The sequence below is a fragment of the Nomascus leucogenys genome, chromosome 11, assembly GCF_006542625.1.
Source record: "Nomascus leucogenys isolate Asia chromosome 11, Asia_NLE_v1, whole genome shotgun sequence".
NCBI classification, from domain to species: domain Eukaryota; kingdom Metazoa; phylum Chordata; class Mammalia; order Primates; family Hylobatidae; genus Nomascus; species Nomascus leucogenys.
In genome coordinates this window covers 102621020-102693108 of record NC_044391.1, presented here as the reverse complement: position 1 = coordinate 102693108, position 72089 = coordinate 102621020, and the positions used below count along the sequence as shown (strand labels likewise).

At 36.0% G+C, this 72089-nt stretch overlaps 1 long non-coding RNA gene across 1 annotated transcript; it reads left to right on the top strand.

The window, feature by feature from the left end:
- Positions 1-35066: 35066 nt before the first annotated feature.
- LOC105740519 lies at positions 35067-56826 on the top strand. The gene is made up of 5 exons (XR_001116563.2): positions 35067-35241; positions 37586-37643; positions 38919-39019; positions 56068-56256; positions 56529-56826. It is a non-coding gene; the product is annotated as an uncharacterized LOC105740519 (long non-coding RNA).
- Positions 56827-72089: the final 15263 nt, after the last annotated feature.

The window sequence follows — 72089 nt, the reverse complement described above, 5'->3', positions numbered from 1 at the left end:
TCATGGATTGAGTCCCACTGACTTGGAAGTCCAGCTGGCTGGTGGCAGCAGGCTCTGCCTGAGTCAGGACCAAGTTCCCGGGGTGAGGAGCAGCCACCATCTCTGTGATTCAGTAGACTCAGTTGTTTCAGCCTGTTGGCTTTGAAGACTACAGGCAGTCTGGACAGAGAGGGGTCCCTCAGTGCAGCACAGCTGCCTTGCCAGATCATGGCCAGACTGCTTCTTTAAGTGGTACACCAATCCATTCCTCCTTACTGGGCAAGACTTCCCCATGGGAGCTTCAGCCACTCCAGCAAGGTCGTAAAGGCAGAGCTCTAATCTTTCCCTGGGTCAAAGCTCCCAGGGGAAGGGATGGCCACTATCTCTGTGGTTTGGTCAACTCAGCCATTCCAGCCTGCTGGTTTTGGAGAATACAAACGATCTGGACAAGGAAGACCCCTTGCCAACCCCCCAATGCAGCATATCTCCTCTACAAAAAGGTAGCCAGACTGCTTATTTGGGTGAGTCCCTGATCCCATTCCTCCTGACTGGGTGAGACTTCCCATCAGGGGTCTCCAGCCACCTCCTACAGGTGTGTTCAGGCTGGCAACAGGTCAGAGCCCCCTTGGAATGGAGCTTCCAGAGGAAGGAGCAGGCTGCCATCTTTGCTGTTTTGCAGGCTTTACTGGTGAAACCTCCAGGTACAGGAAAAATTGAGGCAATTAGAGTCTGGAGCGGACCCCCAGCAAACCATAGCAGTCCTATGAAAGAGTGGCCTCACTGTTAAAATAAAAACGGAGAAGCAGAAAACAAGAACGATAACAAAGATTCCACAAAAACCCCATTCAAAGGTCAGCAACCTCAAGGACTGAAGGTAGATAAACCCATAAAGCTGAGAAAGAATCAATGCAAAAACACTGAAAACTCAAAAAGCCAGAGTGCCTCTTCTCCTCCAAATGACCACAATGCCTCTCCAGCAAGGGCACAAAATTGGGTTAAGGCTGAGATGGCTGAATTGACAGAAGTAGACTTCAGAAGATGGGTAATAATGAACTTCACTGAGCTAAAGGAGCATGTTGTAATGCAATGCAAAGAAGCTAAGAAGCATGATAAAACAATACAGGAGGTGATAGCCAGAATAGCCAGTTTAGAGAGTAACATAACTGACCTGACAGAGCTGAAAAACACAACATAAGAACGTCACAATGCAATCACAAGTATCAATAGCAGAATAGACCAAGTGGAGGAAAGAATCTCAGAGCTTGAAGATTTGCTGAAATAAGATAGCCAGAAGAGAATAGAGAAAAAAGAATGAAAAGGAATAAACAGAACCTCCAAGAAATATGGGATTATGTATGAACCCATGTCATGAACCCATGACTGATTGGGGTACATGAAAAAGACAGGGAGAATGGAACCAAGTTGGAAAACATACTTCAGCATATCATCCAGGAGAACTTTCCCAACTAGCAAGATAAACCACCATTCAAATTCAGGAAATGCAAATTCAGAGAATGGGGTAAGTAAGATACTCCACAAGAAGATCAATCCCAGGACACATATCATGAGATTCTCAAAGGTCAAAATGAAAGAAAAAATGTTAAGGGCAGCCAGAGAGAAAGACCAGGTCACCTACAAAAGGGAGCACATCAGACTAACAGTGGACCTCTCAGTGGAAACCCTACAAGCCAGGCGAGATTGGGAGCCGATATTCAACATTACTAAAGAAAAGAATTCCAACCCAGAAATTCATATCTGGCCAAACTAAGCTTCATAAATGAAGGAAAAATAAGATGCTTTGCAGACAAGCAAATGCTGGGGGAATTAGTCACCACCAGGCCTGCCTTGCAAGACCTCCTGAAGGAAACACTAAATATGGAAAGGAAAAATCATTACCAGCCACTACAAAAACACCCCGAAGTACACAGACCAGTGACACTATGAAGCAACCACATAAACAAATCTGCAAAATAACCCGCTAGCATCATGACGACAGTATCAAATAAATTAACACACAACAATACAAACCTTAAATGTAAATGTGCTAAATGTCCCAATTAAAAGGTACGGAATGGCAAGCTGGATAAAGAGCCAAGACTCATTGGTACGCTGTCTTCAACAGACCCATCTCACATGCAAAGACACATATAGGCTCAAAATAAAGGGATGGAGGAAAATTTACCAAGCAAATGGAAAACAAAAAAAAAGCAGAGGTTGCAATCCTAGTTTCTGACAGGACAGATTGTAAACCAACATAGATCAAAAAAGACAAAGGCCTGTAATCCCAGCACTTTGGGAGGCCGAGGCGGGCGGATCACAAGGTCAGGAGATCGAGACCATCCTGGCTAACACAGTGAAACCCCGTCTCTACTAAAAATACAAAAAAAAAAAAATTAGCCGGGCGAGGTGGTGGGCGCCTGTAGTCCCAGCTACGCGGGAGGCTGAGGCAGGAGAATGGCATGAACTCCGGGGGGTGGAGCCTGCAGTAAGCCGAGATCGCGCCACTGCACTCCAGCCTGGGTGAAAGAGCGAGACTCCTTCTCAAAAAAAAGACAAAGAAGGGCATCACATAATGGTAAAGGGTTCAATTCAACAAGAAGAGCTAATGATCCTAAATATATATGCACCTAATACAGGAGCACCCAGATTCTTAAACCAAGTTCTCAGAGACTTATAAAGAGACTTAGACTCCCATACAATAATAGTGGGAGACTACAACACCCACCGTCAATATTAGACAGATCATCGAGACAGAAAATTAACAAATATATTCAGGACCTGAACTCAGCTCTGGTTCAAATGGACCTGATAGACATCTACAGAACCCTCCACCCCAAAACAACAGAATATACATTCATCTCATTGCCACACAACATTCACTCTAAAATTGATCACATAGCCAGAAGTAAAACTCTCCTCAGCAAATGCAAAAGAATGGAAATCATAACAAACCATCTCTCAGACCACAGTGCAATCAAATTGGAACTCAAGATTAAGAAATTCACTCAAAACCACACAACTACCTGGAAATTGAACAACCTGTTCCTGAATAAATGACTCTTGGGTAAATAATGAAATAAAGGCAGAAATCAAGAACTTCTTTGAAACTAATGAGAACAAAGACACAATGTACCAGAATCTCTGAGACAGCTAAAGCAGTGTTAAGAGGGAAATTTGTACCACTAACTGCCCACATCAAAAAGCTAGAAAGATCTCAAGTTAACAACCTAACATCTCAACTAAAAGAACTAGAGAAGCAAGAGCAAACAAATCTCAAAGCTAACAGAAGATAAGAAATAATGAAGATCAGAGCTGAACTGAAGTAGATAGAGACATAAAAAACTCTTCAAAAAATCAATGAATCTAGAAGCTGTTTTTTTTTAAAAAATTAATAAAATAGATAGACCACTAGCTAGACTAATAAAGTAAAAAAAATCAAATAAACATAATCAGAAATAAGGGGGATATCACCACTGACTTGATAGAAATACAAACAATCATCATAGAATGCTATAAGCACCTCTGTGCACATAAACTAGGAAACACAGAAGAAATGGATAAATTCCTGGAAACATATACCCTCCTGAGACTAAACCAGGAAGAAACTGAATCCCTGAATAGACCAATACTAAGTTCCATAGTTGAGGCAGTAATAAATTGCCTGCCAACCAAAAAAAGCCCAGGACCAGATGGATTCACAGCTGAATTCTAACAGAGGTACAAAGAAGAGCTAGTACCATTGCTACTGAAACTATTCCAAAAAAATTAAAAGGAGGGACTCCTCCCTAACTCATTCTATGAGTACAGCATTGTCCTGATACCAAAAGCTGGCAGAGATACAAGAAAAAAAGAAAACTTCAGGTCAATATCCTTGATGAACAACAATGCCAAAATGCTCAATAAAATATTGGCAAACTGAATCCAGCAGCACATCAAAAAGCTTATCAACCACAATTAAATTGACTTCATCCCCAGGATGCAAGGTTGATTCAACATACACAAATCAATCAAAACCAGAGTGAGATAGCATCTCACACCAGTTAGAATGGTGAATATTAAAAAGTCAGGAAACAACAGATGCTGGTGAGGCTGCAGAGAAACAGGAATGCTTTTACACGTTGGTGGGAGTGTAAATTAGTTCAACCATTGTGGAAGACAGTGTGGGTGATTCCTTAAGGATCTAGAACCAGAAATACCATTTGACCCAGCAATCCCATTACTGGGTACATACCCAAAGGATTATAAATCATTCTACTATAAAGACACATGCACACGTATGTTTACTGCAGCACTATTTACAACAGCAAAGACTTGGGACCAACCCAAATACCCGTCAATGATAGACTGGATAAAGAAAATGTGGCACATATACACCATGGAATACTATGCAGCCATAAAAAAGAATGAGTTCATGTCCTTTGCAGGGACATGGATGAAGCTGGAAGCCATCATTCTCAGCAAACTAACACAGGAACAGAAAACCAAATACTGCCTGTTCTCACTCATAAGTGTGAGTTCAACAATGAGAACACATGGACATAGGGAGGGGAACATCACACACCAGGGCCTGTCAGGGAGTGGGGGTAATGGGAGGGAGAATATTAGAACAAATACCTGATGCATGCGGGACTTAAGACCTAGATGATGGGTTGGTAGGTGCAGCAAACCACCATGGGACATGTATACCTATGTAACAAACCTGCACATTCTGCATATGTGGCCCAGAAACTAAAGTAAAATTTTAAGAAAACATATGCAAATCAGTAAATGTGATTCATCACATAAACAGAACTAAAGACAAAAACCATATGATTATTTCAATAGATGCAGAAAAGACCTTCAATAACATTCAACATCCCTTTACGTTAAAAACTCTCGGTAAACTAGGTATCGAAGGAACATACCTCAAAACAATGAGAGCCATCTATGACAAACCCACAGCCAATGCCATACTGAATAAGCAAAAGCTGGAAGCATTCCCCTTGAAAACCAGTACAAGACAAGGCTACCCTCTCTCACCACTCCTATTCAACGTATATTGGAAGCTCTGGCCAGGGCAATCAGGTAAGAGAAAGAAATAAAGGATACTCAAATAGAAAGACAGGAAGTCAAATTATCTTTGTTTGCAGATGACATGATCCTATATCTAGAAAACCCTAATGTCTCATCCCCAAAGCTTCTTAAGCTGATAAACAACTTCAGCAAACTCTCAGGATACAAAATCAATGTGCGAACATCTCTAGCATTCCTATATACCAACGACAGGCAAGCAGGGAGCCAAATCATGAATGAACTCCCATTCACAATTGCTACAAAAAGAATAAAATACCTAGGAATACAGTTAACAAGGGACATGAATGACCTCTTCAAGAAGAGCTACAAACCACTATTCAAAGGAATCAGAGAGGACATAAACAAATGGAACAATATTCCATACTCATGAATAAGAAAAATCAATATTGTGAAAATGGCCATATTGCCCAAAGTAATTTATAGAGTCAATGCTATTCCCATTAAACTACCATTGACATTCTTCACAGAATTAGAAAAAATTATTTTAAAATTCATATGGAACCTAAAAAGAGCCCAAATAACCAAGACAATCCTAAGTGAAAAGAACAAAGCTGGAGGCATCATGCTACCCAACTTCAAACTATACTACAAGGCTACAGTAACCAAAACAGCATGGTACTGGTACAAGAACAGACACACGCAACAATGGAACAGAATAGAGAACTCAAAAATCAGAGTACACACCTACAACCATCTGAGCTTTGACAAACTTGACAAAAACAAGCAATGGGGAAAAGATTCTCCATTTAAAAATTGGTGCTGGGAGAACTGGCTAGCCATATGCAGAAAATTGAAACTGGACTATTTCCTTACACCATATACAGAAATTAACTCAAGATGGATTAAAGACTTAAATCCATAAATAAAGACTTAAAGTGTAAAACCCAGAATTATAAAATCCCTCGAAGAAAATCTAGGCATGAATAGACACTTCTCAAAGGAAGACATGTATGCAACCAAGAAACATGAAAAAAAGCTCAACATCACTGATCATTTGAGAAATGTAAATCAAAACCACAATGAGATACCATCTCATGCCAGTCAGAATGGCTATTACTAAGAAGTCAAAAAAAAAAAAAAAAGATGCTGGCGAGGTTGTGGAGAAAAAGTAACACTTTTACACTGTTGGTGGGAGTGTAAATTAGTTCAACCATTGTGGAAGACAGTGTGGTGATTCCTTAAAAACCTAGAGGCAGAAATACCATTTGACCCTGCAATCCTATTACTAGGTATACACCCACAGGAATGTAAATCATTCTATTATAAAGATACATGCATGCATATTTTCACTGCAGCACTATTCACAATAGCAAAGACATGGAATTAACCTAAATGCCCAGTAATGATAGACTGGATAAAGAAAAATGTGGTACATATACGACATGGAACACTATGCAGTCATAAAAAGGAATAAAATCATGTTCTTTGCAGGAACATGGATGGCGCTGGAAGCCATTATCCTCAGCAAACTAACACAGGAACAGAAAACCAAACACTGCATGTTCTCAGTTATAAGTGGGAGCTGAATGATGAGAACACATGGACACACTGAGGGGAACAAAGTCCACTGAGGCATGTCGGAGTGGGAGTGGGGGGATGAAGAGCATCAGGAAGAATAGCTAAAAGATGCTGGGCTTAATATCTAGGTGATGGGATAATCTGAGCAACAAACCACCAAGGCACATGTTTACCTATGTAACAATCCTGCACATCTGGCACATGTACCTCAGAACTTAAAAGCTGAAGAAAAAAAAAAACGGAAAGAGGACCCTTATAAGTAAAAAAAATGTGTCTCAATAAAATAAGTCAGCAGTTAAAAATTAGGAGAAGACAAAAAACTAGAAAAAGAACTACCATTCAATCCAGTAATTCCACTATTGGGTATATACTCAAAGGGAATGAAATCATTATATGGAAAAGATACCTGTACTTGCATGTTTATCACAGCACTGTTCACAATAGCAAAGATGTGGAATCAACCTATATTTCTATCAATAGAGGACTGGATAATGAAAATGTGATATATCTATATATCTCTATCTATATATGGAATACTATGCAGCCATGAAAAGGAATGGAATCATATCTTTTGCAGCAACATGGATGGAACTAGGGGCCATTATCCCAAATGGAATAACTCAGAAACAGAAAGACAAATACAGAAATATACAGTCAAAAACATGCTGTATTTGAACATGTATTTTATTTCCAATAAACAGTAAGTGGAAGCTAAACAATGGGTACACATGGAAATTCAGAGTGTAATAATAAACACTAGAGACTACAAAACATGGGATAGTGGTGTGGGAGCAAGGGTTGAGAAATTACCTCTTGGGTTCAGTGTTCACTATGTGGGTGATGGGCACATGAAAAACCCAGGTTCCGCAACTACACAATATACAAATGTAAGAAATATGCACTCGTACCCCTTAAATATATAAAAATAAAAATCAATTTTAAAAATTAGGAGAAGAAACAATATAGAAGTCTGGGCTTTCTGATGAGTTCAGATTTTAAAACAAATTTATGGAAGATGGAAGGAGGGTATGGCAGAGTAAAGATGGCCAGAGATTATTTTCTGCTCTTATTGAGAGGGGAAATCTAATACTCTTCCCTTAGAACTCGTCTGGAGGTAGTCATTAAGTCTAATTGAGCTGTTTTCCAAATATATTTTAAATTTGTTCTTTCATTTTCTCTCCTGGTGCTGACTTAGTTTGGGCCTCATTATCTTTCACCCATACTAAATAGAGAGTCTCCTAACTGATCTTTCCACTTTCCGTCTTGTTGCTTTCGATTCGATCATTCTAAACAGAAAATCGGCTCAATACATGTAGAATGAATGAATAGCTATTTATAAATTGAGTATGCTGCTTTGTGGGGTAGTGACTTTCCTGTGATTGGAAATGTTGAAACTTGAAATTGTACATCTTCCTGCATTTTAAAAAAGTAACCATTTTTAAAGTCTTACTTGATTTGATTCTATTGTTACATCATTAGATTTCTCTCATTCCAAAATGAATTAAGATAGTGCACTGGAGTTGTACCCAAATTCTGAGACTGTCTCCCTAAAACTGTATGTATTGAACAAAACAGTTCTCCTCTTTTTCACATTCTAGGTGGAACTAACCAAGAATATGTACAGAAGTAACAGGAGAAAACCTATGAAAAGTAAAAATATTCATATGTCTTTTTGTTTTGTTATTTTTATTGCTTAATTTTGTTATTGTTGGTCAAATAAAATATTACAAAAATTATAATACAAAGTCTACTTTGTATGTGTGTATGTATTTGTATATTCCTTTTTGGAACTTATTCATACACAGCCATCCATTAAGTTTATCAATACTAGTGTGTGCACAATTTCACATCTTGATTTTATAAATGTATGATAATATTTGCTTACTAAGTTACAAGGCTTTGATAATCATCATCTACTTAATGTTTCATCTGTTTGACCTACTACAATTTTACTCAGCACTCTTCATTTATTGGACTTTAGGCATCTTCCAATTTTTCTAGTAAAAAAATTAAGTTGTTAGGAACATCCCAGTGTTATAGCAACTGTCTTTTTTTGAATGATGTTCCTAGGCTAAATTTCTAGTAGCAAAATTATTAGGCCAAAATGTTTCAGTTTTTAAGTCTGTACAGTCAACTGTGCTCTCAAAGCTTCCCCCATCTACCCAAATAAGCACCCATTTCAAAAAAAAATCTCAATAGCCTGAAGTATTACTATGAAAAGATAAACTTTGATAACTTCGACAGAAAAAATGATGCTTCATGATTGTCATTTTTTTCTAATTATTTTATTCTAATTTTCTCTCATTTTCTGTTAGTAACTCCTTTTTTGTATGTGAATTGCCTGTTGATGTCCAGCTTACACTCTGCCATATATAACAAGTATTAAGATTTTAAGTCTTAAAATACATGGACATAAAGTTATTGACCAGTCAATTGATACTAGCTGTGGAAATCTGTGACTCATTATGTGTTTTACAAAACTGGCAGATGCTTTTTCTTTTTGGAGTAACGAAGGTCACTATGGATCAGAACCTGTCCTGGTCACTAAGGATACCACCCTTGACCCCTATTTGTTTTGAATTCCCATCTGCGACATAATAAGAAATATATATTTGGTCTCTTCCCCTGGCTCCTGGCACAGAGCTCCTCGAACCCTTGTAATTTCCTGAGTGACAGCGGTGCTAGGAGCATCTTTTCATCTAACATTTGTTTTTTCATCCCAATTCTTGACACAGAGCTCCTAAATCCCTTGGAATTTCCTAGGTAATAAGCGCATCTTTTGTTCTAATTTTCTGGATAGATCCAGAATGGAGGCTGGTCACCAGAAAGACTGAGCCATGATGAGAAGTTTGGAACTTTCAGCCCTGCCCTTATCCTCCCAGAAGGTGTGAGGGAATGGAGAGTGAGTGAATATTCAACCTGTGATGAAGCCTCCCTCAATGACAGGGTTTGGAGAGCTTCTGTGTTGCTGAGCACATCCATGTGCCAGGAGTGTGGTTCACCCCAACTTCACGGGGACAGAAGCTGCTGTGCTTAGAACCCTTTGGATCTCACCCTATGCACCTCGTCAGCTGGCTGTTCATCTGCATCCTTCATAATAGCCTTTGTAATGAACTGGTAATCAGAAGTAAATGTTTCCCTGAGTTTTATGAGCTCTTATAGCAAATTATCAAGGAGGTTGGGAACCAACAATTTATAGCTGGTTGGTCAGAGTGCAGGTGACAACTTGGGACTTGGGTTTGGTGTCTGAAGTGGTGGGCAGTCTCATAGGACTTAGCTCTTAACCTGTGGGATCTACTTTAACTCCAGATAGAGTCAGAACTGAATTGTAGGACACCCAGTTGGTGTCCCAAGAGTTGGATAATTGCTTAATGTGAAGGAAAAACCCACATATTTGGTGTCAGAAGTGTTGTGTGTATTTTTAAAAAATGGTTTTTAATTTAGCAACCTATAAAGGACAGATACCAGGCCACTAACTCACTTTCTTAAGGCTTAACACCCTGGTTACTCTTTTATTCTCCCCAGCCCTCAATCATACTGAATGGACCTGTCCTCTGGTGAAACATTTTCCTGGGACATGAAACCTACAGAACCACACCTTTGATAAAAATCTAACAAAACAACACAAGGACAGACACAGCAAGGAAGAGAGATAGCAATATAGTAACTATGACCAATGAGATGGAGGCCTGAGAGAAAAAGGATGTGTCTAATTGTCTATCCCTTTTAAGAATCTAGCAGCTAGTGCAGAATTTCTCTGTTGGGCACCTGTTCACTGTGTAACTTAACCTCCTTGGGCCTCAGAAATTGGAATAGATAATTTCTACATTCCATTCCAGCTCTAATACTCTTAACTCTGTAGCTGTACAGATGTAATGTAAGAGGGTATATTCATAAGAAATAATCTTATGTATTGATCAGGTCAATTTCTGACACTGAAATTTCTGGTTGAAATTATATATGAATTTCAAATTTTGTTAAGACATAATCAAATTGCCCTTCCAGAAGTTTGCGCCAATTTGCACTTACACTACCAGTGTTAGAGAGTTCTTGCTTCTTGACATGCTTTTGATTCTTGAGTACTATTGATCATCTTAATCTATGCAAGTAATACTATCACTGCTAGAAATTTGTGCCATTGGTATTCTTCAAACAACATGCTAAAATAAATGCATAAGGATGTTCATTGCAGCATTGTTTTTAATAGCCAGAAGAGAGAAACAGCCCAAGTGTCCCAGAAGAGGGGCTAGGCTAAATAAATTACAGTGAAGTCAAAGAGGGATGTCGAGTGTTTTTTTTTTTTTTTTTTTTAATGAAGTAAATCTGTAAATGCCAAGAAGATAAAAGTTCGAACAAGGTATTAAGTAAAAAAGGCAAGGTTCAGGACAGTGCATGTTGTATGATCCTGTTTAGGAACTAATAAAAAGGATATAAGTACGAGATCATGTCCTTTGCAGCAACATGGATGGAGCTAGAGGCCACATCGTAAGTGAACTAATGCAGGAACAGAAAACCAAATACCGCATGTTCTCACCTATAAGTGGGAGCTAAACATCGAATACATAAGGAACAAAGGAAGGAGCAACAGACACCGAGACCTAATTGAGGGTGGATGTTGGGAGGAAGGAGAGAAGCAAAAACTCCCTATCAGGTACTATGTTTATTACCTGGTTGATGAAATAATCTGTACACCAAACCTCCATGAGATGCAATTTACCTATATAACAAACCTGCACAGGTACCCCGGAATCAATAAAAAATAAAAAGTATATGTATATGTGTGTGTGTGTATATATATATATATCTGCTATATGATAGACATTTTTATTGGAAAGGATAAATACAAGATACTATTAACCATAGTTATCTCTGGGGAGTGGCACTCCTTGTTGGGAGGAAGGATTGAAAGAAAGAGATTTTACTTTTAGCCTTTCTTCACTGCCTGAGTATTTTTATCAAATGCGTGATTCACTTTATTTTACAAAATAGTGTAATACATTTTATTTTTTATATTTTTTAAAATTTAAAATGTTTAATAGACAAACAAAATGGAATATATTCAGGTTGTACACTGTGATAATTTGGTATATGTGTACATTATGTAAAGATTACCACAACCAATTTAGTTAATATTTATCGCTAGTCATGCTGTGTATTATTAGATCCCCAGAACCTGTTTATCTACTGAGAGAACGTTTGCACCCTTTGACCAACAACTCTTTACTTCTCTTACTTCCTCAGCCCCTGGCAACCACCAGTCTGCTTTCTGCAAATCCAGTTTTTAAATATAATGATAGCTGATCCTTTCAAATGAATATTTTATTTTAAATGTTAATTTTGCCAAATAACAGTTCAGTATAAATAAACTAAAAATATTCTCCATTTGCTATCTCACCAAGTGGAAAAAAAAGGGGAAAGAAATAGTACTATGCAAGGAACATTCTTTTTTATTTCATTATTTAGCTTTACTTATCTTGTCGATCATGACTTTGCAAACGAAAAGAATGTAAACCTTGAAGAGTAAAATTCTGTTACCATATTTTGGTGGTTGTAAATTCTCCACAAAGTCCACATATTGATTTATAAAAATTTAGATAACTTAAACTCATGAATTAGAGAGCAATTATTTATTTTTTCAATAGGCTTCTTAGTGTAAAATAAAATTCATACCAGTTTTCCTTTAAATAATAATATCTTGTGGTATATTTACTGAGTGATTTGCAAAAAATGTGTTTCTATAGAAGCTATTTGTAAAAATCGTGTGACACACTTATAACTATTACATGAGAAAATATTCTCATATAATAATGTGCTAAGACATTATTAACTAACCAAGTGGTACCCAGATATTTGGGAAAGAATTTGTTTTAAGACGAGGTCCAGGTACTGTTATTACACAGTTCATGGCAACGCACTTTAAAAATTGTGAGGTGCATTAGGAACATAAAATCCTTATTTCCAGGGAAATTCAGAAGCCTAAGGCAATATATTTAATAGACAAAAGTGAATTTTAGACTAGTATATGATGGCATCTTTGTAAAAATATAGTTATATCATGTATGACATATATTATATATTATACATATTTATTTCCCCAGATGTTTAAAATACTTTAAAATTTAAAAATAAAAAAATTGCACACAAAACATGGGGGAAAATATGTGAAAAATGCAAAAATACTTCTGAAGAATAGAACTGATATTGTAGGAATGAGGTGTAATTTTGGTTTCCACTGTATACTTTGTATGGTTTTGTTTGAGCTGTATGCGTTTTAAGTACACATTATGTTTTAATAATTAAGCAACAAATAAAGGCAAAGTGAAAAATAGCAAGGAGACAGACCAAGATGAAGATACTGAGTTATTTACCTAAATTTATAACAGAATAATTGAATCAGTGGAATTTACACCTTTCTAAAGAGAAGTAGAAACTTTGAAGTAAGAATCCTTTTTGGCTACATAAGGTCTGGTATCACAAATACCTGGATTGCCGCTAATACGCGTGAGGTCTTCCAAGAGCTAGCTTAAGCAACAGTGGTTTTAAAAAGGCAATGAATGCATCACCAGTGAATTCCACCAGCTATTGATTGCATTTTGATATGTAAATAATGTCATTGTCATGTCCGCTTTTTCTAACAGTGCTTTCCGGAGTAGCACGTATTCTTTAAAGAAAGGGTTCTGTGGGTAAATATTTTGGAAAACACTGCATATAACAATAACAAACACATTTTTTTTTTTTTTTTACAGCAGGCCTTCTTTAGTATTCAAAAGCAAGGATGAAGTATGCACTCTCCTGAACTATTTGGCAATATCTCAGGCCAGACCAGTGACTGCACACTGTGGAAACTTCATCTCATGTTTGATGAATGGAGAAAGGGGCAAGAGGGAGTTAGCAAGAAATGGGGATAGAGGAGAATAGAATATGGAGTATATCCTCACCATTTTTCTACCTCTCTGATGCTTTGCATTGTCTGTCTAAATCATCGTAATGAGCATTGATTTCAAAATCTAGATTTTGAGCAAATGAAATTCATTTCTACCACAAATAACTTGGTGAGTTTGCAAAAGAAAAGCCAGATTCCCCAGGCCGTGACGCCAAAGAGTTGGATTCAGGCATTCTAAAGTGAGATCCAGGAAAAATATTTTTTACAAGGAAGGAATTCTTATCTTTGCAATTAGAAGAACGGGCTGAGAAACAGTGATCTATAATAATAAAATTTAGATATTTCCTCTATAGGATAATAACAAAATGGAACAAATTTACCTCCAAATGATGAGAATTTTCAAAGTGGGACACACACAAAGAGGAATCAATATAATCTTGAGAATGGTTTAAATGAGTACTTGATATAAATTCAAATGAAAAATTAAACTTCTTTAAGACTTTTTTTTTTTTGGAGCAATATCTCTCATTCTATTCTCCTATGTCCTGCAAAACAAACTGGCCACAAAGATTTGGCCTATGCTTGTTCTCTACTCTGATCTGGGATCATGTGAATCCAAAGCACAAGTTAGTTAAAACCTGCACTAGCTTGAACTGAAGTGGACTGGAGTAGTTAAGAATCACATTTGGATGTGTCTCCTGGTTCTGTCACTTATTAGTTGTATGATTTTGATAGAGTTACTAAATCTCTCTAGTTCTCAGGTTTTTCATCTGTAAAGTGGAGTATTATTTTTATTTATATTGAATAGCTGTTGTGAGGTGTAATTAAATGAAGTAATTTGAAGTGCCTACTTGTAGCTATTAGTTATTACATATGTATTAATTTAACAGCTTCCATGTGTGGGATTTTTTAACAGTGATTTTAGTGTTTGTCAAAAATTCTAATGAACATGTTCCTTGGTCCTAATACACAAAAGAGTTGAGAAATTTGGTATCACATAATTTTATTTATTTCTTATATTAGTATTTATTATCAATATTTTCCATTATGAAAATTAAGAACAATAATCTAACAAATGACTTAGACTCGAGCTTACTTTTGGAGTATTCTAGAGGGCAATTTTGATTTCATAGGCTTTATTTGTTGCCCTCATAAGTTGTGAAAATGTCCTATGCGATCCAGTAATGTAATATGTGTGCAATATTTTCTACATTTCTCATCAGTGTAGAAGTAGGACAAACATTATTCCTTAGACTTTTTGTCCTCATCTGAAAAATGCAGCCACTATATTCCTTGTTGTCTTTGTATCAACAAAACATAAACACCAAGTGACTATTTTATGGCTCATGTTAATTTTACATTGTAACTGTCTCCCAAACTCTTATCCTCAATAGAGCCCAGTATACAAATGATCTTCTTCTCCAATCTTAAAGATAACCAGTAAAAACGTATGAACAATGCAAACATTCAGTCCATGGAGTAAAAATAATCTCAACTTTCTTTGTCTCTCTCCTTTTTTAAGAGTAATTATCTGGAGTAATTAAGAATATATACATTATTTCATAATGTATATATTAGAAGAGTCAAGATTCTGCATGCTGTGGCTAAGGGTCTTGACCAATCACTGACTATATAAATTGAACACTCAAATTTCAACCAAAATAAGCCCTCCGAAATCATTAGATTCTTCTAGCTATGTGGAGAAGTATACTTTAAGTGATGACACATTAGGTAGGAATTATTCTATATTCCAGTCCACGTAACTCACTATTAAGCCAATTTCAAGCCCAGAATATTAGCTTACATTCAGTATCATTGATTTACAGCTGAAACAGCATGTGAGATGTTGAGTTGAATTCACACTATTACAGGAAAAATTCTAAAAACTGCTTTTTAATTTACACATTTAAGGAATACAAGATTCATCTATAGATTTAAGTAATTTAAACCAATAGTACTTGAACTAGATACTTACAGAATAAGTTTTCTTTATCTTGTCCTTTTGAGTATAAAACTTTAAAGCTGGCCTAAACTAACAAATATTGAGCCATTAAAATATAAATTCTCCTAGAAATTTGTGCCTGTCTCTCAACAAAATCTGAATTCAGTTTGATAAAATTTAAATGCTTTCATATAGCCTAGCCAAATCCCAGGAGAGCCTTTAAAAAGAAAAAGAGGCTCCTAAATAAGTTGTTATCCACCTTGATTGCACATTAAAATCATCTGGGGAGCTTTAAAAATACTTGATGCCTTGTGACCCACCCTGAGAAATTTGATATAATAGGTCCGAGGTATACTCTGGGCATAAGGATTTTAAAAAGCATCCCAGCAGAGGTGTAGAACCACAGATCTCAGCACTGTTTGATGCCCAGAGAAATGAAAAACAGTCCCCTATTCTTCCCCAGAGGGTCAGGGGATGTGATAGTAATGACCATCAAAGATGTCCACACCCTAATACTCAAAACTTGTGAATATTACCTTGGGATTCTGCAGAAGTAATCAGGTTAAAGGTCTTGAGATGGGGAGTTTATCCTGGATTGCCTGGTTGGCCTGAGGTAATGACCGGGGTCCTTATGAGAGCAATGCAGGAGAAGTCAGAGTGAGACAGAGGCTGAGTGACAATAGAAGCTGAGAGATAGAGAAAGACATTCGAAGATGCTATGCTGCCAGCTAGCTTTGGAGATGGGGGAACGGGCCACAAGCAAAAGGATTTATGTGGCCTCTGGAAGATGGAAAGCTCAAGAAAATAGATCTTCCCTAAAGCCCCCAAGAGGGAACATGGCCTTGCCATCTCATTTTAGACATCTGACTTCTAGAACTGTAAAATAATGAATTTGTGTTGTTTTAAGCCAGTAAGTCTGTGGTGACTTACTACAGAAGCAATGAAAAAAAAATACGGGGGAGGAGGAGGAATTCTGTCCAGGAGCAATTTGAAATGATCTGATAGGGAGCATTGTGCCCACTTCAAAATCCAGACACCAGAAAACTCATCAAGAAAAGCCAATATCAAATTGCCATGATCCACCTTTTTAGTAAATTTGAAATACATTTCTTAATCCTATTTTCTTCATGTGCAACCATACTTTTTGCTGTGTAAAATCTTCTTAAATACAAACTAATTGTCAAATATTATTACTGTCAACAAAAATCTCAGGTTAAAGCAAATAAATTAAGATCTGGACAAACATTTCTGAAAAGCTGCCCACTATGGTGATACTGACTGGCTTTCCAGGTTTGTAGGTCTTGGCTTAACTACGGTAACTTTCAAGTCCTTTTCTGGTAGATTCTTGAGTATAAACATTTAGTATTATGAAAATGTCCTTTTGAGGGCTGAATATTATGCATTGTCTATGTTGCCTTACCAACCACCACTAGCAATTCTGATAAACAAAAGGAGAGCCACTGCATTAAAACACTGGTCACATTTTGATTTTCTTAGGCCTTGCCTGGAGTGTCCCCTGACCATCTCTGGTTTAGCTTGTAGAAATTTTCAAGCCCAGATTCCAATTCAACCTGAACATCAAAGGTCTAGAAAGTACAGATTTTACCTTAGAGTTCTCTGGTGGCTCTCTTTCAATTAGTTAGACTATTAGCCTTGAAATTTACTTAGACCTAGGGAGGTGGTCCATTTATAACAGTTGTTCAATAAATCCTAGTTCTCTTTACTGCAGATGATACATAAAATCATTAAAAGATGGGAAGGCTTAGATTAAAAGCCAAATTAAACAATTAACAATTTGTGTGTCTATGGACAACTTCTTAACTTCTGTGAGTTTTTAATTCAGAAATATGTGCCAGACAACATAAAAATATGTTCCTACAATTTTTTGGTAGCATGCATATTTTCTAGTATTACAGGTATTAGTGACATTACTATGAGGGATCAATCTGGACCTATTAGCCAGTTCCAACGGAGGCACAGTCTCCATTAATGACTAAACACTATGAGCACACCCCTACCGGAACAATCACCTGCAAAACCTAGAGAAAGCTTTTCCAGCATACTCCTCTAGGAAACGGTACATACTGCTTAATCAAATCGTCTCCCTATGGATAGTTTTTATAGTTTTTATTTTAAAATATTTAAATTCTGTTGACTAAATGTAAAATAAATATCATAAAAATCTCCTCCTAATATTCCTAAACTATGCCTTTAAATGAAGTTTTGGGTCTATCAACAAAGATGAGTCAAAGACGTGGCACCTAGTGTCAGTGTCATGGACAGCAGCAGGCCATGGGCTCATGGTGAGGCTGAACTGATGAACAAGACCTGCTGTGAGAACTTTGGCTTATCAAGACCCCAAGGGTGTATATGAAAACAAACAAGTGATAGTTATTTATTTTCTCTAACTACATTTTTACATGAGTCCCCAAATTCTGCAAAAGGATACGATAAAAATCTTACATTGGAGGGTTGCAGCTCCACTGTCTGATCTGGGCAGATAATTTGGACAAAAACAAGCACATATGTATCCTTCTAAAGGAGATGCACCCTCACCATCCACCATGAAAAGTTGAGCATCTCAAGACTAATTCAATCTGTTAATGAACAGTTAGAAAAATACATATTTTGTATGATAACTTGTTTTCTTAAGCAATATGGGAAGTAGGGCTGCTTAGCTACTATTCCCGTGCTTCTGTGACTAGAACCCCTTTATCTCACCAGAAAGAAATTTTAGCCTGATAAATTTTTCTTTTTTATTGTTAAGTGCTATGTTTTATTTCCAAGTGAGTTTTACCCCGAAAACATGAAAATTCAGTTACATCAGATTTTTTAGGTCCTCATATGTGGTTTGTATACCAAGCAAAGTCCAAGAGATTATTTTCACCATTAATCTTTGCAACTAATGAAGATGGATATAAACAAGCAGTCTTAAAACCAGAGGTGGGCATTTCACTGGTAATGCTTTTCCATAGCTCCTTGATGAAGATGATCAACTAAAGGAAAACTCCTGCATGATCTATTAATAGAGAATGAGGATTAATGAAGGATTATGTCATAATGAGTCTGCCTGCAGAGTAGCTTCAGTTCTGGTCCTTTGCTGCCAAAATACAGTTCTCATTTCCAACAAACAAAGTCTATCTGAGAGAAAGCACAGAGCCCCTTTAGAACTGGAAAGTCCTGTGCATAATAATGAATGCCTAACTCTTCTTTTGCCAAAGAGCTTCAGCACTTTCAATGTCATAGGTCAATGCAGTGATTCAGAGGGGGCCTGATCCTTATCTAAGCTTTTGCAACAAAGTTAGAATGTGCTGTAGTCTTATTAAAGAAATGTTTGTTCCTCCATCAATGAGCTGAAAAGAAAGCAGCTCAATGTACTTTTGCAAATTACAGCAATAAACTGCTTGAATTAACTGCTTTATTACAAATATTTAATTATTCTGAGGGTTAAATATCCAACATTTTGGAAAGGCAAAAATTAGCAGTCCACTTGATAACCTACTTCATTTAAAATCTGCTACAACGGTGTATTCTTGTTTTTTTTTTAATTTTTAAACAATTCCAATTTTCAGTTGTCTTTATTGTGAATTCAGCCAGTTTCCATTTGGAATTAAAAAGAAAAATACATATTGTTCTTGATTTTGAAGTAAGATGTCAAGAAAATTAAATTCATAACTCATGAAGAATATAAAAGGCAGAACTTGTTTTTATTTCCTAGTCACAAAAATGAAATAGGACTCAAAATATCAAGTCAAGGTCAGTCAAATTTTGAGTAAAACCTATTTCAAGATTTCGATAAAATAACACTATCATCATTATTAAAATGGTTGCTGTATAAATGTTGCTTAAAGTACGCTCCCCTTCAAAATAAAAGGGACTATGAATTAAAACTTTATGATAAAAGAAAAACTCAGCAAATACATATTGAACAAAAAGCAAATGTTCTCAAAGGAAAGTTTTTCATTCCAACAAAATAAAACTCAATTCATAATCCAAATCTGGTTTTTTTTTCCATTTATAAAGTGGTACCAAAAGCAGATGAAAGTTATTTTTAAAAATGGATAACTTTTTCTGGGTTATATTCTTAAAAAATAAGAAAGTAGAGAGCATTTTGCCATAGAGCAAAGAAAAATATTACAATAACAGAAAATGGATCAACCAGGATATGCTTCAACAGAGGGACATATCAAAGCATTATTATAGTCTCTCTCCACTTACTGTTTGGATTCACTAATCTACATCACTAAATTGACCATTCAGTGCCAGAAAATCTGCCATGTAGGTCTCGACTTTTCATAGCAGCTCTTAAATGTGTATTCGGAAACTACAAAGTGCTGAATATATTTTCAGCCTTTTTGTACTACGATTTACAACTAATGACCTTAAGCAATGTCATGCATGTAAAACAAAATTATGAGACCACCCTGGTTTAGAGCCGAATAAAAGTATAGAATCAAACTTCATTATCATTCAAATTTAATAGGGGAGAAGAACAACAATAAAAAAAATCCATAGTAATATAGATAAATCTGTTTTGCAGTTTTACTTTGTAAAAATGTCCTCCTTTGCTTGTGTTTTGCTATTACCAGCTCAGGGTAAGTAGACAATTATTTAAGCTTAATACCAAAAGTAATAATGCACCGTACACATTAAAAATCCTTGTTTCGCATCAGCCAGTGCCTATGGGGATAAAACATTTATCAGTTGTTCCTTAGCGTAATAGCGAGTTTGAAAATTTGACTGCCCAGGCTGACATTAGTGAAATCATAGTTTTAGCTTGATTCAGAACCCAACACAGGAAATCTTGATACTGGGATGACTCCATTGGCAGCGTGCCTCCTGATGCCCACAAGAACTGCGGGCTACTTTCTGTCCCACTACTTCCCATGAAAGAAGTCCTTTTACTTCCCTGCTGTAGTTGGCACACTGCCCTTTTCACGGACCCAACGAACCGTCATCTTGGATGTAACAAATTAGTACATTCTCAGAATAATAATAAGTGCAGGCATGAAAACACTATTGTTTTTATTTGGAAATGAAGTAACTCATTTTAGCTGGGTGACTTTTTCAGTGTAGCACCATAGGCCAAAAAAGAAAAAAATCCTTTCTGAAAAGAATGGTCAATTTCAGGAGAGACATGACACATCATTTGCTGTAAAAATCAGATGAAGGGAAAAGAATAGAAAAAAAATTGGCATTTGTTGTAGAGTAGTTAAAAGAAAATAGGAGGTTCAAGGGAAGTACAAATGTAAAACAAATAATGTATCCATTTCAAAGAACAATTAGAGAAATAAGATTGGAAATAAGTACTATATGGAGTTGATTTTTGATATCAGATTAAAAATCTGTTAACTGATTTTTCTGCTTGTAACTGCAAAAAATATAATTAAAAGTTTTAAAAAAATGACCTTCAGGTATATTAGAAAAATAGTTAAGTGTAGAGAATGTTAAAACACTAGAGAATAACACAAACATGTTTTATATGTTAATGATCATGTCAAAATTTACTTTCAGTTTTCAAAAAGATTTCTTTCACCACTACATGTGTGTAAGTATATGCCTATGCATTTCCAGCCTTAGGATTATTTTTTTTTACTAACTATGTTAATAAGAAAAGAAAAAAGTTAATATTAGCAAATTTGCATATAAGTCAAATTTACTTCAAAGCAGAGCCATAAAATGTATATAAAATACTTTTTCTTATTATTCTGGAAGGGCCATCATCACCTTTCAATGCCAAGAACTCTGAAAACTATAAAAACTATTGTGATGATGGTCTTTATGACAGCTTCAACTGAGATTTGAATAGCAAGCATACTTTTAAGTAGACAATAAGATGAAATTAGAACTGCCAAGAAATATGAAATAGTAAGCAAATAAATATATTTTTTCAATATTCCAGATATTGTCCAATGTAGACGTCAGCTCAAAGTTATAATCTAAAAATCAAAACAATCATTCATGTACTTTCTCTTTGCTCTAGACCTGATCCTTTAAAACAAATTATGATATTTTACGTAAAAATGTACCACAAATTTACTAAACTTTCTGGTTCAAATGAGTTCAAGAATATCTCATTATAAATGGAGACAGTCCTGAAAAAGCAGCCAAGCATGACTAAAAAGATCACTCTTTTACACAAAAAATAGCCTTCTTATTTTACCCTTTGTTGAAAAGACATTTGGCCAGCCACAGGGGAAATACATAATCTACTTTTATATTCAAATAATTTATTTGAAAACTCTATGGCTACAACGACCCTAAAACAATTCTGGATTGAATATACATATGACATGGGTTCATGTGATCTTAATCATTGACTTGTTTTCATGTGTTGGCAATGATTTTGGCAATTCTTTTTAAAAGAGAAAAACACATTCATATCCTTTAGAAAAGTTACCATTAAGTAAAATTATATCTGAAATGAAATAAGATGGTATTAATGTGGTATAGTTCTGTAAATAATTTTATATGTACAGTCAAGTTTGAATATTGCAGTTCTTTTCACACAACCATCTATCAATTTAATCTAATATACATTCCGACACACAATCTCTCTGGTAACAACATGTCAAAAATTATGCCATCATAATTTGCCTTTTTATAAAGACAAGCAGCAAAACTTGAACATTTCAAGATTTTAAAAACCTCCCTCCACATAGATTTGCTCCTTTCAATTCTGTGAATTTTTATTTCAGTGTTTTGACAATAAGGTTGATTTTATGAACTCTCAGCTATGGTGAACCTCACTATGAGGGATATTCCCCACCCCCACCCCAAGAGCCAAAAACGCCAGCAGTAAATGATGTTTGTCCATTTACTTTAAGTAAGACACTGTTTCTTTCATTCAGTTGCTCAATATCCAAGATTATATAACAGCAGAGAATAGCATACACTGAGGAGGAAAAGCTTAAAGCAATTAGTTTTCTCCTAAGTACTTTAGCCCTCCTTATTTAGGTTTTTAAAAAACAGGCAATCATACAATGAATTTCAAGCAGCCATACAAAGCACTTTAAAAACTGTTTCTACAGTCTTAATTTCCTTTCATCGTTGTACACATAAAAAAGAGGAAACAGCTATCACATTCATGTCCTAAAATTGATCACTCAGATACTTGGGAAAGTTTTCTATGCTGTCCACCCATGCTTTTTTTTTTTTTCCTGATTTTTCAAGGTACAAATGAAATATTTCCAGCTCTGATAAAGAAGACCAAAATGTAAAATGTCGACTTGTCTTACACATTCTGGGTGCCTCCCTAGACTCTGCCACTCTCCCAGCAGAGCGGAATGAATATCTGGGCTAACCACACATTTCAGGACAAAGGAACTAATTCATGGGGGAGGGGAGACCACACACCATTTATAAGGTTTGTTCAGTTTACAAGAAAACTATTGTCAATGCTTTGTTGATTCATTATGAAAGACCCTGCGTGACAAAAAAACAAGTGACCACCTCCTTGCTGAGTTTCACCAGCATACTCCCTGCATTCAAGAGCAGCCCAGGATCTCCTGCGCTAATTGTCATTTAAAGAAACTGCAACTGTAGGTACATGAGATAGCTCTGATCATAGATAGAGCCATCAGGTTGAAGATTTGATGAAACTGTCTCTGGTACCCAAAAGATCGCACACAATAGCACAGTGCTTGCTATTGCTGTCAAAACTCTGATGTGAAGAACCAAATTCCACTAGAGGGAGTGAAAAGAGCCCGGAAGGATCATAGAGATGCTGACTCTATGCAGGGTCCCACCACTAGGACATTTTAGTCACTACGAAATCTTCTTGTCTCCCCACCTACAAAATGGGACTAAAATATAAAATATTTTTTAAAGGAAAATCACCTTAAAATCCTTTGTTGGAAAATGCTATACAGTGCACAAGTATTATCTTCATCATCCATTGAACCTTTGTACTTTTTTCTCTATCCTGAGGGAAATAATAAATTGACATATTTTCTATCATCAGAGATCCTTTTAAGACCACAATGTGATTGCGCTCCAGTATAGCTCACACTTATCCCCATTAAAAACACACAAAGGGGTGAAAGCAGGGAAAGAAATAGGTGGGCATAAAGGGCAGCTCAGATATACTGTTGTACAACATGGGCGCTCTCTCCTAACCTGCCCCAGCCTCTAAGATGGGGAATGAACCACCGCACAAAGAAGTCTGCAAATGGGCCCCGCATATGTTCCAGTTGAAACTGGCTGCTCTGTGGGTAAAAGCACACGGGTTGCTCTCCCGAGTGGCCATTTGATTGCAGATCAGCTACGTGTTCTCCTACTGCTCCAACAACCCTGAATGGCGCCCTGTATCTTTTTAAGTGGTTGGTTTCGTTGGAAACATGGGACAGAAATCTGTTCCTCTTTGTGGCACTCACATAGTAGCATTGTAGGTTTTTCTGTTTTTTTCTTCTTCTTTCTTCTATAAGGAATAAAGGCTCTTAAAAAATAAACCCAGACCTCCATTAAGACAAGTTTCTCGGAGGCCTGGGAGAGGGGAGAATCCTTCCACTTTATGTTCCTGCTCCTTCAGTTTGATCAGCTACGAGATTTCTCCAGGCCACCAAGTAGTTCTAAGAAGAGAACAAAAGTGTTCCAAGGGGAAGCTGGCACTCTTATATATTGCTGATGGAATGTTATTTGGTAAAACTCTGTGGAGGGCAATTTGGCAATTTCTCCCCAACCCCTACTCTCAGGGGTTTATCCTATGGCTCTGCTCCTACATGCATGAAATGGCTTATGTATAAGGTGGTTTACTGTAGTACTGTTTGCAATAGCAAAAGATTTGAAGCACCTTAAATACCCATCAATATCCATCGTAGGGCTGGTTATATTATGATGCAAGGATACAAGGAAATAAGAGTGAGGAATTGATATAAAATGATTTCCAAATATAATGTTAAGAGGAATAAAAAGAGTATGAGCTGTATGAGACTCCTTGTGTTAAAGAAGGGAAGGAAAGATTTACATACATTGCTTGTAGGCCCCATGAAAGCAGGGTTCATGCTTGTTTTAATTACTCTTCTGTCTTTAGGGACAGGAAATGCTTTATTTCAGATGAGGAAAGGTCTTAAAATAAGTTTCAATAAAGGAAGGAGAGCAGGAGAGTCAAGAATAGATTAAAAAAACATTTAAAAAACTATAGTCAAAGTTATATACAGAACTTGATAGAGAATTTCATGAAGAAATACTAGAAAATATTAACAATGGAATTGAGAGTGACTTTTCTCCTGCTGCTTTATCTTTTTATCTATCAATTTTTCTATGAGGCTGCATTTATTTAAGAATTTAGTAACAAAACAAAATGCCACATTGAACTTAAATAGAATCAGTTGTACTTGGTGACTCTTTGAATGTTTGGTTTGGAAGAGGAGGGAAGCAAGGATGGTTCTGAGATCTCCAGCTTAGAAATCTAACTGGATGGTGTTGAGGTTAACCAAGATAAAGACTTGAGAAGGCTGATAAGGAGAAAGGCAGTGAGCTTCACTATTAAACGTTCCTCAGGGTTCAGGCTGTGAGCTGACCTTAGGGAACCCTGAGAAATCTTTCCAGGCTCCAGCAACCTCTCTACTGTAAAGAATGTCCAGTCATACTTCTACCAAGGGGTCATCTGGGAGCTGCCCTTAAGACATAGTCAGCCATATTTTTCTTTTTTATTTATTTTATTTTTATTTATTTATTCATTTATTTCTTGAGACAAGCTCTCACTATGTTGCTGAGTGTTCTTGAATTCTCGGCCTCAAGTGATCTTCCAGCCTTGGCCTCCCAAAGTGCCGGGATTACAGGCATGAGCCATCACACTCAGCTCATATTTTCTAAAGAAACATAAACTATGCAAAGCATTGTTGACTTTCACTAGTGTTGTTTCTAGCGATATGCAAATAAACGCACTTGTGTAGGACAAAAATGCCTGCACATACTAACTGATTACATAGAAACAGCTGAGGTTAAAAAAGGTAGTGCATAGCAAAGTTGAGACCCTCTATTTGGCATCCTCAAGGGCCCCTTCCTTATTGATTCCCCAGAGTAATGAGGATATTCGATGCCATTACCAACTTACTTTGCAACCTGAAGCCCATCCTGCATGCGTTGTCCATCAGGCCTCTGCTCCCCAGAGCCTCTCCCTTTTTTTTTCCCCCTGTGTAGAACTCTCTCTTCCCTTCTCCAAGTCTAGCTTTGCCCTTTGTGCTGAGATTCAGCTCACTAAAGTCTATTTGGCACTGATCCTGTGCCATGTGCTATGTGAGTCCCTGGGACTCAATAGTGAAGAGGACATTGTTTCTGCCATCGTGTTGCCATTTTGGTGTAGTGCTGTGACGGGGCAAATACATGGGATATGGGGCATCTTATACAGAACAGACTTGCTGGCAGAGATGGCATCTGCAGTGAGCCTGGAGAATGCCTAGGAGTTAACCAGGTAAGCAGGGAGGAACGGTCAGAGTAGAGAAGAACGTTCCAGGTTGAGGAGAGGGTTGGGCAGTGGTTCAGTACTGCTACATACATGCTTCATGTTATTAAACTTGTGGTTTTTGATAGTTTGTGGGTCTATTTTAGTTAATATTAATTATTACTGGAATCAACCCCACTTTTCCTAAAGCCCTAGGATTATCTTTTAAGCACTTGGGATGTTACATAAATTTGAAAATGATAGAACATACTATTTTCATCTCTATTTCAAAATCTCTGATGGGGAAGCATAATAGAATTCCCTACTTCTCTGAATGATGTAATGGATATTCAGGATTTTGTCCAGTAGAGGGATTCCCAGAGCCCCCAGGACTTATTGGACCCCCCAGAAAAATAGAACTATTCAAATGGATTGGGAAATCTTGCCTTCTCTATTGCCCTCTTACAGCTCTACCAATATATTGGCTGTTAAAGGCTTATAAGAGTTCTATGATAAAAATCTTGTTTAATTTTGTTTAAACCAGAGTTTTCTACTTTTATTTTGCTTTATGACCCTCTTTCTCCTTTTTAGACAGTTCCATTATTATTTCAAGAAACTACTGATTCATGGAGCACAGTTTGACTGATCTGGTGATGAATTCCCTTAAAAACAACATTCATTCTGTTATTGTTATTACTGTTGCTATTTCATGAGTACTTGAAATATGCCAAGCACTTTGTTAAGTACTTTATGAAAATGATTTTATTTAATCCTCACTGTAACTCTATGACATATCACTGTAATCTTCACTTTACAGTTGGGGAAAATGAGGCCTTGAGAAATTAAGAAACCTTCCTAAAATCAAACCACCAGTAAGTGGCAGAGCTGGGATTCAACAATTTCTGACTCTAGAGACGTGAACTCCTCTTCTTGCCTGGGCTGTAGAAAAGTCTTTCTTGATGGTGTTTAAATCTATCTTTGGACCAGACTTTTAAAGGGTAGAACAATCATATTATAGAGGGCTGTGAAGAGCAAGGAGCAGAGGAAAAGGTAACTCAGGGTAGAAAGAACAGGCGCCACTTGCACATTGCTTCTTCCCACCTGGCACTTCTCTCTTAGGTATTGTATGGTCTCTTAAAATGAGCCTCAGTTTCCTCATCTGATTAATGGACATATTGATACTTCTCAGGATTGCAGTAAGGCTTGAAGTTAAAATCTGCAAGGTGCTTATCGTACAATGCTTCAGCATGCTGATCTGAGGTACTAGTGCCTGTCACATGTAAGACACTAAGTATTGCTGATTATGTGACCTCGGACAAGTTTCTAAACCTCGCCATGTCTTTAGTTTCTTCACAGGTATAATGGGGATAATAATGTTACCTACATCATGGTGGTCACTGTGAATATATGACAAGTTAACACTTAGGGCACACAGTAAGCACTGAATGGGTTTGCCATTTTTATTATTTACCTACACATGACTAACACTATGGAGCAGCTTCAGAGAACACACCCAGAATCCTGTCACCAGAATGAATGGCACCACACTTTCCAACTCCAAAGATTCTATTGTCTACAAGCACACTATCACTCTTTCATCCACACAATTGTCATATGCTTCAAAAATATAGCTAGACTACAAGTGCTAGTAACTCTTGAGCAAAGTTCCTTAAAATTTAAGGGAGGATGATTTTGTAAAGAATACTTAATTCCTCTTTTCAGTGAATATTGATTTGGCTTGACCACAGGTGGCCTGTGAAGTTGTGTAAATGGCCTGCTACCACTGCCACAGTTGGTTTCTACATTGCCCAACCAAAAGAGAATGAAGAAACAATCTAATTGCTTTACCATCTCTGCCCTGATCAAAGGTAATTCCTAAGCCCATGACATATACACTATTGTGCTATGGCATGGCACCACATCGTGAATTCTCATCAGGGTGAGGAAACACTATCAAGCTTCCCATCAACTATCAACACAACACTGTCTTCCTAAATTTCCATACAGGTGAGTGCCCCCCAAAATAAAGGCACTTTGGAATGATGTTGAAGCATTTACACTGGAAAACTGAAATCATTGCATCTAACTGGGTGTACAAAAATGGGGTTTACTAATTAATTGCCTTGGTTATTAGAAAATCTTATTTGCTTTAACTCACACTGAAACATTTCTAAACAATATACTTTATCACACTTATTTCATAAAATAAAATATAACACTAATTCAAAGGGAATAATTTGTAAAACATGGAAAAATATAAAGAAAATCTCAAGGGTCTGAATATTGGTGTCTCTCCCAAATTCATAAGTTGAAACCCAAGGTGACAGTAGTAACAGGTGGGGCCTTTTGGAAGGTGATTAGGTTATAAGGGCTCTGCCCTTAGAAAGAAGTCCCAGAGAGCTAAGTGGCTCCTTCCAACATGTGAGGACACAGATAGAATGTGCCATTTATGAGGGCTGGGCCCTCATGAGATACCAAATTTGCTGGTGCTTTGATCTTGGGCCTTCCAGTCTCCAGACTGTGAGAAATAGATGCTTAATGTTTAAAAGCCACCTAGTCTATGATATTTTATTACAGCAGTCCAAACGGACTAACACAAAAATAAAAATCGTGCATAAGCATCCAACTTTCTGTTAAAACCCTGCCAATGCTTCAGCCTTTTCAATACACGTATATAACCATATACCTATATATGTATATTTCACAAAATTAGAATTCTAGTGTGTATACTGCTTGATAACCTGTTTTTAAAGTGTTGACATTGTATCTGAGCATTTCCCCAACATTAAGTATTTTTCAAAAATAATTTGATGGCTAAATGATGTTCCATTACGTGCACACACAAAAATTTATTGCAAAAGTTTCCTATTGCTAGACTTTGATGTTATTATCAAAATTTTAGCATCACAAATAACTGTGAGAAATTGCCTTGTACGTATCTTCTAATGTGAGAAATTGCCTTGTACGTATCTTCTAATGCCTGTTTCTGCTTGTGAACTTAACATTCCAGGAGTGGAATTATTGATTAATAAATGATACATGCATTATAAATACAGCTGGCCTTATTTGGGGCTGTAGTTTGACTGTATAATGAAAAGAAAAAAGTAAAAAGTAAAAAATCCCCCAATTCTCTAACATCCAAGTACTTTAATAAACTAGACCATGAGCTACCTTTTCAGCTTTATGTCTAAACTTTCTCACCATCCTTTCTCCTTTCCTCCTGCCTCTTTCCTCACTTTTCCCAAAGTGGGACTAGGGCCCCAGGCATGGGAGCACTTGCTATTTTTTTAAAGGATTTTATTTGTAATTGCCAAACAATAATTGTATATACAATTATTAAAATGTAATTTTAATATTTATATTATACTTATATAATATAAATGTAATATTATAATTATAATATTTATTGTACTAAATATGTAATAAATGTAGTATTTATTCAATGATCATTAGGGAACAACGTGATGTTTTGATATATGTTTTCAATGTGGAATGATTAAATTTGGCTAATTAACAAATCCATAACATCACATACCTATAATTTTTTGTAATGGAAACATTTAAAATCTACTCTTTTTAGCAATTTTGAAATATACAAAGCATTATTATTTATTATAGCCACCATTCTGTGCAATAGATCACTAAAGCTTATTTCTCCTGTCTAACTGAAACTTTGGATCCTTTGATCAATATTTCCCTTTTGGGAACATCACACTCCGGGGACTGTTGTGGGGTTGGGGGGAGGGGGGAGGGACAGCATTAGGAGATACACCTAATGCTAAATGATGAGTTAATGGGTGCAGGAAATCAACATGGCACATGGATACATATGTAACAAACCTGCACATTGTGCACATGTACCCTAAAACCCTAAAGTATAATAAAAAAAAAAAAATATTTCCCTTTTCCCCATCCACTCCCCTCCCTTAGCCTCTGATAACTATCATCCTGCTCTTTACTTCTACGAGCTCAGCATTTTTAGATTCCATATATAGGTGAGATCATGTGGTACTGATCTTTCTGTGCTTGGTTTTAATAAATTGAAATCAGTATTTTGAACAGATATCTGCACTCCCATATTTAATGAGCACCATTCACAATAGTTAAGATATGGAAGCAACCTAAGTATCCGTCATCAGATGAGTAGATTTAAAAAGTAGGGTACATACACACAAAAGAATACTATTCAGCCTTAAATGGGGTAAAATCTATCATCTGCAACAAGAAGGACGAACCTGGAAGATACGCTAACTGATAAGCCAACCACTTGATACCTTGAATTATTATTGAGTTTTAACAGAACTAAGCCTCAGTTCCTTCTACTCTCTCCACCTAGAGCACCCTTTTCAGGCTATCAAGTGCCTACCTCTTCCACAAGTCCCAACTACTTTTGAACGAATGACTTCATTTCTTTGTGCCTCAGTTTCCACACTCATCAAATGGATGTGAGGATGCTACTTGACTTCAAATATTGTTTGAGGTTCAATAAGTTAATATTTATAAAGGGCTTAAAATAAGGCTTGCTCCATGGTGAAACCCCATCTCTACTAAAAATACAAAAATTAGCCAGGCACGGTGGTGTGCGCCTGTACTCCCAGCTACTTGGGAGGCTGAAGCAGGAGAATCGCTTGAACCCGGGAGGCGGAGGTGGCAGTGAGCCAAGATCGCGCCACTGCACTCCAGCCTGGTGACAGAGTAAGACTCTGTCTCAAGAAAAAAAAAATTAATAATAAAATAAAAAATAAAAAAATTAGGCTTGCTCAAACTCTAAAAATGCCCAACAAATGTTAGTTGTTTAATATTATTGTTACCTGACATACTATCTCATCTCTGTTGCTCAATCAATTTATACATAATTCCATTTACTATTTAGGAGAACTTCCCACTCTAGGATTTCATGAATTGATTGCAGAGGTAAAAATCTGGAAAAGACCTCAGAGATCATCTATAGCCATGTTCACCAAAGTATAATATGCCTGTATCAGAATCACCTGGGGAGCTTGTTAAAAATGCAGATGCCTGAGCCCCACCCCCATTCAACTGATCCAAAATCACAGGTGGTGAAACCTAAGAAAATGCAGTTTTAAAGCTCCCAGGTGATTATTAAACACAATAAAGTTTGGGAATTCACAGTCTAAAACTCTAGGTCTGCAGACGAGAGAACAAGGCCATGAAAGGTTAGGTAATTCTACTTAGAAGAAAGTGAAAAAAAAAAAAAAAGCCCATCTAGTTTGTGAAATGAAAGAATTGCCATATCTCACATCACTAGTGAAACACAAATGATTTCAAGGATGCTTCAATGATGCTGTGGTCCCAAGCTTTTGTGCTGAAATAAAGGAAGAACATGAGCTCAGATCAGGCTTAAAATGTGATTCCAGATCTGTTGGCAGGAAAATTGATCAAGGTTCGACCTAATTGTGGTCTCTCATTTATGGTCAAAATGTGAATCCCAATGAAGAATCGATCTCAGTCACTGAACACTGAGTGACACTACTGTAAACACACATCTATACCCTGCAGGACAAAGCAGCTTGCTCCTAATAAAGACATTTCTATTTTGTCTTGCTCATTTAATTTGACATTTGTCTTTTGGCAGAAGACGTATTATTGAGACAAGGAACAGAGATGATACCACTTTCCTTCTGGAACCACATGAAGAAATCTTATTTTATTTTATTTTAGGAGTGAGCGGATATGTGAGTAGAGGGAAGATTTCCTGTATAATTACTTCTGAGATACATATTTCCATCTGAAGAAAAGCCATACAAAAAAATGAAGTACATTTTTAATTAATCAGACTATTCATTTTATTCAAGGACTACATCTATTTTTAAAAATGAACATAGTTGATTCTGAAGTCAAACACAATAGTGGTATTAGACTACCACACCCACTGATTAAATCATGTTATTGGAACAGAGCTCCAACTTTAAATAAACAAACTTAAGACCTCCAAAAAAGATAATGACACTCTATTTCCTGGTAAAGCACATGATATACTTCCTGAATGAAAAAAGAAAAAATTTATCCACAATTGTTGTTTGGAAAAATAAGAAATTGTAGTGTCTATAGGAAATTGCTGTAGCTAGGGTTTTGTTTGTTTGTTTGTTTGTTTTTGAGATGGGATTTTGTTCTGTCACTCAGGCTGGAGTGGAGTGGCACAATCACAGCTCACTGTAGCCTCAACCTTCTGGGCTCAAGTAAGCCTCCCACCTCTGCCTCCTGAGTAGTTGGGGCTACAAGTATGTGCCACCAGGCCTGATTAAATTTTAAAATTTTTTTGCAGAGACAGGATCTCACTATGTTGTCCAGGCTGGTCTCATACTCCTGGGCTCAAGTGATCCTCCCAGCTCAGCCTCCCAAAGTGCTGGGATTATAGGCGTGAGCCACCATGCCTGGGGTGTTGCTATGTTTTTATTGTTGCTGTAGTACTATTACTTAAGAGAAAAATGAATTATTCAAGTGTACACAGTGCAAATGGGCCCACTGTCTCAGGATGGTTATGTTGTGTCTTGACTAATACTGCCCTTGCATTTTAGTGGGACAGCTGCTTGAGAGGGTGTGTTGTACACACAAACACAGCAAAGGCCTGGCCAGGTGTCTGCAATGTGGAGAGAATGTATCCCAGAAATAGTACTTTATCCACTTCCCTTTTACTCGTTGTTTAGAGGCAGAATCATATTGCCTTTTGGCAGTCTGTCCTCAAAACCAGAAGTATACAAAAGTGACATGGATCACAAAAGAGTGACCATTCATGTAAAAGCAAAAAGATATTGGCAAAAAAATAAAAATAAAAACCTAAAGAGTGACCATAATGTTCATGATCATCCAAAGAGTTGGATCTTGGGGGACACAACATTTTAGGGATCATCAAGAACATCCCTTCACTTCTGCATCTCCCTACTTCAATCTCCACCATCTCCATCACACCATGATCCCGTCCTCAGCCACATCGCCACATTCTCTCTTACTGACACTCTGTAGGAACTGGTTTCTGTTGGCCTTGGCTTTGAAATGTTGTTTAAGTGGCCAAAAGGCTGGAATAATCAAACATCTTGCCTCTGCTTCCTCAGAATTTCAAAACTCCATCTTAATCTTAAAGATTTCAAAGATTTCATGGCTGATACCCAGTTTTCACTCAGCTGCAAAATTCATTCCACCCACTTCCATAGGAAAAGGCTGTTGGATTATGGACTTCGCATACTGGAAAATCTTCTAACATCAAACTGTACATTTCCCTGTCTGGTATACTTCTCAGGCAACTTGTCCATCTGTAGCTATAGATGAGGATAATTTCATCAAAGTATGGATCTTCTCCATTTCTTACATTCCTTGCGCAATAATCACAAAGCGTATTCTGTTCTACATTTTCACCTAATCCAAAAATTGTATTCTAAGTAGGATGAAACTGTTTATACTGGAGCCAGGACAAATAACCTGCAGATACTGAAAGGTTTTTTTTTTTTTTAATCCATGTGATACATATATTATATCTGTGAGCTGTGATTTAAAAACAAAATCGGAAACTGGCTTTGTCTTCACCGGTTCAGTCCCAACCAATGCTTAGGATGGTGAGATTTCTATATTTTACATTCCCATCTATGCATTTCAGTATTAGATTTATTTAGAGAAAAAAGACCTCATAGGAGCTCTCACAGTTGGCTAGTTTTTCACAATGACTCAGTACTGTTTTTGCTGTGCTGGAAATAGAACATTCTCATCTATCCTCCCTATGTGAATAAAATTGCTGTGAATCTGTCAAGCCTCATCTTGTGAATGTAATCTGTTCTCTTAATTTATCAAAGTAATTTTCAATTTTAATTTTTTCCAATCAATTTTTGGTATTATCCAGCTTAATAAGCATTTTATTCTGCATTAAAGTCATGTATACAATGTAAAACTATTCTAGGACAAATTCTAGAAATATATTTAATATGCTAAAACTGGCAATGCACTGACAATAATTTTCTCTTTTAGTCATCCCAATCAGCCATGCCCTCCTGATTATTTTACTAGTTTTATATCACCAAGTTACATAAGAAAGAAAAATTGTCAAAATGTGTGTCCTTTGCTTTTGACTTTTATATCAGATTATGCTTACTATAGGGGTCAATTAGATTAACTTGATTAAGAGTCAGATGATATTTATTGACATTTGTCATTGATATGCCAATAACATCTGTGGCAATATTCTAAATGCTAATAAATTGATGTCTTGGTGGAAAGTACCTACTTTGTAGATTGTTTATTTAAAAATCCTAGGAAATATATGTAACAAACCTGCACATTGTGCACATATACTCTAAAACTTAAAGTATAATAATAAAATTTAAAAAACACTGAAAAAAATCCTAGGAAATGTATTTAATTGTCTGTAATATCATTGTCATGTGACATATGGCCACATTTTAAAAGTATTTCATCATTTAATGGCTACATACTTGAGAACCTTGGAATTAAAATAATAAAAATGAAGAGAAAGGGGTGGTTTCTTAGATATTTAACAATAAGACATAAAGTGTTTTTGATAAGTAAACATTTTAAATGACAATTCCAGTCCTTTGAAATGTTATCTAATGTACTGTATGTTAGAGAGCCTCTATTCTATTAAAAGAGCATCAATACTTGAATTATAAATAAAAAATTTAGAAATAATTTAATTTACTTTGAAATAATAATCTTTGAAGAAAAAACTACAGCAATTTTTTTTTACGAAAGCAGTATTTGTAGTTACTTTATCATACACTTTTTTTCAGTAAAAGGGGAATTAAACTATTACAGGACACCTTGTTAAGTAATTATATAGCAGCATCACTGTGCAATTAAATAGCCATCAGTCCCTGCAGCTGAGAAATTTCAGGTAATTATTCAAAGATAATTTAATAGGAGAATTACTGTATTCAAGCAAGCATTAGCTAGTAATCTACCTCAATTAAAGCATCCAATTAATTTCAGAACCTTGATAACAGTTGCCTTTGGCAAAACTATCCTTTCCCCTCATTTGATCCTACATATACAATATTCCTTAAACACTGTATAAAGTGAATTTGCTTCTCCTAAAAGTATAGTCTATTAATAATAGTATCCTGAGAAATTAAACAAATGCAAGTATAAAAAATATTGCTTCTCTTCCCCCACCCGCCATTTGTACCTTCTACCCAGACTATTATGCAGAAATTGATCAAGGCTGATTTGGAAACTGGAGCGTCAACTTTCTCAATTTTCATCGTAAAGAGCAGAAAACTTCTTAGTAATGAACATTTCCACAAGGGGCTTTTGTTTTCAGACTGATTTGCTCATTGGACAAAGTATCCTAGGGAAATGTGCCCCTACGAAGTTGGTGGTGATTGTGGTGGTGGAGCTAACAACATGTATGCAGAAACTCTTCTGAATGGGACTTCCCTGATCCTGTTTTCACCTGATCTTCGTGCTCAATAGAAAAAGCCTCAGCTTTGGAATCAGGTGGGTTTTGAAAATGCATAGAAGAAATTGTTTTTTTGTTGTTCAGGGGACTGCTAATCTTGTTGAACCTTAAGTCTTACCAAGAATGTATTTTTCTTAAGTCAGCATTTTGAAAGCTGTTTGCTATTCAAAAGCTGTTTGTCTAGCTTTCAAACTGTCCCTTAATAGCCATAATGGCCTTGACTCACAGCTCTACCAGTTTCTTTGGGTAGGTCACTCAGCCTTTTTAGGGGGCGGACATGGAGGCTCTTCTAAGAGGTGATTTTCAACCCAGTAGCAAGTGTCCTCCTCACTGGGGATCTCACACTCTGGGTCATCCACTTATGGTAGTATCTTGAACTCACTTGCCTCAAGACTGAATTAAAGGTAGCATAAGGCTGACAACAATGGGGAAAGTACATGGGTTTGGCTGTGCGTCTTGTCAGATGATTAGAAGTGCCAAAAACACATAAATGGTTTGTCTCTGGCCATCACTTCAAAGCTCATGGAGCTCTCACAGCAGCTGTGGAAAATAGATAAGAAAAGACTGTGCAGATGTCCACAGATGACTCAGGAATATTGCAGGCTCATCTCCCCTCCACCTCATTCAGCAGCAGCCTTTGTCTCTTTAACTTTATACCTTGGCTGCCTTTCTACCTTTAGCTCCATTTGGAAAATGACCCCATCTGGGCTGTTAACTCTGGTTCTCACCTATCATTTTCTGAGGACCCTGTTTCTAGTGTTTCCCCTGGTGGGCAACACAGTACGGCTGTAGGCAGTAAGTCCCCAGTCCAGCTCAGGATTCTGGGACTACCCTCCAACCTAACCCAAGCCTCATTTGTCAGAGATAGGGGATGGAAATGGTTGTCAGAGGTTATGGGACTGGGAACCTGTTATTCAGGACCTGGATTAGGGTGAGGTGGGTGAGGCTGAGTCTTCCAAGTGATGGGTCAATTCCTGTCTGTTTTATGTATATGTATATATTGATATTGTTGCCTTAAGTGCATTTAGTTTTTGACCACTAGAATAGATAAATATGTGCAGTCACTCCACTTCTAGTCTTTATTTCCTAAAATTTCTAAGAAATCCATGGTTTATGTTTTCCCCACTACATGTGTAATCACATCTTTCCACTTTGGTCGACTTCCTTCCTTCCTTCCTTCCTTCCTTCCTTCCTTTCTTCCTTCCTTCCTTACTTTCTCTCTTTCTTTCTTTTCTTTTCTTTCTTTTTTCTTTCTTTCTTTCCTTCTTTTTCTTTCTTTCTCTCTGTTTCTCTCTTTCTTCCTTTTTTCTTTCTTCTTTTTCTTTCTCTCTCTCTCTTCCTTTTTTCTTTCTTCTTTTTCTTTCTCTCTCTCTCTTTCTTTTCTTTTTTTTTTTTTACTTTAAGTTCTGGGATACATGGGCAGAACGTGTAGGTTTCTAACATAGGTATACATGTGCCATGGTGGTTTGCTGCACCTATCAACCTATCATCTAGGTTTTAAGCCCCACGTACATTAGGTATTTGTCCTAATGCTCTCCCTCCCCTTGCTCCCCATCCTCTGACAGCCCAGATTGTGACGTTCCCCTCCCTGTGTCCATGTGTTCTCATTGTTCACCTCCCACTTATGAGTGAGAAGATGTGGTGCTTCGTTTTCTGTTCCTGTGTTAGTTTGATCAGAATGATGGCTTCCAGCTTCATTCATTACCCTGCAAAGGACATGAACTCATTCTTTTTTAATGGCTGCATAGTATTCCATAGTGTATATGTGCCCCATTTTCTTTATCCAGTCTATGACTGATGGGCATTGGGGTTGGTTCCAATCTTTGTTATTGTAAATAGTACTGCAATAAACATACATGTGCGTGTGTCTTTATAGTAGAATGATTTATAATGCTTTGGGTATATACACAGTGATTAGATTGCTGGGTTAAATGGTATTTCTGGCTCTAGATCCTTGAAGAACCACCACACTGTCTTGCATGATGGTTGAACTAATTTGCATTCCACCAACAATGTAAAAGCATTCGTATTTCTCCACATCCTCTCCAGCATCAGTTGTTTCCTGATTTTTTAATAATCGCCATTCTAACAGGCAGGAGATAGTATCTCATTATGGTTTTGATTTGCATTTCTCTAATGCTTTGGTCGATTTTCTAGGCACTAAAGAACAAGCCACTTTTCTACTGCAAATGATAGTATCTGTGCTATAAATAGCAAACAGCTTTTAAAATGCTAACTTATTTTAAGGTAATTACATCATTCATAAGACAATATATTTTAATATAATTTTAGGTTTTGGAAATTCATATGAGAATTTTTTTTGATCATTCACATGATTTCCCCTTAATTTAAATAATTTCAAACCCAACTTTGAACTTGCAGCTTCCCAGTGAACACCGAGAGTTGAGTTTAACAACTGTTTGGACTGGCCATGTAACAGGTAAGATGACACACCCAGGGCATCTGGTGCCCTAATACACTGGGCACATACTAGGCCCAAAGCATATTGATGACACGAATGACTCCCTCCATCTTCCCCAGCACCAGGCTCTTCCCTCTATGTATCTTGGATGGTCTAATCAGTGTGCAGTGATATCGTTAACTCAGGAAAGTTGTATTAACCACTGGACCAACCCACTATTTTCCTGTTACATTGATATTAATTAACCAAAAAGGCTAGCCTTTCTAAAGCATACAAACAGGCAAACAGAAATGTCAATTTCAATATTTTATAGCTTAGTTCATCTGGACTGGAAAGAATTAGAGAACTGAAAAAAAAATCAATGAAAGAAAATTAAATAAATTACCAAAGAGAAATTCATGATGTTCCCTCCCACAAACGAGTTTATTAGCATAAATATATTGATGAGGTCCAAGATGCAACTTGTAAGACATTTTAAGTTACACAGGTATCATCAGTTAACAGGCAATATTTACTATCTAGAGTTGTGATCCTGTTGACATCCAGAGTCAAATTACACCTCCATCAAACTCCTAATCACCAGTGCATTCCCAGCACACACAATCCAAATGATTAAAGAAGGTAACGATTTCTCCAGAATAACCACAAAATGCCCAAAGTATTTAATTCACGCTATCTCACACCTCTTGCTATTCTAATTATCATTGTTTTTGGAGTTAAGTTACCCATAATTTTCTTTTAGAATTACAAATGGTATACTTTGCTTTTCCTTAGCCTATCATGTCAGAGAGCTCTGTTATTAACCACATTTTGGAAAAATCCCTTAGAAGATTTAATAAGAAATTTTAAAACCATAGTGGATTTTCTACTGCTGCAAACTCTCTGCATCCCCTAAATAAAGAAGCCCATAATTGATTAATAAAAAGCTAAGTAATTTTGGTATTAATATGATCCCCTGGGAGACCCCCATAACCACAAGTAGGCCAGTCGCAGCATTGCTCAATTACATTTCCCAGTAAATAATCTGCAAATCAACAAACCCTGTAAGGGGATTTTCGGCATTTCCAATTTGTTAATCCATGATAAATGCCTCTCAAAGGTTAGACGAAGCCCAGTCGCTTTCATATTTTGAGGCTCCTCGTTTGTTAAAAAAGCTTTAAAACAGAGTTATCAAAATTGTTTTATATTTCAAATGATTACACCTAACACATTAGTGCTATAAGCATATACCCACGATACAATGCTATATGACTGTCTATATAAAAATACATTTACACAATTTTCAATTTGCAGGGCCGTCCAGGTAGCATGGCATGGTACTGGAACACTATGTCTTCTCTCTGACCTCTCGGAATAGCTCTGTGATTCAATGTGTTGGCCACTGGAGGCCCTGGGTGAGTATGACACCTGGGCCAGAGGCCCACTGTCTTCTTCCTTTCCCACTGAGCTTAGTTGTATTTAGCACCGGTGAAACAAAATGAAAAGACCCAGTCTCTGCTTCCCTTGAGTTGCTCTTGTTAAAAAAAATTTTAAGAAAAGATCCATTATAATTACCTAGAGGAACACAACTCAGTGCTTAGACCATTCATACCTTCAAAAGTACTCTTTTCTAAATCACACTTTTTTCTGTTAAATCTAAGTTCTCTTAGTGATTCTGCCTTTTAGAATTGTTAAAGTTTATTGTCACTCTGTATAACCCCACTTTTTTTGTTGTTAAGGAGCACTAATTTCTTTAAATTTCTTCAGTCAGACATGGGCTGTTTTTATCCTCTGAAATACTAAAATTGTCACATTCAGTGCTTCAAGCCAAAGTCAGTAAAGAGAAATAATGTAATCTGCACAATATTTTAAATGAAGAAATACATAGGATTGATTTAATCACAGGTAATGTATAAAGCTCTCCTGTAAAGAAATATCACCACTTGCCTATCTCTTTACTACATTTTGTAGAAGATACAAAGTATAACAAATAAGGATTCATGTAATTTTTTTTTTTTTTTTTTTTTTTTTTTGAGACGGAGTCTCGCTCTGTCACCCAGGCTGGAGTGCAGTGGCGCCATCTCGGCTCACTGCAAGCTCTGCCTCCCGGGTTCACGCCATTCTCCTGCCTCAGCCTCCCGAGTAGCTGGGACTACAGGCGCCCGCCACCAAGCCTGGCTAATTTTTTGTGTTTTTAGTAGAGACGGGGTTTCACCGTGGTCTTGATCTCCTGACCTCGTGATCCGCCCGCCTCAACCTCCCAAAGTGCTGGGATTACAAGTGTGAGCCACCGCACCCGGCCCATGTAATATTTTTAATATAAGAAGAGCTCTTATAAATCAATGAGAAAAAAAAATTAACATGGCAAAAGGAAAATGAACCAAGGGCAAGAATAGGAAATTTCTAAGGAATAATTGTAAGTGATCAATAATTACAGGAAAGGAGTTTCTCTTCAGTAGTAATCAGCAGAATACATATTCAAACAATAACAAGATATGATTTTCATCTATCAATATCGATTTAAAAATGATAGTAGTGATGATGAGGGTGCTGGGAAATGAGTATTCCTCCGTACTTCTGGTGAGAGCATAAGTTGATAGTATATTTCTTGAGAGCAATTTTGCAATGTGAATTAGAAGCCTTAACATTTCATGCTTTTAACATAGTAATTTTACTCTTAGGAATTTATCTTAAGGAAAGTCCTTATCCTAAGAATGTACAGAGGTATGGGGATATTTATGACAACCTTTTCTTAATAGCAGGAGCTGAAAACAACCACAATGTCTGATAATAAGTTGACTAGTTTAGTATAATATAATACACCCAAATGATGAAAACCATGTTCCATTAAAAATGATGTTGAAAGAATATTTAATGACATAAATATTTTCTAAATGTGTTAAGGTAAAAAATATAGGTAAAGACCACTAAATATGTTGCCATTTAACATTCTCCTTAATATAATTTTTAATGGTGACACCATACTCATTCTACCTTATAGATGCCCCATGGCTAACATAACTTCTTTCCTATTGTTTGACATCTATGTTTTATGATGAACATCCTGGAACATAGCCTTTTTACACATGTATCTGATGACCACTGGTTTATTCCTAACAGTTGTATTACAGGATTAAAGGATAAAAATAAGAAATTTGATAGATATTATCAACATCTGCACACTATTTTTTAAAAAGATGGACAACTCCTGGGCTTCCCCACAGTACTTGTTACCCATATTTTTGCTTAGGGAAAAAGAGGTAATATATTGTTTTTATTTATATTTACTTTATTATGGGCAAGGATAATCATATATATTATCATATTTTCATGTAAGTTTTAACTATATTTTGTCTGTAAATTGCCTGTTTGTTTTCTTTGTCTGAAATTTATTGGGATATTGAGCTTTTCCTTATGACTTTGAAATTAGTTTATATATTAGGAATTTCAGCCATTTATCCATCACAAAATTAAAATATTTCCCCTAGTTTTTTTTTTCTGGTAAATATACATAATATAAAATTTGCCATATTCACCATTTTTTATTTTTAATTTACAAATAATAATTGTGTATATTTATGGGGTACAATGTGATGTTTTGATGTATATATACATTGTAGAAATATTCAATCAAGCTAATTAATATATTCGTCACCTCACTAACTTATTATAGTCACCATTTTTAAGTGTACAGCTCAGTGGCATTAATTACATTCATGATGTATTGTGTAACCATCACCATTATCTATTTCCAAAACTTTTTCATCACTCAGAACAGTAACTCTGTACCCATTAAACAATGAGTTTTCATTCTCTCCTCTCCCTAGTCCCTGGTAACTTCTAATTTACCTTCCATCTCGACAAATTTGCCTATTTTCAATATTTCACATCCCTGTACTCATACAATATTTGTCCTTTTGTGTTTGATTTATTTAATTTAGCATAACATTTTTAAGATTCATTCATGTTCTAGCATGTATCAAAACATCATTCCTGTTTATGGCTGAATAATATTCCATTGCATGTATATACCACATTTTATTTATTCATTCATCTCTTGATGGATACTTGGATTGTACACCTTTTGACTATTGTGAATATTGCTGCTATCAACTTTTGCATACAAGTACCTGTTTAAGTCTCTGTTTTCAATTATTTTGGGTAAGTACCTAGGAGTGGAATTGCTGGGTTATATGGTAATTCTATGTTTAGCTTTTTAAGTAACTGCCAAACTTCTATTACTCTTTAAGCCTTGTAAAATGCCACTAGCATCTAAAAGCAGAGACTTTTCTGTGTCTTTAGTATGATTTGCAGGATCATACTGTTCTTTTAAAAACAGAAAGATCTCAAATGGAAATTAGAAAAGTCTCCTCAGTGTCTTTACTGAAATATTTGCTGAGTAGATTATAACTCTAAATCACAATGAGACTGGTTTGCTGCTAGTGTGGACCTAAATATAGGTTCTATCCTTGGAATCAAATGATCTTTGGAGCCTAAATAATCCTTAGAGACCACTGCCAACTGACTTATTTAGACCAAACCATATTTTATCTCATGGCAAACTAAACAGGGATGCTTCATTTTACTTTGGGTACTATAACACAGGCCTTGGTATTTAGTGATCATGGAATATATGTAAATGAGCCAACACAGATCTATTTGAATTTAGTTCTTAAAGGCATTTATTTATTTGCATTTGAGGATACTTTTCAATAGTTTCTTTTCTTGACTGTCCCAAAACTTTGACATAAAAAAGGTGAACCCATTTTTTACTCAACCAACCTTTGTATGTCAATTGTTAATGTGGATTTGATGTGTTAAGAAAGTTTAAGTTAAAAAGAAATTTAGATCTATAGCCTTACTACAGTAATTTCTTCACCTTAATGAAATCTAAGTTTTTTTTTTTTTAAATTCTGCAGCTGTCAATGTACTGGATTTATTCTGTCAATGTATCAAATGGTGGAGCTTTTGGGATGAAAGACCAAATAAGAAATTGATGTCTTGCTAAAATGCTGAACATTAAGTGACATTTGGGATGCTGAGAATTATTTTGGCTCAATAGTATGTATATAAAGCCCAGGAAACCCAAACAACAGCAGAAGAAACAGGGAGAGAAGAAGAAGTAGTTTGAGTCAGTGATACAGTATCTGTTTCTTTAGTGGTGTAATGAAAAGAGCACCTGATATGGCATTAGAAGACCTGCATAAGTTTGAATTCTGGTTGCAATTACTACTTGTGAGACCTTAGGCAAGTCATTTTACTTTTCTAAGCTTAAGCTTCTGTTTTGTAAAACAGAGATTTAAAAAATCCCTAACAGAGTTGTTGAAAAGGTCAAAGTGCTTTTAATACTAAAAAGACCTATACCAGTGGTTCTCAAGTGAGGGTGATTTTTCATACCTGGCAATGTCTGGAGATTTTTAGTTGTTACAACCAGGAGCAGGTAGACTACTGGCATCTATTGGGTAAAGCCAGAGATGGTGTTGAACATTCCACGATACACAGACCAGCCCCTCACAACAAAGACTTACATGGTCTAAAAAATCAGTAGTTCTGAGGCTGAGCTACCAATGCCTTTGGCTTCACTGTTGCATTCTTTGTTAACTGTTCAGAGTCTAATTAAGAGCTCTCTTCCTCAAGCAAACCTCGAGTAATGCCATCACAATAACTGCTTCTCTAAGTGCATGGCTTTTTCTGGAGTGATAAACTCTAGAAAAATCACTCTTCTCTAACCAACATGTACCAGTCACATGTCTGTAAAGGAAGACTAGTAACTATGCCTCGACATGCTAAACTCATGACACCTGACTTCTCAACTGTATCACCTAAGAGCTCTATTTCACATGAAATGGTGAAGAGATGTAGGTACAATTGTGAGCAACCACCAACAGAATGAATAGGAGAACATTTTAGAAACTCATAGAAGTGGAACAGCTATTTGACTAGGCTGTTTGACTTAACAATATAGCTTTGTTTTTTCTATGTCTAAGTTTCCCCCTCTGAAAAATGGGACTTGGCAAGGGCAGTCATAGTCATAAAAGAAGATGGAAACTCTCTGATACCAGTTCTGACCAATGCTGTTGCTATCAAGGGGACATTACGTTACCCTTTCCTGTCCAGGTGAAGAAGCATGAAGGAAAATGAGAATACACGTTTTGTCACATATCCTGAACATGTGACATCACTGCACATTTTCATAAACAAAACAGAAAATACACCATTTCCAAATTACTACTGAAAAGTCCAGTTAGTTTAATCAAAAGTAAAACAGTAATTTAATGTGAAAAAACCTTATTTATACTAACTGTGTGACTCGAACTGTGCCTAAACATATAAATCGGTCTGGCTGGTTAAACCCGCCAAGAAGTTGATGAATAGAAGTCACTGGAGGAGATGATGCCCTTTTAGTCTTTTAGGGATAAAACTTTAACCTAACTTTAAGTGAATCACAAAATTAGGTATTTCTCTAAAAGTTTTACAGGCAATTGTGAATGTTCAATTAATAAAAAGAGAAATGCCTTTATTTGCTTAGTGTACAGGGATATGAAAAACAAGGAAAGGTGCATATGCTATTCAATAGACATATGATTAAATCCAGATAATTTAGTCAGAAATCCTATCTGAAGAGAAAGCTATTTATCCAAATGAAATCATCCCCTGTATTTGGTTGATGCAGAAAGTGTCTTAATTTTCCCTTACATATGAAAGAGGTAGATCTTGATGCTCAAATACATACAAAATGTAAGCATTTTTACAGATCGTTATCAGATAAGGACTTGGAGCACATCTTTAAAGGCTCTTGGGAAGCAACTGAACTTGGATCATTCTTAGCTAACTTATCTAACACACTTCAAATACTTTAAAATAAAACTAATCCCTGCACTGGTGGGTTGAAAACTTTTCCTATCCCCAGGGCACTAAAATAATACCCTTTCGAACAGTAGGTAGAAGTATTTTAGGTGACAGCTCTCTAGTTATAACAAAGCAAGTCAATTTTTAGGAATTAGGGATGCTAATCACAGTATCTCAAGATGTGCATTGCTGGGGAGTGAAAGACAAGACCACAAACTGACATGACCGCAATGTGCTACGATCCCAAGAAAGAGATATAAACGGGAGGGAGACTTGGCTTCATCCATCACAAAGGTCAAGATAATTGGCCACATACAGCAAAATCAACACCCCTTGCTCTCCCCTAGCCTAGCACATAAGCCTAGAAACTCAGCTTCCTGCTGGGCTAAGTGGTGGCAAGCCCAGGTGGAGGAGGAGAAGGTCTGAAAATATGCACGTAAGAATCTAAGACACTGTAATGATACCATCAAATTTAGCATTAAATATATTTTACAATCAATTGAGATACTGTAGGTTGCCCTCAAACATGCAAGAAATGCTTCTGGGGTTTTACCAGACTGCATACTCTCTCACGCTTATGCTGCTCTCGTGTTTTTGGACTGTAAAAACTCTCAACATTATAGATGTACTTGTGTTAACCAATGAAACTATAATAAATACAATTTATGGTTTAATGCAATTACTAAAATATGACTGTATAAGAATTCAACTTCTCTTAAACGTTCCAATTAATCTCATAACCTGAAGCTAAGGTAAGCATTGACAAAAATAAAAGGTGTCAGAAAATTTGAGTAACAGTGAAATAACTGAGTGATGAAAAGTTGCCAAGTAGATTGAGTTTGCATATCTAGTAGGAGCCTATTGCAGAAATTATCAAAGGCATATATGTATTTAAAAATGTGAAGTCCATGATGGCAAAGTTTGTATCAACACACAGTGATACGTAAGGCTAACTTCATGGGTATGTCATCTGTGCAGCTGCATAGGTTCCATATTTGATGTTTTGTTGTTGCCATCTTGAAACTCTTAGTAATTTTTTAATAAACAAAGACACCTGCATTTGCATTTTGCCCAGTAACCCACAAATTATGTAGCCAATCATAATTGCATGAACAAATTAATCCCCACAGAAGTCCTCCTGTCTTAAGACTTTTTGGTAAGGCTCCTCATAAGAAATGTCATCGTCAAGGGAGAACTTAAACGGAACAGGAGGTAGCTTCAATGAACAGGGAAAGCATTTCGGGAAAGCTAAAAATGTAAAAGACAAAAAACAGTTATAGATTTTGAAGAAATGATTGAGTCTTTCCACTCCCAGGAAGTTGAGTTAAAATCTTAATGTAGAAAAGCAGCTCTTTGATTGCTAACCAGAAGTCGCTAGCGGGAAAAAAAATCCAATGTCTGAACCATAGGATATTGAGAAGCAAATTAATTTGAGTTCTTTTCTGAAGTTCATTTAAAAGGACTAACTGGAACCGTTTCAAAGAAAACAGTTAAAGGGCTGCTTACGTATGCTCAAGTTGGTCCTAATTAGCACTCAGAGTAGGTTTGTCATAGTGCTCCCAAGAGTAAGTAGAAGCATAAAACTATGCTCAAGTCCTAGCAGTGATTTAAAAGTATGTCAGTGGGTGGGAGTGGGTAAGATTATCTACTTCATAAAATGGAAGAGCTAAGCATGGAGAAAGCACTTGCAAGAGAAAAAGTGGGCATTTTTGAGGAAAGTAAGGGAGAAATAACTAAAAACAGTACAAAACAAGAGTATTATATAGCATACAAAGTGCTCAAAGGAGTTAGTGAGGACTTACTACATGGGCACAAATAAGCACTAATAAGCTCTCCAGGATTTGAGGTCTAAGGCTATTAGTGTATTAAAAGTTCTCACACTTGTTCACAATAGGTTATATCTGAGCAATCCTCCTTCTAGGAAGATAAATTGTCCTCAGATGCAGAAAAATAACTAATGTATGTATAGTGCATCATAATTTACATATATGATCCTTACATAAAAGATGTATTATGCTTATAATATCCCTGTAATGTGCATATTATAATGCCACTTGACAGATGAAATAATGAGGCTCAGAAAATGAAAGTGAATTTTCTAAGAACACAAGACAGGAGGTAACAGTCATCTGATTCCTAGACCTGTGCTTTTCCCACCATAAATGTGAATGACATGTAGTAAGTTCAAATGTTAAAACATCATCAACAACAGTAATAATGACCACAGGGCCTCTTCTGAGCCCTGCTCACCTACCTTCCTTCCTTCCTTCCTCCCTTCTTCCTTTCCTTCCTTTTTTCCTTCCTTCTCTCCATTATTTCTTCTTCTCACCCACCTATTCAACATCCATCCATCCATCCATCTATCCATCCATCCACCTATTCATATATCCATGCATTACACAATCTTCTAGCTGAATTCTAGTTTCAAAAAAATTATCAGTGAACCCCCAAGTTTTTTCTACAACTGCCCTTCTTAAAACAGTACTTCTTAGAAATGCTCCCTTGCAATGTGTCCATTCATCAGATTGATCCTTTTTCCACTTATGCTTACCAGTGGATGGCAATTGGGGTAACTGAGTATGTGACAAAAGTGGCTCTCATGTGACTTTCAATAGGTATAACTGGTGTATCGGTGAGGCTGGTAGGCAACTGACACTAAAATTGTTCGGTAAAAGAAAGTCGTATTTTGTAGCCATTTGCCTCTGCCCTTGCCCTTTCCTCCTCTGGTCTCTATTCCATCTCTTATTTGCTCTAATGACTTTTAACTTTTATTTGAGATGCTAAGAACTTCCAAAGGCCTTACATTTTAACAAGGAATTTTACAAAGGAAAAATAAAAGGAGAACGCCTATGGTGAAAAGAGAGAATGCTAAGAAAGGGGGACCAGCACTTTGGGTGGCGAAGATGGGTGGATCACCTGAGGTCAGGAGTTCGAGACCAGCCTGACCAACGTGGAGAAACCCCATCTCTACTAAAAATACAAAATTAGCCGGGCGTGGTGGCACATGCATGTAATCCCAGCTACTCAGGAGGCTGAGGCAGGAGAATCGCTTGAACCCGGGAGGCGGAGGTTGCGGTGAGCCGAGATCGCACCATTGCACTCCAGCCTGGGCAACAAAAACAGGAACTTCATCTCAAAAAAAGAAAGAAAGAAAGAAAGAAAGAAAGAAAGAGGGAAAGTACTAGGGATTTCCCTATGAGAGAATTTCTTTATATATATATTATACTTTAAGTTCTAGGGTACATGTGCACAATGTGCAGGTTTGTTGCATATGTATACGTGTGCCATGTTGGTGTGCTGCACCCATTAACTCGTCATTTACATTAGGTATATCTCCTAATGCTGTCCCTCCCTCCCCCCTCCCCCCACCCCACGACAGGCACCGGTGTGTGATGTTCCCCTTCCTGTGTCCAAGTGTTCTCATTGTTCAATTCCCACCTATGAGTAAGAACATGCGGCGTTTGGTTTTTTGTTCTACTCCAGTAGGGAAACACATGAATACTGAAGAATTTTACTCTCCATTCCTAGTTTGGGGTTTCCAAGAATCTAGATTTACTAACAGTCTTCTCATCTCTTCACTTCCAGCACTGACAACAGAATGACTAAACAAAGCCTTGGTATCCTACATTAGACTTTAATGACTGCTCTAAACTGGAATGCAGTTGTCCCTTGGTATTTATGGGAGATTGGTTCCAGGACCCCCATCAGATACCAAAATCCATGGGTAATCATGTCCATTGTATACAATGGCATAGTATTTGCATACAGTCTATTCACATCCTGCTGTATACTTTAAATCATCTCTAAATTATTTATAATACCTAATACAATGTATATGCCATGTAAATGGTTGCTCAACTGTATTTTTTAAATTTTGTATTTTTTATTGTTGTATTATATATATATATAATTTAAGAAATTTTCAGTCTGGCTGGTTGAATTAATGAATGCAGAACCAATGGACATGGAGGGCCAACAACACTTGGCTGAGGTCAGAAATGTGATACTAAGAGTTGCTGTCAACATCTGCATAAAAAACAATATTCTCCCTTCCTACACTGATTTTTAGTTGAAAATTTACATGAGAAATTTAGACAAGAAGACAAGAAATTCAATTTTTTTCATCTCCTACTTTCTCATCAACCCACTACATTCTGTTTTTGACCCAGTCACTGAAATCAGCCTTACCAAGGTCACTAACAATCTTGTTTCCTTCCTGCTTGGAATACTTTTGTGCTTTGACTCTCTTAACATTCTGTTTCTGATTGTCCACTTATCTCCTTGGCTACCCATCTCCTTTGCAGACTTTTCTTCCTTTATCTGTCCCATATAGGTTGGCATTCCCTAGGGGTTTCTCCTGGCCTTTGATCTCTTTCTCTTTATACTCTCCCCCCGGTGTCCTCACACATTATCGCTGTTTCAGTTACTTTCTACATGCTGACAATTCCAAGAATTCCATCTGAGTCTGATTTTTTTTTTTTTACCTGAGCTTCAGACTTGTAGATATATACCTGCTGCATGGTTTGAATGTGTCTGTCCCCTCCAAATCTCATGTTGAAATGCGACCTCTAATATTGGAGGTGGGGCCCAGTGGAGGTATTGAATCATAGGAACACATCCGTAATGAATGGCTTCGTGCCATCCCCTTGGTAATGAATGAGTTCTCACTCTGAGTTCATGCAAAATCTGGTTGTTCAAAGAGTGTGAAACTTCCCCCCTCACTCTCTTCCCATGTGACATTGCCTGCTGTCCTTTTGCCTTTCACCATGATTGTACACTTCCTGAGACCCTCACCAGAAGCAGATGCTGGAGCCATGCTTACACAGCCTGCAGAACCAGGAACCAATGAAAACTCTTTCCTTCATAAATTACCCAGTATCAGGTATTCCTTTATAGCAATGCACAACAGTCTAACACACCTGCCAAGTGGAAATTGATACTAGTTTATCTGAAACATCTCTCAATACAACATGCCTAAATCTGAACTGTTCTCCCCAAACTATTCAATCTCCTCTATTCCCTGATCAAATGAATGGGAACACTACCAAGCCAGAAACTTGGGCTCTGCTGCCTACCCCACTACCACTGAGTCTATTGCCAAATCTTGTAAACACTATGTTCTAAATCTCCCTCCAGTCATATGCTTCCTTCCATCCCTACTGCTAAAGTTTTTGTTCAGACCACTCTCATCTCTTACCTAGATTATAGTGTCACTGTCTTTTACCAAGCTTCTCTGCCTCTTGTCCTATTTACTCCACCATCTACATGACAGCCACTATGATGGTTCTTAGGTGTAAAGCTGATCATGCTTTTTTCAACTGTTCACTGGTTCTCCAATGTGCTCACAAGGCTCTGGATAATTTCACTTCTGCTCACTTCCCCAGCCTAATCTCTCTGACTAACTCTGATTCTAATAGTTCAGCCATTCAGCCACATTGAATTTTTCTTGCACATTCTTCTCTTTGCCATTCTCCTAGACACTGGCATTCTAGTCCTTTTTTGTAAAAAGAAAGTTTATTCCCTGAATAATTCTTTGTTTCTCTTCCTCTCTCCATTTAGACAGTACTTCGTCCTGGAAGTCTTTCTGACCCCCTCCCTCAGTGCCTCATCTCAGGCATAGGCATCTTTTCTCTGTGCCTGAATAGTCCCCATATTGCCAAGACATGTCACCTTGAAATGCAGTTGTATATTTACTAGTCTACAGCCCCACCAGACACTGCTATGTGAGGAAAGAGATTTGCCTATTACAGTTCACCGTTGTGTCTTGATTAGTTAATGGAGAGCCTGCAACAAAGTAGGTACTTACCAAATAGTTGTTGAAGGAATAAATAAGCTTGGCAGTTAAACCTATTTTTTAAAGATTTATATTGTAAAGTTAAATTTTTTTAGTGGAATGTACTCACTAAAAGTAGACCAACAAACAAACCCTCTGATTCAGTCAACTTCGGTTCTAAGGAACATTCACTCTCAAGCCTGAAGATTTGCATTTATTGATCATAAATTAAAAACAGTGCTAATGTGGTTTGTGATATCTTCCTGAGAATTCTAATTACAGGTCAATAGGCCCATTAGAAACCATCAGGAGTGTTGAGACCATCCTGGCTAACATGGTGAAACCCCATCTTTACTCAAAATACAAAAAATTAGCTGGGCGAGGTGGCAGGCACCTGTAGTCCCAGCTACTCGGGAGGCTGAGGCAGGAGAATGGCATGAACCTGGGAGGTAGAGCTTGCAGTGAGCCCAGATTGCGCCACTGCACTCCAGCCTGGGCGACAGAGCGAGACTCCATCTGAAAAAAAAAAAAAAAAAAAAAAAAAAAAAAAAAAAAAAAAAAAAAAAAAAAAAAAAAAAAAAAAAGAAAGAAACCATCAGGAGTGAGTAGTGCAGAAAAAGGCACAGAGGGGACCAAGCATTCTGTAGGGCCATGCATGGCTGAAGCTTCGTTTTTTGTTTTTTGTTTTTATTTTTATACCCCTTACCACCAATTTCACCATTGTTACTTCACTTTTATAGCAGATTTAGGATGTCGTGTAGACTCAGCCTCTTCTCTTTGTACTATCCTGCTCAAACCTCCTGTATCCTAACACTGGAGCTTAAAATCCAGTTCAGCTTTATGATGGGTGGAGTGGCAGGGTCTTGGGTATGTTTATCTTGAGATTGCTGAGGACTGTGCTGTCTAATTTGGGTGGTGCTAGCCATATGGAACTATGGTGAACTTGAAATACGACTAGTGGGACAGAGAAACTGAGTTTATTAATTTAAATTTAAATTTAAGAACTAGACTTAATTAAAAAACTTCTAAATATCTTTGAAATAACTTGGATGTGTGTTCATTTGTTCAACTGCAAATTTTATGTAATCTAAACCAACTCTTCCTAATCAAAACTCAGCTCCCAAATTGAGATGTGCTAAAAGTATAGAATATGCACCATATTTTGAAGCCTTAGTAAGAAAAAAAGAATGTACAATACCTCATTAAATCGTTTATATTGGATACATGTTAAAATGATACTATTCTTGGATATACAGGGTTAAAGAAAGTATATTATCAAAATTAATTGTATCTGTTTCTCTTTACCTTTTTAAATGCCACTTTAAAATATTTTAAGTTACACATGTGGCTCTTATATTTCTTTTGAATTACACTGGCTTAGGGGCCAGGTAGGACCTAAGGTGAACTAGGGACCTTTAACCCTTCCTGCTTTATCACTTTGGAAAATTAACAAGACTAAAATTATTTACAACTCTACAATATTAGCTAACATTTATTGAATACCTACTAAGTGCCAGACACTGCTCTAAATTCTTTACAGGCAAACAATTTTCATAACAACTCTTTGATGGTATGATTTTTATTCTCATTTTAAAGACGAAGAAATGAGGCATAGAGTTGAAGAAGTTTGTAACTGGTAGAGCCAGGATTTAAACCCAGATATATCTGATTTAGTAGTATTCACAACCAGGGAAACAGAAAAATTATATTTGAAATATGCTACTTAGTACAAGAAACTGGGGTGGTACTTTTGTGAGCTCTACTTAAGGAGTCATTAATGCATTATACGGCATTAATGGTCACTGAATAAGGGAGTCTGCTGGTTGATCTACCTAATACCAAAAAATAATGAAGCTTGCTCTTCATATGCACGAATAAATACAGAGCTCTGTTTGTCAGGTATTGTTAAAATCTGACAAACATTAAGTGAACTCATGGAGCTATTTTAAATAATAATCAGGATTATTTGTTTGTTGCAAACACAAATGCCAAGAAATCCTAACTTCCTGTGGATGAAGTGAAATTAATTTTCTGTACAATCAACTTGTCCGCAAAATATTTTACACTAACATGCTTTTAGTATCTGTATATTTGAATGTACTTCCTCTCATTCATAAATTCATTCACTTATCTTGAATTATTAACTGAGTGTCAATATGTTGTAAGGACTGGGTAGGAAATGGACATACGAACAATCTAAGAAGGGAATTTGTGCCTGGAGAAAAAGATACTGCAAATGGGGACTTCCCCATTTTAGGACCAGTCTTCCTGTGAATTATACAAAGTTTTTAACTGTAATGTTACAAATTTTTAAAGGCTGCATTTGTAAAATATGTCGTTTTTATTTTCTTAAAGTTTATGTTTGGATGACATTAATACTGAAAACACACATTCTCAGTATTGGTTGGACATTTTAAAATTGGCATAACAGAGGATTCAACACTTGGTTTCAGCTGTTCTGGAAACAAGGCAGCTGCTGAGTGAAAACGGATGCCAGGAAGAACCATGCTGAGGATAAAGCACGGACATTGTGGGAAGCACAACTTTATAATAACTTGAGGCATTCCATCTAATGACATTATAATTTGGCTCTCACTTATCAGGTAGTGCACCAGACAGCTCCAACTATCATTTGTCTAGCATCCATTAAGTATTGTCTTCCTTATAATAGTTAGCTTTGTGTGTTGGACAATAATGAGGTGAGGGGAACCATCAAAGGCATATGAGAAATAAACCTTAATGACAACAAACAATTTGTCAGACATTCTTTTCCTCCAGCTTTAACATTTGGGTGCCATATAGTGAATTAAATGATCGAACCCATCTCATTCATCATTTGAACCACAGAAGAAATTGTTAAAGTCAAGCTTCTCTAGAAGATTACCTGACAGGTGATACATGAAGCCATCGAGGAATTGTATGATGAAGGGACATTAAAGATGACAAGTGATGTGTCAGGCTTCTAGGCCAGTTACTTTCATTTTGTAACAGAAGCACATACATTCCTGGCTAAATGGTGTGGGCTAACTTAACTAAGTTTGACTTGATATAGACTGTGGACTTATAGCCACAGTTTTAAGGGACCACAGCACAAATACATAGAACATAACTACTGATGTCACTTTCTGTAACATTTATTCATTCCATGAACGCTTACTGAGTATTTACTTTAGGTCAGCACTATTCAAGGGGCAAGCTTTTTCTTTTGGATATTGAGAAAGTTAATAGGTCCTGTTCTGGATCACTAAGCTAGGAAGCAGCAGAACAGGGGCTCAGGCAGAGTTCTGACTACAAGTTGGTAATGAGAATGGCGAAGCATACTGCTTCTCAGCACCCAGTGATAAGTAGTAACTTCCATAATACTTCCACCACCTCCTCCCACAGGGAAAGCTGCTCCAGCATAGCAGGACCTGGCTGAATTTGTCTGCATAGATAGAGAATTCGACATACAGTAACCTGAATCTGAGCTGTAAATCTGTTTAATTCTCTTTCAAGTTGAAGAAAGAACAGAGAAGGCCGAGTAGATGGATAAATTGTTTTAGGCATTTTACAAAAGTGAAGATTCCAACCTTTGATTTTCAAGGTTCAATTCTGCAGATTAAACTAACTTAGTGCTACTATTAGACTCATTGGGTTGCTTGCCTGCCTTCCTTCCTCCTCCTTTCTTCTTTCTTCCTTCTTTTCTTTCTTTCTTTCTCTTTCTTTCTTTCTTTTCTTACTTTCTTTCTTTTTCTTTTTCTCTCTCTCTCTCTCTCTTTCTTTTTCTTTCTTTCATCTTTCCTTGCTTTTGAGATGGAGTCTCACTCCATCACCCAGGCTGGAGTTCAGTGGTGCAATTTTGGCTCACTGCAACCTCTGCCTCCTGGGTTCAAGTGATTCTCCTGCCTCAGCCTCCTGAGTAGTTGGGATTACAGGTGTGCACCACCACACCCAGCTAACTTTTGTATTTTTAGTACAGAGAGGGTTTCACCGTGTTGGCCAGGCTGGTTTCAAACTCCTGACCTCAAGTGATTCACCCACCTCAGCCTCCAAAGTGCTGGGATTACAGGCATGAGCCACCGTGCCCGGACGCTTTTGTATTTAAATATTTGCTTACAGATTTGGGGATATATAAAGAGCCTATGTGGTGCCAAGGAATAAGTATCTTCCTGCAAAGGAGCAAAACTCAAGACCTAAAGTAGACCAAGTAGACAATAAAAAGGTGGAGGGAAATGAGTGTTTCCTTAATATCTACTTGTTTAGATTTTGTGCTAGTCCCTTTTACATAATTTTATCTACCACAAAAATTTTATAGAGTTTTATTTTCTTCATTTTACTAAAGAAAAAACTGAGGTTTAGTAAGTTTAACTAATTTGCCCTAAGTCACCAGCTAGTAAGTGGTAGAGCTGAGGGTAAAACACAAATTCACTTAAAATCAAAGCTTATTTTACACAGCACATTGCCTCATGCCTATGATTTGTCTCTAAGTTTGCTACCTCATCAATTACCTTGCAGGTAGATGGAAACAGAGCTTCTTATCTCTCACGCAAGCCCTTCTCTTCCTGAGGTTTTTTTTTTTTTTTTTTTAATCACAATGAGGTTGTGGCTGTTGGTCTCTCAAGCTAACACTCTTGGAATAATGTTTAACTCTTTACATCCTTTAGTTGAAAAGACTTCCCAGTCCTTCCTATGTGCTACTTTTCATATGAAGAGAACACCCTTCTTTTTAGACTGGCTTTAGGGTACGGAGATCTAACTAATCTTAATTTTTAAAAGATTATTTAGAAGTTATCTTACATATAGAGATTACCAACTTTCAAAGGATTAGAACACTATGAAATGTACTCTCTACTATAATTGTAGTTTATGCCATATAATCTTTCATATCTGTTTGCTGAAATACTGGCCACCATTTAAGGATACCTCACCTACCATTTCTTCTGAAAGGTTTTCCTTGATTTTGCTGTAGATCTTTAGGTCCTCCCTTCTCTTATGGCACATGTCACTGTATTCATATTTGCAGAACATGAACTAGATGCCAGCCACACTATGGTGAGTGAAACGTCATCATTGTCCTCATGAAGCTTAAAATCTTGCAAGAAGGAGAGACACTAACCCCATAACCATACAACCAGTAAAGGCGTAAGTCCAGTGATAACTGTCATGAAAGAAAAAACTCCAGCTATTTTGCACTGTATGGAGAAAAATAAAAATGCAATAAGTGATTATGCATTTTTTTCTGTTTATATTACTCTAGGTAATGTGTTGCCCTCTCTAACCCGACATATTTCTCATACTTACTATGATATGCAAGAACCCAACTTGCAAAAGGAAAATTTAGCTTTCTTAAAAGTTTACTATGCTTCTATATTGGTGAAGCAAAGATGTTTGGGGACAAAGCCTGTAAAAAATGCTGATTTCATTGAGACCATGAAACCCCTCTGATCCTCAGGCCGAGAAATCACTTAAGGATCTACAGTTTAAATGAATTCTCAAATAATAGAATGTTAAATTGAGGAAAATCCTTAGAATTTATGAATCCATAAGGTTCTGACTTTCAGCTTTTACAAGGCAGTACAACTTTTATGGGGGAAGATGGACGGTTGTTAGGTTTTCATTTTGCCACATGAGGTTGTTACATAAAACCCATCATCCATTTGCCTGTGATTTCATAAATGAGAAGACATTTGGAAAGCAAAAACAAAAAAAGGTAGAAAAACATCATCTTAGTATAAAGAACAGCCTTTCTTAAGGAAGGACTGGTATAACTTTATAGCAATATAGATACAGCTACAAATATAAAACAGATTAAAATGTTATAGCTACATAAATACTGTCTTTATTTTCCTCATTTCATCTTAGACTGGTTAAAACCTGGAGGTTTGAGAAACCCCTGATCTTCTCCATACTCTTCACAAGGGCAATGGCTGACCAAGATTACAAATTAGTGACTGTTGAGGCTGGAATCTATACCCAGGTCATGGGAACCCCCTGCACTGCCCCTTCTAATCACCTTCCTGCTTGGACCCTGGGAGTATGACAAAGAGTCAGGTGGGAGGAAGGTGAATTCTGCCACATATGTAGGATGAGTGTGACTCTGGGGCCAGGGAGATAGGTAGAGGGAATGGAATAAAAGTGGGAGAAATATTCTGAGGAAAGATGGATGTATTTTTGGTTACTAAAATACTCTTCTCTTTCTACCCCTTTCCCCTCCCCACATCAACAATGTATAGGAAAAAGGATTGTGCAAACTATTCACAACAGTAAATCCATCAATCAAGTAAAGCTTGACCACAATTCTATTTATCTTCTTCTTTTTACAGATAAGAAAACTGAGGCTGAAGATCACACAACCAGTAAATGGAACAGCCAGAAATCGAATGTTATATATTGGCCCTGAAGTGGGGATAAAGAAGCTAAAAGAAAGTGTACTTTATATTAAATTTTAAGGTATCCAAAAGCAAATCAATAAGCCATACTCTAGTTACATTAAGATACTTTCAAAAGTGCTAGGTTAAGTAATATAAAATTACCATTTTTGTAGGTCAAAAGTAATAGAATATCATGATTGCATATGGTTTGATCTAATATATATCATTATCAGGTTCTACTAATCCAGAGTTTTCTGCCTTTCCTTAACCATCACAATAAACTAAGGACTTCCAAGCTAATAAGAATAATGACACAGATAATAATTAGAAAAGTATTCATAACAACATTATCAAAAAACACTTCTACCATTTTTTGAACAACTACTTCTATGTATTTTTTTATTGTAGTAAAAAATCCCTAACAAAAAATTTATCATCTTAATCATTTTAAGTGTACAGTTCAGTAGTGCTAAGTATATTTACATTACTGTGAAACAGATCTCTAGAACATTTTATCTTGCAAATTTGAAACTCTGTACTCCTTAAACATGAAGAGCCCCATGAGAGACCATGTGGCTGGTGGTGTCAGATTATAGGCTTTTTCAAGAGAAGTCAATCTGGAATTTTGTTGAAAATTTTCCAAGCTTTAATGTTAGCTTTAAAATACCTTTATCGAGATATAATTCAAATACCATAAATCTATCCATTTAAAGTGTACATTTTAACGGTTTTTAATCACCCCCAAAGGAGGCCTTGTACCATTAAGCAGTCACTCCTCATTCCCCCCTCCTCCCAGATGCTAGTAACCACCATTCTGCTTCCTGTTTCTATGAATTGACTACTTAAGTGCTAGTAGCCTATCATTTTTGAGTATGTAAATCTGCAAGGTGCATTACACACTTTAATCCTAACAAAACTACAAATTAAGTGCTACTATTCTTACTTTATAGTCTAGAAAATGAAAAAGTTTTAGTAGATACAGTTACATCTGAAAGTAATTAATTGCTACATATTTTCATATCTGTTATATTCAAGTTAGATACGAATGAGAATAATTTCTTCTATAGAAAAGATTTTTCATATATTGGATTATTGTTAAGCGGTAGTGGTGTTGGTGGATTCCCAAACATCCAAATAATGGAGTTTGATAACTACTGGTTGAATGACTAAGTGAATGGTGTGATAGAATACCTTCTTAAATAAAAGAGGCTCAAAACAATATGAAGGAGAAACAGAAGAAGAAATTGAAGGAGAATATGCAAAAGCTCATGGTAACACTCTCCACGTAGAGAAAGTTTTTGCCTGGTTCTTCTGTCAGCAGCACAAAATTACAGAGACCACATACTATGAACCACACTGTATTAAAAAAATAGATACACTTCTTGTATCAACACAAGATATCCAAAGAAATTGGAAGAAAAAAAGGACTTAATTGTAAGAAAAACAACATTCTATTCCGGAATACTACTGACAAATTTAATTGAATCCTGGAGGAAATAGGATATTTTAAAATAGGTTAAAATGTTAAATAGAACATTAACTAGTGTATTATAGTTAGCAAGTAAGTAAGAGAAACTGAGTATGGAAGAATAAGTGAAGCTCTTGCCAGCACTTATAAAAGGATGGACAATCGCTGGATAGAGAAAAACACAAGCTTTGTGCTCACACTTCAACTTTTTTTTTTTTTTTAACAAAAAGACAAAGTTGGAGAAAACAGTTGTACTAGAGACTTGATCATTCACAATATGAATGAAACAGAGTTGAAGTAATGAGTAGCAAATATTTGTATGAAAGAGCATCCTTATTTTTATATTATCCAAATGGGATTTACTTTCAAATTGAGGTCTCCTTTTACTTTCTAAATTTAAAGAAAAATTACATAATAATCTTCCTTGAATAAATACATGTAATAAAAAGTGAACTTATGAAAAGCATGGTTGTATATAAAATATATATTTATATTTACATCCCTACACTAATAAGATGACTTTTAAAAAATAAATAAATACAATAACTTTAGATTTCTAAAGAATAACAAAAATTACATGCATTTTCATCTATAAATAAACACCTTTCTTCCTACTTTTCTTTTTACATTAAAACTCCCCTGACAAAAAACTTTTCTTCCAATGCACAAAACTTTTCAGAAACTTAATATATCTAGGTTCCAATATACCTAGTTTTTTAAAAGATATTTTGCTTAAACTGAAGTTTGAAGGCAACTGGATTTTTGCTATGTGGTATCTGTGGAAATGCAAATGTCCAAATCTGATTTCAATGAGCTTTGACCTTCTGAGATTTGTCAGCCACCCAGATGTCAAATCTTTCTTTTTCCTTTTTGAAAAAGAAATTTATTCAATTCAATTCGATGCAAATTATTCTGTCATCTTTCAAGGACAAAAGACTGAACGAATTATGGATCTTAATTTTGACCTATCCAAATTACTTTTAACTATCCAAAGTAATGTCCTAGAAAACACGGAGAATCACAGAATTTCTGTGCTGGGTGGACTGTTGAACATAATCGAATCAATTCCCTTTTTTTCACAGAGAAAGAAGCTAGATGGCTTCCCTAGATGTGACATAGTCAGAATTGTAGGGAAAATTCAAACACAGCTTTCTACTAACAACCTAAGGCCCAAACTGTTAACTTACTCATGCTCTTGTCCAGATCCTAGACAATATAAGGTCCCAACTGAATAAATTCAATGGGACTATTTTTTGAGAAAGAAAATGCCAGAATATTGATGTGAAATAATAGTGATTTCTATACCTTAAAACATCATCATACGTAAAAGGGGACTGCCAGCCTCTCTCTGTTGACACAGTGGTAAGAGCACTGGAGTGCTTCATCCCAAACTTAAAGCTGGCTGAATCATTTAATTTCTCTGTATCTCAGTCTGCAAAATGGCAATAATATACGTTCCACATAGCTGAGAAGATAGAACCAGATAAGTGGTGTAAAGGGACTCCAAGAAGACAACACCGCATGACACAGGCCCAGCCATAATTTATGCACAGACCTGCTTTGGTAGGTATGCCCTACTTGCACCAACAATAAAGGACCTTGAGACACAGATTAAGGGACCATCTAGCACAAACCCAAGAAAACCCAGAAAAAAATAAAAGGCAAACCCACTATGAGGCATGGAATAAAAGGAAGAAACACACCCTGGCATATTTGATGCTAAGAAGAAATAAGGTCATTTTGAAATTACAGGTACCTGTGTTACCCTTCTCCCCACCCCCTCATACTCTTTTCTAACACATTTTGGGGAGCTATGGAAAATGAATAGAAAAGACAAAAAAGTACTTTGCCCGGCAGGAATACAAAATTGTAAAAGCACAGACAGCACTACAGAGGCGCGCTGCCATTCACTCACAAAGAATTTTGTGCATGTAGATGGCTGATTAATTGCCGGCCTGCCTAGACGAAGCTGCAACAAGCCAGATACTGTCAGCATGCCATCGGTTACCATGGAAATGCACAAGGTTCCTGTTTCTGACAAACCCTTGAATACTGGATAGATTGTGCCATATGTAAATAAGGCAAATTAGTTTTCCTATATCTTCCAGACAAGGTTAGACGAAAAGAAAATATATCTGTTTAAACATACTCTCTAACCTCTTAGATGTGACGAATGAGAAAGAGGGGCTTCTTTCTTAGGAAACTAAACTCAGATTGTTACAACTGAAAGGCACTTGGGGAAAATGACCAAAAAATGCAAAATGCATTGCCCATTTATAAGGAAGGACTTCAAAGTCAGCCATGCAAAGGTACATTTTATTAGACTTTTGTCTTGTAACCAGAAGATGCATTTTGTGGCCTTTTCTTTACAGAATCATAAAATGTCAAAGTTATTTCTGTAATATTAAGTTAGAATTTTTATGTTTTATTACATAATTTTTACTTATTGCAGTATCTAGGCTCCATAGGCTGAATACTGAGTCACAAACCAGCATGATAAAACAAATCAGCAAAATTTACAATGTTTAACTCTATTACTATGGACACTTATTTTGGCATTACATTGAATGGGGCTTTTTTAAATTAAAAAACAGTTTTTACCAGCACTGGGCAACTTTGTAACTCCTTTTCATGTTGCAAAATTAATTTATAATTAATTAAATCTGATGTTACTTCAAAAAAAATTCTTGTAATTATCATTAGGATACCTTAAAGTACATAGTGGCTCAAATTTCTTATTTAGTTCAGGACACAGGACTACTTTTCTGATGGTCATGTGTAATTATATATTTTAAAAATTGAATCTGTTTACTTAAACAGTGAAAATGCCAAGAAAAGCTGGAGTACATTTTATAATATGGCATCTGAATAATTTTTAAGTGTGGATCTCTCAAAATGAAATGTCATAATATCTCTATTATCTACTTAATTTTAAATATATACTTTATCTGTGTTTTCAGTCAGATTTTCTATGGATACCTGGATATTAAATTTTGATACTTAAACCCACATATTCAAGTTACTCAAGTAAGCCACAACATATGAACACCAAAGATATCAACAATTATCCAAATTAACCTTTCCCTAAGTTTAAATTAGTGATCTCTTCCATTTCTGGGTAAAGGCAGAAAAATATTTTATTTTCTATAAATAATCCACTTATTAGATATGCCCAGAATTCCAGTTTGGCATAATATAGTATATGTTATTCCATGTTTTTAGAATTCAGTAATGAATTCTAGCTAATGACTCTCAAACTTTAACATATTGAATATATGTAACTGAATATTAGCCAAGAAAAAAAGAGAAGCCACTATCTGCATATTTTCATTTTTATGTAAATAACATACTACATAAAACTATTAAAAATACTGACTTTTAGTATTGCCCTGTTTGACTTTTGTTTTCGCAAAAAAAAAAAAATACTCTTTATACTCTCCAGTAGGAATGTAATATGTAAAGTGAATGGTTTTTATACCAATTTCTAAACAAATTTTAAAAGCACATTCTAGTTACACAATAGTAAAGAAGGACTCAAAGAAAACTAGTGTTTAAATAACTCTGGCTAGAACAAGTAGCTATGCCTGAAATTAACGTGATCATTCTTTCTGTTCTTCATTTTGTTTTACACAAGACCCAAACAGGTTGTCACACTTCGTTCCAGTCTTTTTGCACTGAAATAAATACATGACATATAGATGACATTTCATTTTGCTCTTTTTTTTCTCCTTTAAACCAGACAGATCATAATTAAACGCATTGAGATTTCTTGGTTGGTCATATAATGATGTCCACTTTTCTTATTAGAAATCTTCCCAGTTTTTACTTTGTGAGCGTGTGTACTTGAGGATTTAAATTGTAACCTCTACCCTAGAGGCGAAACATTTCACAATGGAAACTGGCCAAATTTCTTTTTCATGTGTTATTATTAAAAAACATGCTATCTTCCAAGTCACATATTAAAAATATACATATTATATGTGCTAGGAGTATGTTAGAAACAATATGATTGGTTCCATTCATGTTTTTAACTCTATACTTTAGAATGCATAATTTTCAAAATACACACTTTAAGATGAAAGGTAAATATGAGAATATTTTACCTATTGCTTAAATATGCTTAACTATAGTAAAATAAGAATATTAGCCTCCTGCATATCACCAGAATGTATTAAACACAGGATAGTCAATGAGAGAACAGATAATTGTGAGGAGGATAAATGATGGCTGGGAGAAACATACGCATTTACCACTTTTAAGAGATAGTGTTATAGTATGGAAAGAACAGTCTTTGTTCATTCACTGGGAATTGTTTGTGTGCCAAGCCCTTTATCAGGCATGGGAAGATGACAGTGAATAAGCAAGGTCCCTGCTTTCATGGATCTTATACTCTAGAGGGGTAGAGATAAACTGGGGGAAATCAGACCCAAGTTCTAATCTTTGCTTTTTCTCTTGAATCCTGTAACTTCTTTTACTTGAATCAACTTTATGATATGCCATATTCTCTTCACAGTTTATTATTTCTGCATGTTTTTCCACTCTACTATATATTATAAATTTCTTATGAGTAGCAAACACGGTGTGGATCTTTTTCACTTTGGGATCTCCCACCATATTTAACCTATGGTAGGTTTTCCAACAATATTTGTTGAATAAATGAATTGATCACTCCTTCTAGTCGCTTGTATTATAATTTTTAGGTAAGGTACCTAACTCTAGGGGTTTGGGGCTTTTTTACCTATAAATGAGGGTGTTGAAATGAGTCATCTTTAAGGTTAAAGTTTATAATTCCGTAATATTCCTTAATGCTGTATGTCAGTAAGCAAATTTACTCTTGCTATTCTACTGACTCAGAACATTTTCATCCTAAAAATGTTATTACTTTAAAAATTTGTTTCTGCTTTTCTGGCTATCTTTTTTCAAGAGTGATTTTTAATATATAATCACTTTATTTTTCATATAAAGTTATGCCAGATGTGATATTAAAGCTTAATTTAAAACATTAATATTTGCTTTTCAGATTTATGAGACAGGCAGAAAAATCACAAAAAGGAAAAAAAGTCAGTTTTAAGTGTGAAATCAAGTGAATGAAGTAAGACAGAAGCAATAATCTCTACAACAAAAGATGGGAACTTGCCTCCTCTAAATCCCATACACACATGGCTATTTGTTCCAAGCTTATGTGGATCATGGCTAATTTACAAACAGTGGGTGATGTGCTATAAAGAAAATGACTCATTGGCCCATCTGTAATTTAAATATGTGACAAAATGTTTAAATGTTTCAAACAATGGTTAATCATTAGAGACTTAACAGTTTGAAAACAAGCGTGGAGCTTTTTTTTTTTTTTCTTTCTTTCTGTTTTTTGGCTTCATTTTGAACCAGCCCAAATGGACATCAGGTGTTTGACTCTTCCTGAGATGCAGTACATAATCTTTAACTGGACATCTTGTTGGAAAATAAGGAGGAAAGTATCCGTTTTTTTTTTTTTTTTTTTTTTGAGAATAGCCTGGCCAACATTTATGTACTGAATGCTAATATGTATAATTCAAAAAATAAAAAATTCTGGGTCTTACTTAAGATTTTCATCTACCATGGGAAGTCTTTCATTCATTTTCTTAGCACAAAGACAGCCTCAATCTCTATACATGAATATTTAAAAATAAAACTTCAAATTATTTTCATGTCGATGTTTATGTAACCTATATCTTTGGTGACACAAAAAGAAGAGGATTTTATTGCACAATAGTTATAAGACCCTTTCCTCTAACCTCCAGTTAAGCACATATTATTTAACTGATTCTTTCAAAAAACAAACAAAATGAAAGAATGAATGTTAGTTGCTTTTTAATTAACTCAAAACAAAGGTTGAGCAGTGAAAAGTACATCCAGTTAACTGACTGTTGAGTTTATATAACTTCGACCAAGAAGTCCCTTAACAGACAGGAAGGGTTTTGGAGGAAGGCAGAGATTGATCTCTAACATACAGAATCTAAATGAAATTAGTTATTTGGTCAAGGTGAAAGAGAATAAAACAATAACCAAAACAAAGACCTAAGATATAATAACAAGAAAATAAAATTTTAAGTAAAAGTTGGTGCTATTTTTCCCCTTTAAAAGGAAAATCATTTTCAAATGCACATGCTGATCTCACATAAATGTTTTGCTAGTATGTTTAATTCGATTCTGCAAACTGCTTCAGATTGAAATGTATGTTGAAACCTAAAACTGATTTGTTCCATGTAAATCACATTTAAAACTTCTTCAGCTAAAGGTATTACCAGTAAAGCTATTAACTTGAGTACAAGCTCTTTCTTTAGATTTCCGAACCTGCTAAATCATTGACAATATTATATTTTTCTTTCTCTTTATGTAAAATTGAAAAAAATGACTATTTTTCATTTTAAGGGAAACAAGCCCAATTCAGAGGTTTTCATTTTAAAGGAAACAAACCCAATTCAGAGGTCTAACAAGCCCTATTCATCTGAACCTTTTGAAAGAAGCTTTCCTTCCTTCCTCTGCTTGCCCTTGAACCATGTCCTAGGAGCAGTTGATTGAGTAGGCAGATTTTCTTCAATAGTTTCTCAATCAGACATTTTCTATAGATTCTAAATATATTTGGCTATATTTAATGGCAAATGAACCCAGTAATATGTTGACGTTTTTTAACACTTGGCCCTGGAAATAAAACAATCAAATGTTTTCTCTCCTTTTTATTATCTTTATCTATCTAGCTAGCTAGCTATAATAACATTAGACCCTAAAGTTAATCCATAGGGCGAGCTTGGTTTAGTCCGTTAAATAAATATTGTTACTTAATGATTGACATGACACTTGGACTATCAGAATCTGTACCATTATCCATTTCTATTTTTTTTCCTTCTATGTCTGGGGAAACTAAAAACATTTTCAGTTAAAAAGGCTTTTTATGGGGTAGGCCTGCTGCCCTGGCAATTCTCATCATTTTGGGCTCACTCACTTCTGAACAGTTGAGCTATCCATTCAGCATATGATAGCTACTTGGAACCTGAAAAACATATTTAGAAAAAATAATCTTTATTTTTTGCCCAGAGTGCAATATAAATGCATAATTAGTGGAATTTATAGTTTGATATACAGTAAAAACATTTCATTTCTAGAACATTCATACTCCAGTATTCTCCCTTCCAAATCATTTATCAGTAATGTCTGCAAAACCAAAATAACAATACCTGCTTAGAGAGCAATATTTGTTACACAGTAGGCACTTTATTAAAGAGGCTTTCATTTTTTTCCCTTAAACTTATGGATATTATGAACCTTGTACCTTATCAATTTTGTCAACAATTGAATTATATAATATTTAAACACTCTGACTCCATTAGAGTTCACCTTGCAAACAACTTATAAACATATTCGAAGGGGGAGGAAAACCCTATCAAACAAATTGTCATTATAATATAGGGGACTAAGTAGGCATTTCAATAGTTTTCTCATTTATATAATAAAGTCATCAGTAATCTCTCTGTATCTGAACTCTGCTGATGGAGATACGCTGCTGGACACTTAGGTTGGGTCACTCATTCATGGCAAAGTTCAAATTTGTAGAGGAAACTTCACACGCATTGGTTTGTTTACCTCTCAAGACATGCTGGAGAGGTAATTATAAATTACTATAGTTTCTTGGAACACATTAATTCTGTGACTATTATCAAAATTATATAGAATCAGGAAATAACTGCATTTTCCATACTTAAAGGTTCATGCATACATTTTCTATATATAATATAGTATATATAAATGTAGGAGATTTCTGAACAAAAAATTCAATAATAAACCTCATTTTCCAATACCAATATACATATTATTTCAACAGCTTTATTCTAAATCTGCTAACTACCAAGTGCTGGTATTCTTCATCCTAGTTGGTTTCAACTAATGTCATGTTCTCCAGTGCCATGCTTATGATGATGTTCCCTTGCAAATAGCTTGGTCTCCATTAGCTGACACTGGGTTGGATGACATTCTTAACTGTTTGTGATATAGTGTCTCTTTTTTGAACAAAGGTGTCATGTGGTCTGAAAAGCACACAAATGAGTCTCAACAGGAAAATAGTTTATAAGCCAACAGTAAGACATTCACCAGCCATCGTTTTCCCATGCACTGTAGGAACTGGACCCATCAATTTATTTTATTTTTTTTTTCATTTTATCTCTTCTTCCTTCCCTCTCTTCCTCCTTTCCTGCCTCCCTCCATCTCTCTGTTACTAATCAAATCACTCTCTCACAAAGGCCATCAGCGTGAGTATCTTCAAGTATGAAGAGCAATCACCCTCACCATCTGCTCTATCAATACCTAAACACACAGCCACCTTCCACACTATTTAAAGTCATCAGAAGACAGATTTCATCCCAGACTCCACCACTTGGTTGTTGTGTGACTTTGGGTAAATCACTTACTTGAGTTTTCTAAGCCTCAGTGTTCTCCTCTGTAAAATGGAGGTAATGATATTTGTCTCATTTAATTCATAGAATATTTTAGAAAGAATTGAAAAAAATGTATATAAAAGTTTGTTTTAAAACTGCACCCATACAAATATAATACAAAAACATGGTGAGGCAAAAAAATCATTCTGAAGGTGAAGAACTAAGAGTAGCATTTAGGTCATACTATATTTAAAAGAGATTATTTTATATTTCATAAAGTATTTTATTTTATTAGTAAAAGTCCAACTATATTTGGCTTCACCCAGCTCATATACATAAGTGTTGTATGTATATATATTTAATCAATATTTATCTACTGATTAAAATAATACCTTTAGTAATGAATTAAAATACTTTGTAGCTTTCAATGAGATGAATTAGAAAATTTGGATAGAAATGTATTTCCAATATCTGCTGAGTCACTAGTATAGGATTATTTACTACCCTCAAGTGCAAAATTACACCTATGATATATAATTCTGAAGAAAGGTGATTCATTAACTGTACTATAGGTTTTCCTATGTTCTCTCAGAATATCTATTTGAATACTGATCTTATTTATTAATGATCTAGTTTTTAACAAGTATATTTAGTGTACTGATATGCCCATTTAAATGATACAGACTTTTAAAAAATTCAACCTAGTGCTATGTTTGAGGTTTAAAAATAAGTTCTTTGCGTCTGTCTTCATATTACTGGCCACTTCTTGCTCACCAGGAACAACCTAATGTTAATGCAAATGACAACTAAAATGCCTCATCTGCAATTTCGCTTCTCCCCTTGATCCATGACTTCAGCTGACCCTACACTCAGACAATGGCAGTATTTTTATTTATTATTAGCAATTTTTCCTCTATGACAAACCACTTAATTACCAATTTGACACTCAGAACACTTCTACCCAGCAGCAATGAAGTGCTTTGGAACAACCAAGGCAAAGGCATCAGTCACTGTTTTCAACAAACACAGGAAATTTTAGATAATTTCAGGGATTTGATCCTGTTTACCCTAGCCAGGTGTGTGTGCCTGTGCATGGATATGCCTGGTCTGTATGTGAGTGTGTGCTTTGCATGTGGGTTACTGAAGCATGCACTGCAAAATATAGCTCCAAAACTTGTGAAGGAGTAGCACTTCCATGATCCCTTCAGAGGAAAGTGCAGGATTTGACCTATGGGTCAATTACCAGCCAAAAAACACTCTGTGTTACCTAACAGGTAACACATACTGACACCTATCCAAAAAATCTATAGATTCCTTTTTGTTGAGTGGAAACGTTGTATTTGTTAAAGTAAGACTTTTGTTTCTTTATTAAAACTAATTTTTACTTTATGAGAATATATCACATTGTTTAGCCTCCATTCCTGTGAGTGCAGAAACAGGTAAAAAATATACTTTTCATTACAAACTATAACTAAAAGATAAATCTGACCACTTTTACAGCTTTTGCTTATATGCCACTATGCTCAATATTTTTTCCTTAAGAATCAATGATCCAGTTGAGTCTTGATTTCAACTTAAGGCCATCCATTAGAGAGAGTTAAGAGCCTGAAAAGGGTCAGCCTTTTCTGTCTCTATTAGTCCAGGTAGCTTTCGTCTCTAATGGAATCCTTTCGATAATTATTTCATACTTCTGGCAAATCTTGATGGACTCCATTCACCTCAATGTTACCTCTACAGATCATTCAAAAGCTTCTATTAGGACATCTTAGAGAAACCTCCTTTTTGCTTTATACTCAAATAAAAGAAGTAAAAAACTAAACTTCAAGAGGGGCCATGCTTTTCAGTGTAATCATAATACTTTCCAGTCTGAACAAGAGGCATCAGCTATTCTTTCCCTTTTGAAAGCATTCTGACCAGGTGGAAGGATTTTAAGCATATGTACCAGAACACACATATCTTGATCCCATTCAAGAGCCACGGAAAATATCTTCATACTTATTTGCATATGTTTTTTTCACTATTAATGTTTAGGAAATATGAGCTTCATCTCATTATCAATGACAGTACTTTTCAATGGAAGAAAAAAATGATCAATAACTGCAACAATATATTATGACTAATTTGCTAAAATTGATTTTTTAAAAATCAAGTTACAATCTGGGATACCTACTTATTTTTGGAATGTGTCATATACCTCCTTTAAAATAGAGTTCCTTCCCAATTGTATTTTGCTTAGTTACTTACAAACATCAGCTTTAATTCCCTAAGCAAAAAACAGCTGGATGATAGGTGAAAGCTGGTTGAAGATTAGGAATTTGCTGTAGGCTTTACACAGAGCAGCTAATAGTCACTTGAAGAATCAAGTGCTGAACGTATTAAGTGATTCTGCCTGCCATTTCTTTATTAGATCTACTTTAAATGGAACTCTGTGGGTCTGCTTGAAGCAGAGTGGGCTCTCTTAAACTCTGAAAGATTTATCTGCTGTCTGCTGCAGAAATAGGGAAGGATCCTCTTTTGGTGCCTAGAAAGGTGGAGAATACGGTAATCCATCAACACTTACTCAGTACCCTCCATCTCAACACCTTCTGCAAGATATTTAAGGTGGCTTCCAAGCATATATGTAATGTAAGAGGTACAGCATCTATGGTAATCACTACCATTTTGAATATTTAGGTTGTTTTTGAATTTTTGCTAACATAAGTCACCTTATAATGAACATCCTTGTAGCTTAATCCTTAAATGTATTAATGGTACAATGTATTAATGGTACGTTTAAGGATTAAGAAAGGTAAGGCATAGGAAGAATAAAGATTGAACAGTAATAAGGCCAAGGGTGAGCTGCACACACAGGAATGCATAACCTAGTATACCAGAGTCAACAGGGGTGCTGCTTCATGCCACAAGCTAAGGAGGAAGCATGGTCAGGTACAAGATTCATAATATCCATAAGGTTAAGGGGAAAAAGGAGAGCCTCTTTAATAAAGTGCCTACTGTGTAACAAATACTGCTATATGAGCAAGTGATAGACATCAAATTAAAATTATTTATACATAGTTGAGGTACACATATTGTTTTATAGACTTCTAAAACTTTAAAATAATCATAAACTATAAGGAATTACAAATATATCTGTGTGCAGATGAGTGGATTAAAAATAATATAAAATAAAAACAAATTGCAAAAATAGTACAAAGAGTCCAATATATCCTTCACCCTGCTTTCCCAACTGGCTACATTTTATTTTATTTTATTATTTTATTTTATTTTGTTTTATTATTTTATTTTATATTTTATTTTATTTTTATTTTTATTTTGAGACAGAGTCTTGCTCTGTCCCCCGTGCTGGAGAGCAGTGGTGCTGATCTCGGCTCACCGCAACCTCCACCTCCTGGGTTCAAGCTTTTCTTGTGCCTCAGCCTCCCAAGTAGCTGGGATTACAGGTATGCACCACCACGCTGAGCTAATTTTTGTATTTTTAGTAGAGACAGGGTTTCACCACTTTGGCCAGGCTGGTCTTGAACTCCTGACCTCAATTGAGCCAGCTGCCTTGGCCTCCCAAAGTGCTGGGATTATAGGCATGAGCCACCACCAGGCTGGCTACATTTTATGTAAATGTAGTACAGTATCAAAAGCAGAAAACTGACATTTGCACAGTACCTTGAACTACATTACAGGCTTTGTTCAGAATTCACAGCGTTTACCTCTGTGTATGTGTTTGTCTCTGTGTAGTTTCATGCAATTTTTTTTATTATAGTTTAAGTTCTGGGATACATGTGCAGAACATGCAGGTTTGTAACATAGGTATGTATACATGTGCCATGGTGGTTTGCTGCACCCACTAACCTGTTATCTACATTAGGTATTTCTTCTAATGCTATCTCTCCCCAAGCCCCCCACTCCCAACAGGCCCCAGTGTGTGATGTTCCCCTCCCTGTGTCCATGTGTTCTCATTGTTCAACTCCCACTTATGAGTGAGAACATGCAGTGTTTGGTTTTCTGTTCCTGTGTTAGTTTGCTGAGAATGGTAGTTTCCAGCTTCATCCATGTCCCTGCAAAGGACATGAACTCCTCCTTTTTTATGGCTGTATAATATTCAATGGTGTATATGTGCCACATTTTCTTTATCCAGTCTATCATTGATGGGCATTTGGGCTAGTTCCAAGTTTTTGCTATTGTGAATAGTGCTGCAATACCCCATCAAAAAGTGGGTGAAGGATATGACAGACACTTCTCAAACGAAAACATTTATTCAGCCAACAAACATGAAAAAAAAAGCTCATCATCACTTGTCATTAGAGAAATACAATTTTATATATATATATATATGTAACCACTACAACAATGAAAATACCCAGCTATTATATCACCACAAAGTCCTTGGTGTTATCTCTTTATAGTCACACTCATTTCCCTTCCTTCTTCCGCCCCATCTTTAAATCCTGGCAATCATTAATCTGCTTTCCATCTCTGTAATGTTGTCATTGTGTGAATGTTATATAGGTGGAATCATGCATGTGCAACCTTTTTAGATTGGCTTTTTCACTCGTATAATTCCCTTGAGATCCATCTAAATTGTTGTGTCAGTAGTTCATTTATTTAACTGCTGAAAAGTATTCCATGGTACAGATAGATCACAGTTTGTTTAACCATTCTTTGCCAAAGGATATTTGGATTGTTTCCAGTTTTTGACTATTACAAACAAAACTGTTATGAACAACCATGTACAGGTTTTTGGGTGGACACAAGTTTTTTTGTCTGTTTTTTGAAACAGGGTCTTGCTCCAGGATATAAGTTGTTATTTCTCTGGGATAAATGCCTAGGAACGCAATTGCTAGATTGTATGGTAAGTGCATATCAAAAGTTTTTATTATTAAGAAACTGCCAAGCTGTTTCCCAGAGTGACTGTAATAATTTTATTATTTCCAACAGCAATGTACGAGTTGTTCAGTGTCTCCCTGTCCTCGCCAACATTGCTACCATCATCAGTTTTTATTTTAGCTATACTGATAGGTTTACAGGAACATCTCATTATGGCTTTATATTTCCTAATGGCCAATAATGTTGAACATCTTTTTGTGTATTTATTTACCATCTCCATCTCCTCTTTAATAAAACATCTATTCATGTTTTTTGCCCATTTTCTAATTAGATTTTTGTTTTTATAATTTTTAATGTCTTGCTGAGTTTTGAGAATTCTTTATTCTAGATTCAAATCCTTTGTCAGATATGTGGTTGGCACTTTTTCCCAGCCTGTAGTTTGTCTTTTTATTCTCCTCTCAGAGACTTCTGTAGAGCATAAAGTTTCAATTTTGACACAGCCCAAAATGTCAGTTTTTCTTCTCTTATCCATACAATTTCATATATAAGAAATCTTCACTCATATATAAAGACTCTTGACTCTGTCACTAGGCCCAAAAGATTTTCTTCTACATGTTCTCTAGTTTTATGTCTTACATTTAAATCTATGATCCATTATGAAGTAATTATTATATAAAATAATTTTATACAATAATTTTAACTTTATTATTAAATAATTTTAACTATTTATTTTATTCTTTGCCTATGGATGCCCAATTGCTGCAGCATCATATGTTGAAAAGACTATTCTTTCATTAAATTGTTTTTGCGCCTTTGTAAAAA